At 40.5% G+C, this 72,089-nt stretch overlaps 4 protein-coding genes and 1 long non-coding RNA gene across 5 annotated transcripts; 4 read left to right on the top strand and 1 right to left on the bottom strand.

Moving 5' to 3' along the window:
• Positions 1-9,009: 9,009 nt before the first annotated feature.
• foxi2 (forkhead box I2) lies at positions 9,010-12,308 on the top strand. The gene is given in 3 exon segments (XM_018685507.2): positions 9,010-9,160; positions 9,162-9,693; positions 10,570-12,308. Coding segments are annotated over 3 exon segments (1,200 nt in total). The 5' UTR covers positions 9,010-9,085; the 3' UTR covers positions 11,163-12,308.
• A 7,958-nt stretch (positions 12,309-20,266) lies between these two features.
• Positions 20,267-27,908, top strand: LOC108889156 (uncharacterized). The gene is made up of 3 exons (XR_001961925.2): positions 20,267-20,592; positions 26,351-26,587; positions 27,444-27,908. It is a non-coding gene; the product is annotated as an uncharacterized LOC108889156 (long non-coding RNA).
• Positions 27,909-42,686: 14,778 nt separating this feature from the next.
• Positions 42,687-44,860, top strand: cfd (complement factor D (adipsin)). The gene is made up of 5 exons (XM_018685515.2): positions 42,687-42,823; positions 43,151-43,307; positions 43,498-43,639; positions 43,787-44,077; positions 44,229-44,860. Exons 1-5 carry the CDS (start codon positions 42,760-42,762, stop codon positions 44,406-44,408), a joined length of 834 nt encoding a protein of 277 aa, XP_018541031.1. The 5' UTR covers positions 42,687-42,759; the 3' UTR covers positions 44,409-44,860.
• On the bottom strand, positions 44,640-48,032 carry LOC108889154 (GTPase IMAP family member 8). Its single transcript, XM_018685514.2, has 3 exons — positions 47,744-48,032; positions 46,684-47,523; positions 44,640-46,327 (listed from the first exon to the last, which is right to left on the bottom strand). The coding sequence occupies exons 1-3, from the start codon at positions 47,751-47,753 to the stop codon at positions 45,615-45,617; spliced, it is 1,563 nt and encodes a 520-aa protein (XP_018541030.1). The 5' UTR covers positions 47,754-48,032; the 3' UTR covers positions 44,640-45,614.
• A 915-nt stretch (positions 48,033-48,947) lies between these two features.
• On the top strand, positions 48,948-71,771 carry dnaaf9 (dynein axonemal assembly factor 9). Its single transcript, XM_018685510.2, is given in 38 exon segments — positions 48,948-49,217; positions 50,350-50,429; positions 50,603-50,728; positions 50,825-50,949; positions 51,281-51,377; positions 51,583-51,689; positions 51,792-51,869; positions 52,162-52,263; positions 52,901-52,956; positions 53,045-53,180; positions 53,628-53,709; positions 53,905-53,941; positions 54,038-54,122; positions 54,202-54,278; positions 54,390-54,434; positions 54,572-54,617; positions 54,737-54,848; positions 55,115-55,185; positions 55,320-55,367; positions 55,451-55,541; positions 55,654-55,757; positions 56,013-56,156; positions 56,422-56,507; positions 56,730-56,831; positions 57,548-57,665; positions 57,832-57,920; positions 58,081-58,215; positions 58,546-58,671; positions 60,811-60,848; positions 62,036-62,171; positions 62,536-62,622; positions 63,353-63,459; positions 63,769-63,843; positions 64,678-64,841; positions 64,843-64,866; positions 65,013-65,078; positions 66,101-66,194; positions 66,518-71,771. Coding segments are annotated over 38 exon segments (3,459 nt in total). The 5' UTR covers positions 48,948-49,161; the 3' UTR covers positions 66,625-71,771.
• Positions 71,772-72,089: the final 318 nt, after the last annotated feature.

Below are 72,089 nucleotides of genomic sequence, written 5' to 3'. Positions count from 1 at the left end.
CGGTAAAGTTAGTACAAAATGGTGCATTAATTGGCATCAGTGTGCTCTCTCAGCTCTCTGTAATACAGTTATAATGGACATGCTTTACCATGGAGCTCCCTGGGCTATAGAATGGTTAATGTATTTTGCTGTTATAAAACGGGACCTGCTATTGTGAGTGTCTATTGTGTACTGGGCTTAGAGACAGCACTGAGCCAACATGAATTACTACAGCCAGTGAAAGACCAGAGCAGCAGTGTTAAAAGCGGTCTGACAGGCAGCCGTGGAAGCCAAAAACCAACTACCTTTGGTGTCTGTGTCACTTCAGGATATATGGTTTCCCCCTCTGCGGTCTGTCACCACTAACTTCTCACGTTTAAGTTCCCCCAAAGGCAGATGGAGGGGAGGTGGTGCCGGGCTCGGACAGGGGCGCTGTTAAAACCCAAACTTCTTCCATTTGGTACAAAGATGTCATTGAGCCTTGTCTTTGCACCTGCTCAAGTTGTGGAGGAGATGGCAGAGGCTCTTCCTGTGTGTCTGGGGAGGGGAGAAGGGTGGGGTGGGGGGGGGACAACAGTCCACCACCTCCCCGCTGCAAAACAAGCCCAACAAACCATGTTTAAGGATTTTTTTTTTCTTCAAAAGACAAACTTCTGCCATGCCAGATAAGTCAACAAATGAGGGCCAGTGAAACTTTGTTCGTCGTGTGAGGGGCTTTTTGTGAGAGAGGTTGTGTAGACAGGGGAGGGTGGGGGGGTATGGTTGGCTGGAGGAGGGATGGGGAGGTGGAACTAGGACCACATAAAGGAGGACGTGGTTTGGAGATGGCGGGTTGGACCACCCTAAATGTAAGGTTTTTCTGGATGCTTATGCCCGCTCAGGTGGCAGCAGTTGAAACACCTCCACCCCCCCTCCCCCCCCTCCCTCCGGCTCACAATGAGGAAACTGTTTCAACGAGACGAGGGCTCTGCCCCCCGAGGCCACTGACAGAGAGAGATTAGAATAACAATGGCCTGGGTTAATGATGTTTGTGCCGTTAAAGACACAAAGTCGTTACTAAAAAAGCCATTAGACCTCCGAGTCAAAGAGAATGAAAGGAGTGTTTTTTTACACTGATTACTTGCAGCGAATTCTAAACAGAACAGTGATCAACACACACAACACCAGCAGCTCAATGTCCCATTTTATGGCAGGTTCTCTGTATTTTTCATGCTGCTGTAACTACTTTTTAGCTTATGAGATAGTGGCTTGAATTAGCTGCAGCTCCTTTAAGGCTTCTCACCCGACTTCTTCACTCAGTCCCACTCATCATGTTGAGGCAGCAGGCAGAGTGGAGCTGGAGCTGGCAGAAGGGGGCAAAAAAAAGCCAAAGGAGGAAGAAAAAAAAAAGGAAAAGAAAACAAGGCTTTGAAGAAGACTGAGCTCGCAAAGCTGTATTTTAAAGTTGGATGGCACATCAGAGGCACGAGCAGCTACAGCTCTGCCTTTTTTAGGGATATATGCGCTCGTACTACAGCATCCAAAAGGAGCATTCTCTTTAATGCCGAGCAGAGTGAGACCAAACATTCACCGCCATGCTCCGAGGCCTAATTATCCTCTGGATCACAGACAGAGAGCTGGTTTCAGAGGAGCAGAGATGAACAGAGGAAAGCTGTATCTGAAAATAATTAAACGTGACATAATTTCAGCTGTTATTTACATTTGCATTATAGGCTGACACTATCATTTAGAACAATGTAGTGCAACAGTAGAATAAGTTTCGTTTCCTTCTCTTCCTGTGTCCTTGAATCGCATGTTTAATAGAGATGAGACAGAGAAGGAAATAAACGTTGAACTAAAAGTGCTTAAAGAAATGTATTGTAATTGTAATCCTTGCCTTCTTAGCCTCACCACTTTGGCCAATCACTGATTAATGGTTTTGAAAGTTGAAGACGTTATAGATGCATTTGAGCCAATACTGAATATTGATTGACATTCGAGCAACGTGTTGGAGGAAGGTAATTTCAGAAACTGATCTAGCAGACATGTAATTTTGAAGCATACTGACACCTCCTTAAGGCTCCAAGGGAAACACGTCTGCCTTTAACTGGATCAGTTCTCCTTGGTTACTTGAATTAGCAACCTGAGCTGCCTCTTAAGGCAATTCAGACAAGCCTGGCAACGCTTAGATGGCTAAACAATGGAGTAAAAATGTAATCCTTGTCTGTGAAAATCAACAATGTCTCAGCTTCAGACGTTATATTTTCATTTTAGATATTAACAGCAGCTGGAGCTCAAATTCAGAACAACTCCAAAACAGCAGTACAGCAGTGAAATAAATTTCAACTCCTTGGTGGCCAGCAATGTAAGCAACCAGTAGTGAGCAACACGAGGGTCAAATCAAACAATAGATGCACCAAATATTCTCCTTCAAATATTTATGTTTGAATTCCCATGTCTCTAACATTACACTAAATCAACACTTTGTGTAAATAAGACTATTGAAGGGGTCGGCGCTGAGAATCCAGACAGTACAGGGAACAAATAGTTGGGCCGGGCAAAGAAACAAAAGCCGCCTGGTGAAAGGGGTTTGTGATAGAATATATGCAAAAAGAGAAAGAGAAATTAGGATGCCTATTTCTGAGATGATGAAGTGTGACATGTGCTCAGCTCTCGTATAAACGCTCACCGCCTCCCTCCCACACAGGCTTGGAGAGGTGACTGGGGAGAGAGGAACTGAGGAAATGCCTGTGGCCGAGCCTCTTATTTTTCCATGGCAGCGTTATAAACATATAGAGCAATAACATCTCCTGTATGTACCCCCTCTGCCCGCAGAACTGTGGCTGGCCTCTCAAAAGCAGCACTATGTTATTACCGCCTGCTATGAATGCCTTCTGTGTGTGTGTGTGTGTACATGTTCTTATCTGTCCTCTGTTGCTCTCACATGCATGTATATGTATGTGTGTGTTTGCTCCAGAGAAGCATGCGACATATAATAAGTGCAAATGTTTATTTCCAAAGGCTTCCTGTGTAAATTATCCCGCTCGGCCTAACACAGGTAGATTCACTGAGCCTGACGCGTGGGCATAAATATGTCACAGAAATAGACTGGAGGTAAATGGTGGAGATTGTGCGTAGGCTGAATGGGCCCGACTGTCTCGGAAATAGGAATAAATAGGTCTTTGCATCTGCAAATTTGCAGCCTAGCCTCCCCCCTAACCAGTAGTGGTAAAGCAGTAAAGCCTAACAAGTTTACCTGTTTATGTACATATGAGGATTTTATTGATTACATACACTGTAACCATTCAGGGATGGAAAAATCACTGCCGCATGTACATCATTCAATATTTGTACATCAAGCTGAAGCTCCCAAGAGCGATAAATTTTAAGACATTAATTAAATGATTATTTCTTTTTCATATTATGATATATAATTCTGGGGCATAAAGGACCGCGTTTAAGACTTTTAAACTTGTCTTTTTTGTGTTTATCCAACAGGTTTTCACACATTAAGAACTAAATTCAGGACTTATTTGGTTGGTTTTAGCATTTGCTTTTTATATTAACACTCTGCAGCCAGTTTACTAGCTAAAACCAATCCTGTCTAATACAATTTCCCTGCAATAAATCCTACTTTTAGCTAATTTTTAGTCTTTATTACTGGTATTTGAAATGAGCCTCAGTATAATCGAGCACTAATGAAAAACTAAAACATCCAAAATGGCCATAGACAAGTTGAATCAACTCCTCTAATCAACCTTTGTGGAGACAGAGAAGCACTAAATAAACTGACACCTGGGCCTATATCATAAGTATGTTTTGCTATGTTTGATGTATCATATGTGTAAGTCTGTATTCCTTGTTCCACCTGGCCACAAAACAAAGTTCCCTTTGGTGACAGGAAAATAAATCTTAACTTGAATTTGAAGTTTTAACACACACACATACACACAAGTGTTTTTGGCCCAACTGATGGAAAGACAGTGCGCTGGTAGTAATTTTTTTAAAGATTTGGCTAAAACTACTTGGCCAAGTGTGGGGAAAGAACCTCATGATTAAAAGGAACAGTGCTGATTGACAGCTGGGAGGAGGCGAAAAGTGACAAATCCCAAAGTCCCAAAATCAAACACTTTGGAGGCCTGACAATTCCCAGTAACACACTTTGCAGGAGTTTAAGAATGTCACTGCTCCTGGTGAGAAAACTGGTCATTTTTTAAGCCTTGGGAAAGCCTCTGTTGATTCAGGCTTTATTCATCCATTCAAATGGCACACCTGATGATGACATCTCATCACAGCAAGAAACACTTATTTAAAAAAAACAATGAAACTCTGGACATCCGTACATTTATCCATTCTCATCCCACCAGCATGGGGAGAAAATGCTATAAATATATGAAATGGTCCTTTAACTCACAGGGATGAAAATACAAAAAATACAAAAACAATAAACAACAAGCTAAAAGTAGCTGTTTGGATGAAACCAATGAGTCAAGAAAAGACTTGGTTGCATGTTTTTTCCTGTTTTGACTTTTTTTCCTTCTTGTCAGTATATAATCCTACACTCTAAACAGTGTCAACATACTGTGCCACCCCCTCTTATTTATTCAGCACTTGTTTGTGTCCTTGTGCATTTTCAAAAGGTTTTAGCAAAACTAAAAATACTTTGAGGTGTTTGAGGTAACTTTACTGTAAGTCCCATCCTTCCTGCCTCAGTCTGGAAATCACATTTATCATCTGTTTCTCTTTATGTGTAAATGTTGGAATACAAAGTTATTTGTCTCACCATTTAACGATCTGATGACAGCAGATATATATCAGCTCTACTTCTGCTACTTTTTCCTGTTTTTGCCTCTTTTGTCTGTAATTAAATGCCCTCATATCAAAAATACCATAAGAATACCATCTCATAAACTGTATGTGATGTGTTTTTGTCTTACTGTGTGGAAACTCCTCTCTAAAATTACCCTTTCTCTTGAAAATAATCGTGACTAACGTGAAAAACACGGAGCAGTATGATTTAGAATGTGTTGTTTCTCCAAATTAGGGACGAACAAGCACCCTGCTCGCATGTTATCTCCATAATTCACATACAGTGCATGATATCAACATGCCAGCCCTAAACTATTTATGTGTTCCTCTCGTCTTTGAGCATTTCTTTAAAGATTTACCAGTGAAATGCTTTGAACAGGCCTGATTTTTTTGACTGTGTGTTGTGAAGATGCACCAGCTGGGCAGAGCAGAGCTCACAGTCTGCTTTTATTTTTCACTCCCTGCCTCCTGTTGTGATCTTATGGCAACGTCCTACTAAGGTTTGAAGACATTTGTGAGCTTTTGTGTTCTTGTCACACATGCAGCACATGGAGATCTTTGAATCAAGGTGAGGAAGAAAAAATTAGCAGTCAGTCACAATGGGAACAAACGAGGGCAGAAAATGAGCCATGCTTAACGTGTTAGATGGAGAGTTACAATGTCAGACAGGAAAAATTGTATGAGATGGCAGAAAGGCCTTAATGTGGGCATTGTCATGTTACAAATCCACATTTTCTGCTCTCCATCCTTGGGTTCTTTAACTCAGAAAAAGTTACAGTTTATAAACTTTATCTGCGTGTTCACAAAAACTTTTCTTCTTTAAAAGAGTCTGCTGACGGGAGCATCAGAGCCTGAGAGTCTTCCCTTTTCCACAGTCTCAAATTCTCATACATACATTTGAGTTTGTGAAACAGTTTTGGCGACGCATGATGAGCCCGGGGATTATTGTCATAGCCAACCCCAATATTATAGAATTACAGTCAGACAGAGCGACTCCTGGTGCTGCGCGGACAATTACTCTGCGGCCTGGATCTCAGTGGAAAAGCTGCATTAGAGAAAAACCTCAGTCTATCAGATGCTGAAAAACAGGGAAGTGTTGGCAGATAATGTGTCAATACCAACCAAAGTAATCATAGCGGGGCTCAGAGGGGGTCTGACTCTGCTTTATTAGAAAGTTCCTCTCCAAGAAGAAATGTAACACCAATGGGTTCTTGCAGAATGCAGACAGTCCCTGGTCAAAGAAACATTTATATTAACTCCTTGCCTTTCTTTTAGGACCTTAGGAAACATGATTTGGTCTATTACCAGTCTTACTCTGGACTCTCAGGGTTGGAATAACCCTTTGATGTTATCTGAAAGCATACTTTAACTACTTCAAAGGCTTTCTCAATCTGCAGGAGCTCTCATTTTAAAACCACATTTTCGTATTAGATTTCTGAAGCCAAATCTTACAAGAGTTTGATGGCTCCTTGGCAGCTTCTTCCAAAGACATTTACAACAGTGTTTAGCTCTCTCCTGTGGGTGCCTCATGCTCTGCACTGTCGGTTCAGACTCCACATTGAGCAGTGAGCTGCCTCCATCTTGTGGTAAACAATATACCCTACATAACAGCTCTGCATACTTTGAGAATATCTGCTTCACTGGGATTTGCTGCAGAACAAAAGGCCTCTGAAGGTGGCAGTGTAGCTCCACAGGCTCCACAAGGCTCAGAGGGGCAAGGCAGCACACACTAAGTCCAATCCAATTCATTCAGAGGCTTTCTTTATATTCACAGCAAGTTTACATTTGGTTTGTTGCTGTTTTATTCTGGTTTTCTTGCAGCTGATTGGTGGCTGTGGCTGTTACATCAGCACCTGCTCTGTTTCTTTGTCACTTTGCTCATCAACATCCTCATTCCTCTGACATTTTTCTCACACTCAGATTGGTTTTGTTTTAGAAATTAAAAAAGTCAACTTCAACATATCTGGTTCTTTAGTGGTTCAGTCATCGTTCAAACTCACAAAACTTCACTTTACTTTCATGAAAGGACGGCTCACACTTTTGTGCCAGCCACTGTACGAGACTCAAAGTTACACACAATACTTACAGTGATAATAAAACATTCTTATTCATCCATCTCCTTTTTAACCATAACCCCTTTCTGCAAAGCAAAAACGAAAAACCTTAAATCAACAAACCCTGTTTTTCAGTGAGCAGATCCTGAGTGAAACAGAAAAATTATAAACGCTTTGATGAAAAGATAAAAAGCCAGTGTCAGAATTTTCTCCAGACGCCTTAATTAGCCAAAAAAACATTTTTTAAACTCTTCAAAGACACTGATTTGTTGTTTCTGGCCTCAGGATATAGAACAATAAAAGCATGTCTGGGTTGTCAAGCAATTTTCAGTTGAGACCTTTTGACAGTTCATAATATTAATACATGTTATTTAATTGCCCCCTTTAGCATTTAAGGCATGTAAACAAATATGATAAGTTCTCTCATCATAGATATGATGTGTCAGTTTCACAGTTCATATTGTCTTGTCTGTATATAAATCAAAGTAGCATGTTCTGATTCACATAATCACATCATCATTATAACTGGATTTCAAAATAAAAGTTTATATACATATAAATAAAGTTATAAATAAACTGATAAAACACAGGAAGGGGCGAGATACAACTTGCAGTCTTTTGTTTTGTTTTATATATAGATAACTTACTGAACAGCTTGTATGTTGGATGTTTTATACACAAACACACTCTGAGCTTGTGTGTGTGAGTGTGTTGTAACGTTGTGGGGACTCACCTTCCATCTGGGGACCATGCACTGGTTCAGGTGCTCACAGGGATAACTTTTTATTTTAAAGCACCATATATATTGTGCTGAACAACAGCGCCCTCTGCAGCCAGGAGTGGGTATTAATTCTGTTGGGCTTCGAGTCCGAACGGTTAAGTAGTTTTCACTGAATTGAAGCATGGTTGAACAGTTGTAACCAACACACCAAAATTCTTGATATTTTCAAAGTTTCCTTGCCGGATATTGGAAATGAGCGCTGGTTTTTAATCACTTCTACATCTTTTTAACTGATCTGCACTATTCTTGAACTTGCTTGGCCTGATTCTAGAAGTTTAAGATACCTGCTCGCCAAAGTTACATAGCACAAGAACAGGCATTCGCAGGACGGAGAGGAAATGACAGAGACACTATTCTCCCTGTGAGCAGCTAGTGTACCATCACAGTGATTCTCAAGCTGTTATTTTAATGTAAAACTGTTACATAATGTTGCTTTAAGAATTGGTTTTAGGGTCAAGGTGAGGGTTCTCTTGTAGAGTACTTTGGTATTTGTGAGAACCAAAGTGAGACTTAGACCTGAAAGAGTGATGATATCTTTCGGAAGGTGAATACATTTTGCCTGGTCTTAGGCCTGTTCAAGGGCTTAAGAATTGGCTTAAAGGGTTAGGATTAGTATCAGGGATAGAAGTACTCAAATCAAACTCTCTGTGCTACAGTAATGTGGGTACTGTAGTAGTGATGAGTTTAAAACAAGCTATAGTCAAGTGTATTTGTGTTTAAAAATATGTAATCTGTCCGTAGTTATGAAATGTCAGTGATCGTGAAATATTAAATATACATTAACATTAGTGGGCAGTGCTCAGTGTAACCAGGAAAAATGAGCTGGAATAATCTGTGGTCGCTTTAATTTCCATTAGGTTTCATGTTGTAGCATGGATGGATCACATCAAATATTAATCAGGCACTAATGTTAGTTAATTGTTTTATGGTCTATTAGGATTTGACAGTTTTGTGGGTTCAGTGTCTCATAGAATTTTAGTTTTAAATACAGGGCTGAAGACCAGGATTCACAGGAGCCCAGGGACCCACTGATATTAAAACTGAGGTTTAGAATTCAAGACCGAAGTCAGAGAAGGACAGAAAGCTCATACTTTAAAAGCTAACCTTGCAGCCTGAGTCAGGTGTGTTGTTTGTTGACTGAGGGTAAATGATCAGAGCTTCAGTCCCTCTGAGAAAATGTGAACCCAGCAGGAGTCTGTTGTGTCTCTCCGGGAGGTTTTGACAGGGGAAACATTTGGGAGCCACTGACCCACTCTCTGCTGAAAGAGGTAGAACATGACCACACCCCCTGTTACTCAGTGTGAGTCTATTGGCTGCTGGGAATTATCCGGTGTCTGGATGTGGCCACTGTCATGGGTTTATACTATTAAAACTCCCCAAACTCTTCCATCCTCCCTGACACTTGTTGCTGCTACCTGCGCACCACCGGGAGAGGCCACCTGAACCGCTTCAGCATTTCCTTTGGGATTTCCCGCGGGGAGTGATGAACTCCATCGACCCTCAGTCCCATCACCAGCACCAGCACCACACCTCCCCTACCGTCGGCTCTCTCCCACCTAAAAGGCGCCCAGGAGGCCCCGGACATGGCCGCTGTCTACTGCGACAACTTCAGCAGCATGTACCATCAGCAGAGCCTCCAGGGCGCACAGAGACCCGCCGGCTACGGCCTCGGGGATTACGCATCGTCTCCAAACCCGTACCTGTGGCTCAACGGACCGGGCGTCAACTCCTCCGCGTCTTACCTGCACGGCAACAACCCGGCGTCGTTCATCCCGCCGTCCTATGGCTCGCAGCGGCAGTTCATAACAAACTCACCTGGATTCGGCGGGCCCGACCTGGGCTGGCTGTCCATCGCCAGTCAGGAGGAGCTGCTGAAGCTGGTCCGTCCGCCTTACTCCTACTCCGCGCTCATAGCCATGGCCATCCAGAACGCGCACGAGAAGAAGCTGACCCTGAGCCAGATCTACCAGTACGTCGCCGACAATTTCCCGTTTTATAAGAAGAGCAAAGCCGGCTGGCAGAACTCGATTCGGCACAACCTGTCTCTGAACGACTGCTTCAAGAAAGTGCCGAGGGACGAGGACGATCCAGGTACCGTGAACGCACCAGGAAAAATGTTATTATAAATAATAAGTAGCATTCAAGTACAGTTCAGTCACCTGAAGTGTTAGTGAGGTTAAATCAGAGGTGAGCATGAATTAAACTGACTTGTTGCTTCAAAAGAAAAACTTAACAGCACGAGAAACTAAATGTAAACACAGTTTTTATAGAGCAAATGAAAATATCTAAAAATCCTGAGCTAACACTAATTAATGCTGTGTGATGATTTCTTTTAAAATCAGCAAGTGGTTAAAATTTAACACAGGTAAATACTGCAGCTGCTGTTCTTAAAAAATAGTGGATTAATACAGAGAAGTTCCCACAGATTTACAGAAATTAAATCATTCTAAAGCAATTTAAAACAACACAATAAAATAAGGGATTTAAATTCTCACTATTAAATAGTAAATATACATTTTAATTTTCCAGAAAGATACCTTGAATTTTGCAGCGTTTATTTTTAAATGGTACGTACATTGTACTTAAACATGACTGGAATGTTGTTTTTAATTCTATCCGCTTCTTTAGTCGAGACTTGAATGACAGTTAACTCAAGAAAGGTGTTATTTATTATTCAGAGTGCAGACATCCAGAAAATACTCACAAAGAGCTTCCCAGAAACAGAAATATGAGATAAATAAAATACTGGTAGATGACTGGTAGAAACTGTGTTCCCAACACATTTGTTTGCAGAGTCATATCTTGACATGAAAAGGCTGAAAATAGGTCAAAATAATCAAAAATAAATTGAATAAACTTTATTTAAATCATATAATTTACATATAATAGGCTCTGAAATAGCCATCTGCCACATTCAACCAGAACTGAAACAATTAATTTGCAACTGTGTCTCATCTTCAACCACAGGAAAAGGAAACTACTGGACGTTGGACCCAAACTGTGAAAAGATGTTTGACAACGGAAATTTCCGCAGAAAAAGGAAAAGGCGGTCAGATCCGAGCAGCACAGGAACGGCGGCGGCGGCAGCAGCAGCAGGGGCCACAAAAGTGGAGGACAGCAGGCCAGCGGTGGCGGCCTCACTGAAGCCCTCAGACAGTCCTCAGCTCCTGGGGCCGTCCTCTCCAGAGATGGAGGCGATGAACGAAAACCACAAGAGCTCGTCGTCATCATCACCACCTGGACTGGCCTCGTCCACTCCTTGTTTTAATAACTTTTACAGCAGCATGTCAACGCTCAGTTCGGGGGCCCCCACCCGGCAGGGGTCCCTGGGACTGGTGAACGAACTGTCAAATAGGAACATTACGGCCCTGAGCCCATACCACCCCAGCCACGGTGGACAGGATGCAGGGGTGTCAGAGCACAATGAGGGTTTGCATTTCAACCGTGGAGTGTACTACAACACGTTTGGCAGCGGGCAGAGTGGACAGTTCAACAGTCACTTCTACAACAGCTTCAGTGTCAACAGCCTGATTTATCCCAGGGAAGGGACTGAGCTATAGGAGCCGCTTCAGCACAGCATCACACTCTTTTAGGGACTCGTTGCTTTGTGAATCCTCCTGAAAAACACGCGTGTGTACATACCTGCATTTCAGCGGAGAGGCCAGAGAGCAGGCTCGGTAGCGGCTTCTCTACATCATGAACATAACACTCCCTTCACTGATCTGTTCACAGGAGAGATCAGAGAACATAAAGTATTTTAGAGACGCTTGATTTAACTTGACAAGCACTCAAACTGTGGAAACACCAGCCACAAAGTCAAACAAAAAAATCAGCACTTATCTTTGCTCTTCTTTTTTATTCCTATATAAAAGCTCCTACTTTGCTTTTAGTACTAAAAATGTATTTGCAAAGTAAGACAAACACTGAAAACTTATGGTTTTTTTTCTAATATTTTAAACATCTATTTTACATTTTTGGCAGTTTCAACAGAAACATTCCCAAATCTTATTGTCATATCTACTCTGTCGTGTTTGAGATTAAAATGTACGTTTGATATTTTGCCAAATCTAGCCCATATTTCTTTGGAGCAGCTAAATTCTTACAGTTGATCACACATGTTGAAACTGCTTATTCATAATCAACACAAATCTGCCAAAGTTGCCTTTGTGAGACCGCCATTACCTCAAAACAACAATCATATGAGATGAAAGTGCCCTGCTACACAGGGTTTACCTGTATATTCAGACAGTTTCCAAATGCAGCAATAATTGATTTAAGACAAATATGATCCGAAACAGGACTCGCCTTATTCTTATATCCTCCATGTTGACTGAAACCACAGCACTAAGGCTCGTGTAAATACTTTATAAATGTGTATTTTTGTAAATTATAAAGATAGTTTGTGACTTTTATTTATGCTATTTATGCTAATAGGCATTTTTTTCTACTGTTATCTGAACATAGTTTGATTAAAGCAGAAGTGAATGATATTAGCTTACAAAATGTGCCGAAAACAGTATCACTAAAACCCAGACGTCATAAATATATATTAAAACTATATGCTGTGTCATGGTCTCTCTCAGGATTCAATGTGACAATCACTGAATGGCTTTTGTATCTCTTATTGTCTTTTTTATCTTTATACAGTGCATACAGCTTACAGGCAGTTTCAACTGTGATTATAAATAAATATCATGTGGTCTCTATTGTATTGTCATGCATCATTTTCAAATAGGGCATCAGTGTATTCAGTTCGAATGCAGTTTGAATGCAAATTGACTTTAATCCCATAATTAATTACTTCTACTCCATTTCATCTCAATGCAGCCTCTTACCAATTATATAAAAACAACAAAAACATCCCCACATTATCTAGCCGTGTTTCTACAGGCTTTCTTCACTGTGGACATTTTCGTTTTTTTTTAATTCATTGACCCAGAAACGTCTTGTTCAGAAATTATTTTTCACGTAACCTTCAGTTGATGTGGTTTTAACGTTTTTGTATCGGAGCACAGAAGACAGACGTTCTACTCTCTTTCTCAGAACATATCTGTGTTGCTCAGTGCATGGTGCCAAATTTACTTTTTCACTTCAGTGATTCAAGATCAAGTTCACTTCCAACTAAAACATGATTAATCTACCTGTCTCTTTTATTCTATTAAGACGGCTTATCTTCCTGTTAGACCAGATGTTAGTGTTGAGGAATAACATCGCTCTCAGAAGACGCGCTTGTTGCTGAAAAACATGTGAATAGTCATTGACAGTTTGTTTCATTTTGTTTTCTGTTGTTGGGAAGTGGGAACTGCCCAACCTCACCGGTCGACTCCCAAAACCTCCTCATCTGTCGTGACTAATACCCTCTTATGAATCTAAGCCTGTTTAAAAAGATGCTGCAAAACAAGTACTCACATTAATGCTTTATTTTAAAGCTTAGACATTTCCTAGGAAGTTTTCCAGAGGGAAGTACAGTATGTAATTTCTTACAAATGATCAGTCAAAATGAGGACAGTGTTCAGTTGGTACACTTCCAATAACACATTTGAATGAATGAATGAAAGTCAAGAAGTCTGTTAGTACACAGGTGGATGCTTAATGTGCAAAGGTGACGTTTTTCTACAAACAATTCAACATATATGGAGGAGAAAGAACAGAATAATGAATGAGTATCTATATGAATTTAAAGGGAACTTTTCTTTCAAGGAAATTCTTGTTTTTCTTGCAGTTAGGATCAATGTCTTAAGCTTTGGTATTTGTTCTGTTGACTGTACTGCAGCATTTCAGGCAGATGTAATTTACCTGATTCATTTTTTTATAGCTCTCAGTCACAGCATTGCTTTAAGACAAGAAATTCTCTCCTTACAGTATATGTCATATTCTTAAATGTGAGTTTATGAAATGAATGAAAACTGCCTGCTCTCACAGTACATCTCAGTTCCTACCACACGTCCTCCAGCGCCGTGGACGGGATATCTGACGGGAGACTCTTCAGAAAAAATCAAGAGAGAAAGTTCAAGTTTGGAGGTGAGCCAAGCTCCCTGCAAAGACACCACAGTTGACAGACGTCTTGATTCAGAAACAGTGAAACAATAGAGCTATTGTGCTCAGTCCTTCACGCCAATCCACATGTATCAATTAGGGACTCTCTGAAGATATCCCCCTTAGAGCGACTGGGTTTAAGCATCTCTTTTGTCTCCATTCTCTGCCAGTGTTTGCCCCAAATTAAGAGGAGGCCATCTTGCTTTGTTCCTGTTAAGAAACGACGCATCAAGAAATTCCCTCTGCAAATATTTGCCACCCATTGTGCAGATTAGGGACAATGATTTGACCATTTATTTAGTTTTCACTGTTTATGATTCACACCAGGCATGTGTTCAAGGTACTTAAGAGTTATGCTGTGAAATTGATATGATAGTACTTTCTCATCATCTTGGATTTGGCCCTCAGTGAATTTTTCAAAAGGTGAATAATTATGGGAATAACTGCAAACTCAATACTGGGTAAAAATGAGCTTTGTATCACTTTTATCTAAATATAGTTAAAGGGTAAAAAAACGTCCTTAAGCTAATGTCATGTACTCGTGTGGCACTTGTTTAATTAATCATGCTGTGACCTACTAATTACAGCCTATGAATTTAGCTTTTCATAAACACCAAATACTGCTGTGATCTAATTTGGAGAATCACCAGACTCTGTTGCTCACAATATGGATCATTTAACACTTATTTTATCACACTTATAGACTTCATCAGTGCAGGGCTGTTGTCTGATGCCATAATGACTCTGAAACAACACTGTGATCACCCAGATCTGACTGTAGAGGTCAAACTCAGTTGTATGCATTGCATAGGCAGGTCCAAAACTTTTCCACTCTGGCAGACGGCACCAGTACTGCCCGGTGAATGAGGACCCCCGTTGCCAAGTGTGAACTTCTCTATTAGTGGGGATCCACTGACCCAGGCTCTGTTTGATCACTTTCTTTTGCGCCTGGAACATCGGACACCCCGTTCTAATTTGGCACCCGCGCAGCTCTATTGGGTGACATTTGAAAAGCGGCATTGTTGGTCCGGCTGGGAAGCAGGTTGAACACGGGACCGTGGGTGCTATTTCAAGGGGTGACTGTATACTGTAGGTTCATGTCCTGAAACAACCCCATAGGACCCCCCAACCCAAATTGTTCCTCTGATAATGAACAGTGGAAGAGGTGACGCCTCACTAATGAGAAACATCTTAGACGGAGCACAGAAAGCAACTGTTCGGTCTTACCAGCATGTTTCACGTGAAGGGCTGGGGGATCAACTTCATCAAGGATCTCTAACTGTGATGTTAAATAAGGACAGCAGAGTATTATTGGGTCAGGTGGGTGGCTTATTTCAGGAAATGGGTTGCCCGTGTCCTCAAATAATCCACAAGGACACACCAGATTTTACTCAAAATTTCAAAACTTTTCAAAGTGGCTCCACATGGTGCGAGAGGTAGCTGTTAAAGTTCACCCCACTGAAACCTCAAAGCTTCATGGCTTTAAAGTATAAATAACACACTCAGTACCTATGTGGTCAGTCTGTTTATTCACGTTTTCACATAAACTACTCCAAGACAACAAAAATCTGGGTCACTGAATCCTGACTGAACTTTTCTGTTCTTAAAAAAGTTTTCTTTATGTGACAACATGGGTTAATTTAAATTTCAATTTTTATCTAACACAGTGTTGAATGCACCATTTAGATCTTTTACTTAAATATTCTAAAAAAATAGACTTGGAAATGTGTAAAATGAAATAGTATTTTTGGTCAAATGTAATTAAATTATCAAAAGAAAAAAGTACTTTGGCCTCTGAATGTAATACTATGATATACTACACCACAGGATTACTGGAAGTATCATTTTAATGTTTGTCTTTCATCAAGCAGAGCTAATTTTAAATGTTTTGTCATTAGTTTAATCTATAACAACTAATCACATTTTGTAAGGTCTTCATATGTTTTATATTCTACAGCTGTAGAACAAGTGCAGGGGAATAGAAGTACAATATATCCCAGTGAATTGTAGTAAAGACATATAAAGTAGTATAAAATGTAAATGAAATACCTCAGATTAGTACTTAAGATCAATACTTGAGTAAATGTGTCTAGTAATGTTTTTACATTTTACAAATTGTTTTTAAACTTCCAGCCAATACAGCCTTCCATTATTTTCCACAATAACTTTAAAACAGAAGAGAAAAGTGGGTTTAAAATATCAATATATGAATCATAAAGGAAATGTATGCAAAATGTCTGACAGTTTATAAAGACTTAATGTTCTGTTAAACCATGAGAAAACAGTAAAGTGGAAGAATGAGAGTGGGGGTGTGTGTAGGAAAACATCTTGATGGGAAGTGTCCGGGAAGGAGGTTGAAGTTGGGGGAGTGGGGAGGCTTGATGGTGGGGTGGCTTGGGGGGGTCCTGAGTATGATTTGATCCTGGAAGGCTCAATTAAGTGGTTCGTTTACCCCTCGTGTGGAGCTGGTGAATTGGAGCCAGGTCAGCTCCGGGTTGAGGTGTTGTTCATTATTTTTCCGCCTGTCGGATCCCATGAGCGGCCGCAGGAGACGGTGGCTGCTCGGCGGCCGAGGAGCAAAGGGTCTGCCGGTGGGGTACGTCAAACACACTCAAAGCCTCTCCCCTTGCCTGGGGGATTATGATCAACAAAGCATGTCCCACACCTGCACCGGCCAGCACAATGGAAACTCCGCGGGCCAATGGAGACGCAGGGAGAGACCAGTTATTAGAGGCCCCCACCAATGAAATGGATTACATTAACCCCTTCTGTTGTTCTTCCTCCCAGAGCTTAAACATTGAACTGACAGACTCCACATCCCATTGAGAAAAATCCTGGTAACACTTTGTTACAATGGCTTTATTCCAGTTTGTCCACCAGTGGGGAAGTATTGTGTCTCTACTGTTAAACTGTGTGATGACTCGATAAAGAGCTGTACAGCTGTGCTGAAACTTTTGGCGGCTGGTTTAACTCACACTTCTTATTGTTGTGAGAACAGAACTGAAGAGCAGGAGCAACTTTGGTTTCTTTCTTAACAAGTAAAAATAAAATAAAAACAGCAAAGATGGCACAAAACTGAACATAAGGATCTGTAGGAGGCAGCTGCAGTTACAGTCTGAGGGCAACAATTTAAATCCATCATACACCATATTTACTTTTTAATCTCAGTCAACAACATGTCAAAAGGCCTATGAGGTATTCTCAGTGTGTGAAGTAGCCCAGTAAAGTAGACAGGTTTCTGGTCATGAAAAACTTTATATGTAAAGAATCATAAAGCGATGCCACTCCCTGCAGCTAAAGTTACTAGTTTGGTTCTTCAGGAGGAACTTTGTGTCCTTTGTTGTGCTGATGCTAAGCTTCAGGCTCTGATCACTGACATCGAGAATGAATTTATTTTCCTTCCACTTCACTGTTAGTTAGTGACTTGTCCTTTTTTATTTGCATGTAACCCAAGCCCCCAGGAACACAGCTGACGTGTTGAGCTAGTGGCCACACTCAGCAATGCAGGCTCACATTGATGCACACTAGACACAGACTTTTTCCTCAAAGGAATGGCTGTAACAAGTTGAGTACATTTTTCTAGGCATCATTAACTAAAACCTAACCTAACCTAAAATGACTTTGTATTAATGTAATGTAAAAAGTATCAGTCTGAGCAGAAAATCAGATTAAACTAAATGAGAAACCACTGACCTTCTGGAGGCAAAGAAAGATGATATCACACATCAGACACATTTCGTTTAACAAGTTAGACAACAGTTTACTCATCTTGTAACTGAATGAATCCTGAGCCAAGATACATCAGAATGTGTCTGAGTCAGCTCAGGAGATGACAGTTATTGGTTGATCACATGGTCGCTCCATGATCATTAATTAGAGCAGCATGTTGCAGCATCAGTGGCAAACATCTCAGTGAGTCACAATCAGGTGTGGGTATGCATTAAAACTCAGCTTTCATACTCTGCGTCAGCTCACCCCTACACACTAACGGCTGCCTGGATGGAGGAAATAGCAGTGGAAATAAGTTCAGGATGTGTTTGAAAATCAGCAAAAAGTCCTTTGTGATTAATGGAGTGAAAAGCACAAACCACCAGCATGGCCCTGTGAGCTTATTCTGCTTTATCACTCAGTGTAATCTGCTCTGGGTAAGAGCATCAGCTGAATGTGCCAGCTTAAACTTAAATGTCATTAACTGCACAGCCATACTGTGTGTGCTGTATACTGTAATGTATTAGTGGAGATAAGAATATTACCTCTCCATATTCTCCGTATCCCATTTCTCAGACTGTATCAACAAGTAAACAGCGTCGTTTACCCATCACTGTGCAGAGGTAACATAGCCTGTGAGTATGTTTGGGGTTTGTTTCAGATGTGTTTTGGAACAACAGAGCAGGAGGATACTCAAATATTTTCAGCAAAGCAGGGTGCCAGTCCCCAGGGAACCTGTCCTGGGTGAATTAGACCGAAGCCTAGAGGAATGTACATCGCTGCCCTCGTCCTCACCCCCTCCCTGATACTCCCACCACCGCCCCCCAACCCCTCCACACACACACCCTCCCTCCTCCTCTCTTTTCTCCTTTAATTGGGCCCGTTCTCCTGGCACGTCTCCAGATCACACTGTCACTTTACACTGCGTAATAAGCTATTAGCCCCAGCCTGGACCGGGCTCTGCCGCCACCCCTCGCTAATCGACATGGACATGGTCATTGTGTGGGACTGGGACTAAGGACAGCACAGTCCTGCTATTGTTACTGCCTGGACCTCGGAGCCCTGGACACCCATGCCCTGGCTCGCACAGGGACATGGGGGGAAGAGAAGGGGAGGTAAACAGACGGGGGAGATCAAGGAGAGGTGAACTCACTCTCACTGCCCCCCAGGAAACAACAAAACAAACTGTAACACCTTCAGTTCAGTCATCTTGCTTTGGCAAAAATATGACTTTCTGCCTCGTCCCAAAACAATGGAGCACCTGTTAGAAAATTAGACCCCAGTTCAACTGAAACTACTCCAGCAATTGACAATACAATTTATCATTAACATACTTTATCAGATTAGTTTTGGCTGCAGTCAAAAGCTTTCCTGGACAGACAGAAATGAACTTTTGGAGCTTTTAAAACCCAACTTAAGTGTGACTGTGTGTGTGTGTGTGAATACATATCATTCCAGTAATTTATGTGCAGTTTGCTCAGTCAGTCTAAGTATCTATAAGTAAGTCAGCACAGTTTTCACAAGTATACTTCACTTAGTCTGATAAATGATAAATGGACTGCAGGTAGTGGAGCACTTTGCATTCACCTCCACACCATTCACCACACACACACTTACACTCTGCTAAGTCCTGGCCTTGTGGTGTGTGTGACTTACAAACGAAATCTATAACAGAAAGAATGAGAGGAATTTAATTGCTACAGTGCAAGTTAAACCTGTCCAGTGGCACAAACTCATCGGCAGTAGACATTAGAACAAGAAATATTTTCCGAAGCATCACCTGTTTTTCTTTTCTTCCCTGTCCATCTTGAACTTCACGTTTCAATCCCCATGCCAGAGTTTTATAACCACTGCATAAAGATACTAATTACTGATGTCAGTCTATGGTATCTCTAAGAAACTGTACTGTGCTGCTTTCACATGTATGTGATATATACAGTTCTTGACGAATACCTGCAGTGTTTATTTCTCCTGCAGATCTTTGATCAAAATGAATTTGATGAGAGCACATCTTTTCAGTGCACGATGGAACTTAGGAGGGAACCTTCCTAAACCACGTTACATCTCCCGAACAAGTCCCAACACCTCCAGGCAGAAAATCAAGGGGTTAGACGAGGCCTTGGCAGTGCAGCCTGTCTGAGGTGCTAATACTTGCACACAGCCTTGGCGGGGAGGAAGACAGAGCTGTATTTTATGTTGGGGATGTACAGACTTCACACCCATCGCCAAGTGTCAATCTCTCATTTGTCACCGGGAGGAGATTCAGAACTTCTGCTGCTGCAGAACTGATCTACAGGCACATAAATCAAATGTGAGGAAGTCTGTTGATAGGAACAGCGCTTAATTACTCTGCTGGAAAACAAAATAGTCACTTTTTAAAAAAGGGTTTTGTATTTCTTGATATCAAAGATGTTAGAGTTCCTGCATGTGTGTGTGTGTCTGTGTGTGCGTCTGTTTAGAGGAATGCTGCAGGGGATGGAGGGCAGGCTGGGGCAGAGCTGTGAACAGGTGCATGATGGGGGTAGTCCAGGGAGGAGCCCCTGTGGCTCAGTGAGAGATTGGCAGGGTGTGTGTGGTTGGATGGTGGGTGGTGGTTAGGGGGTCTTTACCTCCAACAACTTGAACTCCACTTCTTCAAACAGAGCCTTCCGCCTCTTATATTACCTTTCATCGTTTTACTGGTAATATAAAGCAGATTTTATGTTTTTTAAGATCCAAAATTAACATTAACACTTTCTAAACTTATGAAATATTCAGTCATTATATCGATATCGTAAACTAATGGGTTCCATCAGATTTAATGTTGACAATAACGCGATTAATCCACAAACCTCAACGCGTTTTTTCCCCCGCAAACTAAATTACTAAATTTGGCCACAACTTCCTCCCGTAATTCCAGCGCGCGTATTTACCGCTCGGGGTCAAAGGTGAAAGGCAAGGCTAACGAAGCTAACGCGAAGAGTGAGGAGACATCCACTGGTGTACTTAACGAAAATTTTCGTTTTAGATTAAAGTGTGGATGAAACGAAAGTTGTGTGTACACGGTGCAGCGATGAACTGTTTTTTCCACCGAAGCACAACGAGTCTGAAGTACGACCTCCGAGCAAAGCAAGTCTTTGTCGATGTTAGCAAAGATGCTAGCACCGAGTCTGGACGTAGCCGCGCTCCGTCAAACTTCACTGGGAGAGTTCAGCCAGGACCACAACAACTAAGCTAACTGGATACGGAGACAACAGATCGCATCAGGTGAGCCATCCTACAAGACATCATCTAGGGGAACTGTTATAAAAATTCACGAATCATGTAGCAGAGAAAATACAACAAAAGCAGAGCAGTTGTTATAGATTTCTTACTCCAACACCTTACATATATTTGTTTTATATTCCCACAAAATACAGGTAAATACTTGTGTTAAAGCCTTAATTAACTATTTACTTACAGTAGGAGCCAGATGAGAGAATGAAAAATATACCTGAATGTAGTGAAATGTAGTGAAACTGAATGTGAACAGTCTCAAACATCTGCTTATATACAGACAGGATACAAAAACAATAGGAATAACTTAAAAATATGATTTGACTAAAGGCAGATTCTGTGATAACATGAAAAATTCTTTCCTGAAAAGTTTTCTTTTTTCAGTCATCCTTTCACCACTAGTTTATCTTGTCTCCATGAACTCAAACAGAGCTTTAAGTAACATTTTTAAAATGTAAAAACAATATCTTCTTAAATATATGTGCTATTCAAAAAGGATTCTGACAGTTCTGTTGTGTATCTTATATTTTTGTGATTTTCTTATCAATATCTGTCTATTTTACACACACACATGCACATACACGCACATACACACCCTTCCTGCCTCCTCCCTCTAATCCAGCCCCCTCTGAGCTCAGGGTCCTGGGGAAAGGTTCATCCAGAGGGCGGAATCAGCCTCCATGGCAAACTAAGAGCTGAGGGGCTGGTGGGGCATTCAGTGAGGTGGGGTGGGTGGTGGGCTGTGTTTGATTTTGTATGTGTGTATTATGAGGGGAATGGTTGGGAAGGGGCTGTGAGAGTGAGAGAGAGCATCATTCATAATGGTGGTTAGTGTGTGCGTGTGTTGGAGGTTCACTGGTTCTGAGGTTCCTCACCCACATTTGTCTGGGTTCACTGCTCCATGTGTCTGCTCTCGGGTCACAGACAAGCTACTAGTCAGCTCCTGGTTGTGGCAGCTGACTGAAGCCACATATCCTAAAAAGAATGAAGAAGTTTGGCTGTCTGGAGTAAAACTGAAAGACAGTTTTTGGGGAGAGGGGTCAGACAAAAAGACAACAAGCCCTCACACTGAACAGAATAAATGCAATCATGACTATTAATGCTATTAATTATTGGCTTGTATGATCTATGATCTTACTTACAGAGGATTGCGTTTGTCTCAGATTTGTATCAGAGATGATTTTTCAGTGATTGAAGTGACATTAAAGGACAGTTCACAGACTTGAGCAGCAGTTTCCTAACCACATTGCATCTACAAATTATGTTAACTGACCCAGAACCCAGAAGGTTAAGGCAAAAGTATTTTTTCTGAAAAGGTTAAAGCAACATAGTATTTTCTTGCACTGGAAACTGTTGCTGTTATGCAGCTGAATCAAAAATCTTTGATATAAAACCTCCTTGACCACAATTAACTGCAGTATTAGTTAAGTTTCATGTCTCTGCGAGTTGATTTTTCATACAATAATGAGATGAACTGGAGTCAATCACCACCTGAAAGGCAGCAAATCAACTTCAAACCGTCCCCACCTGGAAGCTGCACGGTACAATCACAGTTGGCAGTTCCACTGCAGCAATTACAGGCTTGGTGCCTTGCTCAAGGGCACCAACATGCTGGAAATGAGAGAGAACTGGTGTGAGTGTGTGTAAATTCAACTCCGAGAGCGGCAAAGAGTTACACAGAGAGAGGGAACAGGAAGGGGAGTGGCTGCTGCAGCAGTAGGTGGGTGTGTAGACGTGAGGGTGTGTGTGTCTGTGTGTGTGTGTATTGTTTACAGTTTACACAGCAGCACACTGGCAGAGCATCAAAACCATGTTGCTTCTTGTTATGATGTAAACACAACCCCCAACCCTGAGGCACGGCCAGGACAAACAGCAGAACCCCGGGAGGCTGTCTGTCATCCATGATACCCCGACAGTCCAAACCTTCAGGCAAAGCTATTTTAGCCAAAGGGAGACAATGAGAGACTTCTTGAATCATGATAAATAACTTAAAGATGGACATTTAGATAACAATCTCACCCAGACTGTCATTAGTCAGTTTATTCAAGTACTTTTCACTCCAGTTCTCACCCACTACAAACAAGCCAGACTGAGATGTGTGTAGTTGAAAAGTTTAGGGTAGTGGATCCTGAGTAAATCTCACCTTTTGCGTGGTAATTGTTTTTATGTCTTCTTCGTGAGCCAAGCTGCAGAAGGTCACTGCGACCCCCTGTGTCAGTAGAGCTATGAATACGTCAGCTCTGAAGAATGCAGCGGACAACGGGTGTTTGTCCCAATTAGACACGCAGAACATCCATGTAATTTTTGGTTTATTTTTGGTAAAATGTCAAGATGCTCAAATTTTACAACCCAGCACGGCAACAAATTCTCTTTTATTGTAGAATGTGAAGAGAAAAGCCCAGAAAAATGTTTAAGTTATACATTATTACCTTAAAATGTAAGTCAGACCCTATAGGAAATATGGTACAGAGAGACATAAAAAACATAAAGCTCGTGACAGAATGCTTTGTGCTGAACATAGCAAACTGCAACAACATATTTCTCTGTCCTCTCTGTCTTTATGAAGTCCTCTGACACGGTTGTTCCTATTTGACAACACTTAATAATTAGCTGACACAATGGTTGGGAGGTAACAGGTTCACATTATCAGATACAAAATCAGTTATTTGTATAAACGTTAAAGTCGTTAAATTCCTGTCAAACGTGATACTGTTCACATTCCTGACGATTGCTTCTTCTCCCACTCCTGATAAGTTTGAACTTTAGTTCAGCAGTAATCTGCAGCAGTGCTCTGTCCCAGCAGTTATCACAGGTTACAGCTTTTGGAGCCTTGGTGAATTTGTAGGCCACCTGATTGAAACCCACAGAAAGGGAAAGAGGGATATGGTCTGCGGGTTATGTCTGTTGTGTGTGTGTGTGTGTGTGTGAACTGAAGTGGGGGAAGAGCTGGAAAGCCCCCAGTGCAGGTGCAATCCAGGGCCATCCGCGACGCTCCGTCAGCTTTGCGCCGGGCCAGTGAGGGGTTCAGACGGGGGGGTGGGTGGAGGGTGAGATCTTCTCACCCCGCTGGCCTTCTCCTGCGAAGCGGAGCTGGTAATTTGGACAGAAAACTGGATTTGTGCCCGGCGGCCCAGCAGAGCCTGGGCAGCTGAGGCAGTGAAGCAGTCCACGGTCAGGGCTCACAGCGGGGGACAGGGGCTGAACTCAGGATGACCAATATGTTTTCACTCGTTCTTTCATTCTGCTTTTCTTCAGATTGCTCTTCCCCCTCTACCCCTCCTGTTCTCTCACTGTACAGATCCACTTTTCTGTGATCAGCTTAGTCTGCCTCGACTCCTCCAGATGGTTCATTGACTCCATTGTTATTAGTGCATACCAACGGAAATACAGTTTATCTCTGAATTGGGTTATTCATCTACATTAATCCTAATACATAAGGAAAAAAAATAAATTTTGCTCTGTGTAATAATGCTACAAGCAGTGTATAATGTGTATGGAGGCTATAAAACAATCTTTATTATTTATGTTTTTGGCTCATTTAGTTTGGTTTTATTTGTTTACTTAATATTTAAATACTTAATATACAGAATAACTTACTTATGCAGACAACCTGCTGTTTTTTGTATGTCACTCTTTACTGCTATAAACACAAAACTGACGTGTTATCACTTAGAAAGTTGTATAAAGTATGGCAAACTTGTTAGCAAAAGGTTTCTTGTTTACATATCCTGCAGACATTGTAGTTTATTTATTCAGAGTCATGTTTCTTCCCACTTGCTGAATATCAGTTCACTATTCATTAAACTTTTAGCTCCATTTTTGGTCTTCACCAACTCCTGAGAAAAATATCCAGCTCTCTAGCAGCTAGTTCCACCATGTTTACCAGTTGCTAGGCTAGTAGTGTACACAAGGTTCATCAATTTTTTTCCCCCGACAGCAGCTTCGTGATGTTGCTGGAAATGAGGCTGATGACAGTCTATATGTCAGCTATTTGATTCATTGTTAATATAAAAAAATAATTGTAGCTTTAAGCCCCAAACAGCATTTTTATTCAAGTATGCAAATATAAAAAGTGTGACTTGAATATCTTTGTTCTCCAGGCTGCTGTAAGCTGTGGTCTGCCAATATTGTTGAAATCAGCAAATCACATATTATGTAATCCCCCTTTAAAACACTGCTCTTTTTTGTGCCTCTATTTTTGCACTCAAACAGAAAAGCAGTCTTGTAGGTTCACCTGCCAAGTTTTGTTAGTCAGTGTGAGGTCTACATCTGCCAAGGCAGGCACAGCAAAGTAATAGAAGGTAATAAAGTACCCCGTAATAGAGCATCACAGAGGAGGTAATTACAGTGAGGGGTGTCTTTTAAAGGGCTGTTTGTAATGATTCATGGTTGCACAAATGCAATTTTCCTGTCACTCCCCTCTCATCACTCATTGCTGTTCGCCCTGGATCTGCAGGGAGCCTTCTACTCACCCCTGCAAGGAGCATCTCTACTCTGCTAACCATACACATTAAACAAGCAGAAAAAATTTCCATTAATTCAGCTAATGTTCATGCTAATAGCTTCTCTACGCAGTTCCTGGTAGCACTGTAGCTTCCAGGGCAAACTGTTTCATCTCTTTCATCCCCACACACAAAAACAGCTCCTGTTGTGAATATTATTATTTGCTGCCGACAATCAACAAGCAGGATGATTCAAATGTATGATCTGACCCATTTATTTCCAGGCAGTGTGCATGTGTGAGCATGCAGACGAGGGTGAGCCACAATGCAGAGACAGCTAACCTTTTTTTATTCACAACCAGCCAGATTGAGGCGATAACACTCCAGGATTAGCAGACAATAGCCGTCATGGGATACCTCAGATGATGATGATTTTAATATTAAATTTTCAAGTTCAGGTTTGTTTGTTTGTTTGTTGCAAGCACATAATCTGTAAGCAAAAATACCAATAACAGGGAGAAGAGGGAAAAAAACGTTATTGTGCATTTACTTACTAAGAGGAGACTTTTTTTCCTGTCATGGAAAGAAAAACAGAATCTTTACACCAATGCTGTATAATACTTAAATAAATGGCTACTAACATGATAAAACAAAAACACAATCGCAAGAGAATAAGTTAAGAACAACTTTAATACAAACTTTCAATTAAAAAAGGAGTAAGCAAGCGAGCGATAACACAGTTGCAAAAAAATAAGAACGATGACTCTACAAAATGTTACTTGCAAAACTAAGCAAAAACAAAACTTTACACAGTTGTTTTTATTCAAAACAATGGTCACAGGAGAGTCCCATTCTTATACATATCTGAGAGTTCATTTTCTAGCTTTCAACTGTATTTCTTGGCCTTCTTCAGGGAATGGAGGTTGCATTATGTGACCTAAAACAAAACTTCATGTGATAACAAATAGTCACATATGGTTCCGCCTGTGTGCACTGTATTCATGGTCATGGAATACGATTGAAAACTCCAGAAATATTCTAGTAAGTGTACCTTGAGTTAAGAATATTTATCAAGGTGATGCACAAGATGGATGAATCAGCTCGGCTTAATCGGGATATTCCACAGTCTTGGTTTGCTGATCAAAGAAAATGAATTCAGAGCTACAGCAAAACCTACAGTGTGTCTAATTTTTCTTTGATAAATTCCACAAAAGTTCAACATTTGACTTTTTCATGTGGTTTTTATGTGATGCACTTAAATTGGAGAGGTCATCATCTCTGATCCTTGTGTCTTGACAACTCTATAGGCCCATTTGTCACCACAAGAAAAGCTTCTCCGCAGCCCGTGGAACCCCCCTCTTCTTCTTTAATAACCTGGGTTCGCATGAGACGTCATTCATGTTCAGAAAAGTGCTCGGGCGGGCTGGAAGAGACTCACGGCGGAGCATGCAGCAGCACACCGACACCGTCTCTTCCCTCCGCATCCCGGCCCCAACCAAGACCCAGACATCAAAGGCAGGTGGAGTGAAACCATGAAATTACAGGTAAGGTGTCAATTACCCTTTGAAACCAAGCACTCTCCAAATCCAGGCAAGACCCAGCCGGTCCCTGGAATTAGAACAAATAAAGAGGAACTGAAGGGAGAATGGCTGGGGGGGGGGGGGCAGAGAGGTGTGGGAGGAGGAGGTTTTACGGGCTGTGTTGACAATATGGCATCAGTATAAAAGGTCCTAATTCAGCTTTAAATTACCCCCCTGTACTCCTTCTCCTCACACAACTGTACAACCACCACCTGTATGGGTGTGTGAGAATGTCTTATCTGGGAAAAAGGTGGGGAAAGGACTGGTTGCAGGTAAAATCTGCATCTACATTATTGTTTTTACTCACACCTACTTTCTCCTGCAAAGTTTTTTTTTTTTTTTTGCTAGAAAAGCAATACTTTTCTACCCAATTACATCCTTTTTCTCACTCACCCACATTTTTCTTCAACATCCAAGGCAAATTTCAGCATGTAATGGAGGGTAAAACCAACTAAACACCTTCTAATTTACAGCAACACAGGTTTTATGAGAGGCATAAAAATCTTTACAGTGTATATTACACGTATCATCAAATTGATTGTTAGTCATTCAAGTTTACAGTCTTTTAAAAGAGGATGGTATGAAAATAACTCAGATTTTTTTGTTGTATTTGTTTTTGTAGCAGGAATATTATCCCCAAAATCAGCACCAGCCCTTAAATGCAAACACAACTATCTCATATTTCTCTTTGCTTCCAGCTGAACAATATACTACTTATTATTTTCTCATAAAGAAAACTGTCACTGTGGGAATTAATTGAATTAATTATTGGTCTCTCTTGCCCTCTCCCTCTTTCTCTTTCTCTCTGTGTGCCATGAAGCCAGTTGACAGCTCATGTGGGAAAAAAATCCAACCACAGCTTTGGGTTACACAACACACACACACCCACTGAGCCACAGACATCGCTAGCCTGGTCCAGCTCAGACGCTGCAGAACACCCACAACGCTTCCCCGCCCCTGGCCTGCCTTCCTCTGCCAGGTGGCCCGCACCGAGCCCGAGCTCTGAGGTAGATGGAGGAAGGTAAAAGATGACCTGAGAGGAGGGAAACTCTGCTTTACAAAGAATCTATTTATATGAATGTGAATCTGAGAATGTAGAATGTGTCAGAGCTTAAGAGGCCATAAATACGATATGGTTTTATCCCAAAAACCCTGGAGCATGAGACAATACTCACGTCATTCATAGAAAGCAAACCCTGCACATGCTAGTCCTCACACTGAGAATATTCACATAAATGTTATTTTCAGTTGTTTCATGTCATAAGTACTTGTCTTTAAAATTCACAAACCCAGGAAAAAGTTGAGGTTTGCCCAGTTGTCATGGAGTTGTAGATGTTCAAACTTATGTATTTATGACCAGCTCAGGTTCAAACTTTGCAAACAGCAACTCCATCTGCTGATGAAGACTGTGTGATATGATCGAAAGCTCTTTATAAGCACATTCAGATAGCAGCGCATACAAAACATGTTTATGATAACCTAATGCAGGTCTAGTATATTATCTACAGTATGTGTACTGTCGTGAACATTCCAGCATTTTAGCTACGAACAGTTTATATAAAACCGACTGATGCAGTGACACAACTTGCATATTTAAACCATCCTTGTGTTTTTGTTTAGTCTGCTGTCAAACACTACATCATGTCTGAACTGTATGTGAGGTCCTCTCATTATTATTTTTTCATTCATTGTGTAACTGTCTTGTAATGTGCCAGCACTAATTAATGAAGTCAAATTCCTGGTGTACCACCTGCACTTGGCACGTAGGCGTGATCTCTGACACAGAGCAACAGTAAACAGGTTAAGGTCTAATTCAGACTCTCAATTGACGTTTCTTCCTGTAGTCATAAATGTGAACACATTTTGACAGTTTCCATGGAAACCACAGAGTGTATTATGATGACACGCCTGACAAATAATGAAGCGAGCAGAATGTGTCTTTGCCTGCTGCAGGATTCTGTTACACCAGCTTTTCCATCGCTAAGTTTGTGTTTTAAGTCCTTCCTGAGTTTTTAGTGACTACTCTCTAATTTAAAACTTTGCTAAAACAAGCTGCACTATTAAAAATGTCCCAGCTAGTTGCTAGGAGACAACTGTAGTGTGGCATTTAATCAAAAAGCAATCAGCCAAGAAAACAGAAAATCATTGTAGCATCACATGCTGATGTTTGTTTTGATTATTTGCATTTGTGGATTAATATGTATGTTTCAGAGTTGGTAGTATTTGATTGACTATGTTACCTGACCATTTAAAAAAATAGGTTTCGGTTTTATAGGATATTATAAATTCAAGCACAGAGAAATATGCGTTTACAGAATTAGCTATAGTTTAAGAGGAGAAAGTACAAATGGCTTATTGCACTGTTGAGAAATCAAACGCAGGTATTAAGACTGTGAACTAAGCATGAAATCTCTATACATGTAGTGGGCACTGCTTCTCACTTTACCAACATTACAATTAGTTATTATAAACAGATAGGAAGTTTACACATTTTTCAGTTGTTAAACTACTTACAGTATACTCTAATGAATGTTACAGTATAAATATGCATGTAAACAAACTAACAGAGAGGGTGAGGCAGACTGAGCAGACAGCACATCTGTCAACGGCCTGATGACAATAATAAGTCATCTACATTTTCAGACTCGTAAACAACTTCCCATTATTAATGACTGCTGTGATTCATTGCGGGCTGCGGTCTACAGCTCATCACAGCCAAGTGTTTTTAGGCATGGATTGTACTGAAAAGTTGGTGTGTGGTATAGTTTCCAGCAGCCCAGGCCAAATATCTGTCAATTCATCTTACACTTCCTAATGAACTTTTAGGCTTTGTCTCATTCATCATCAGGTGGTTGTGCCCTGTCTTGGACACTGCTGGTTCGATACTCGGCATGGATCCATATTTTAAGCCAATTGTATCACAGTAAATCCTGGGGTATGTGTGGATTAGGTTTCATTCTTGATCCATTGAACCCCTGAGGAAGGACATCTTTAGAACTTACAAGTGAAGATCAGACAGCTACTTTCACTGAAAAGTAAAGTCAGTCCTGAAGTGTTTCAAATCCACCATATGTAGAATTTTATATAAGGTTATAGAATCTTTCATTCAGATTGAACTCATCTGATGAGATACATTTTTGTTTGTAGAAAATGTTTTTGGGTATGTTTGCTTGATTGACAGGTATCTCAGTATTTTATGCAACAACCATGAGAATGAGATCAAGTGCCACAAATGTTGCTGGCTAAGAAAAATCTAGACAGTCAAGATAATATTCTACAGAGAATCCCAACTTCTCACTCAGTATGTTTTTTGTTTGTTTGTTTGTTAGCATCTGTTCTTCATTTCCCACGTGAAACCGATAGTCAGTGTTTCTTTTATCCACGACTCTAACCCAAAGGAAGCATCTATTTTAACCCAAACCATGATCTTTTCTTAAAGCTAACCAAGTGGTTTTTGTGCCTAAACCTAACCAAATCATAACCATTCCACAGCTTTAACCGCATTCATTATTGTCATCATTACAAAGAACGTCCAGTAAGTTAGCTGCTGGTACGGTCCTTTGGGTTTCATTATTGTTACCATGACAATAGAGGTCCGGTACACCTACTGGTGGTTTGCTCCTATGGGTTGTGTCCAGGGATAGGGACAAGCAGTCCTATATAGTTGTTTGGGTTGGAAGACTTTGTAGCTAACCCTCGATCAAGTGGCTACAAGAGCTTTCAAACAATGTGTTAACTAACCTTCGTCAGAGCCACACACATAATGACAAGTGAGTGATACTTTTTGTCTGAGTGTGCCTCGGGGTGGAAGTGATGCAACGTCGAGCCAGGAGATTCAAAAACAACACAGAGCTGAAATTCAAAGAGGCCGGGTGTTTGTTGAAGCAAGCCGCCCTCCCTCGCTGACAGACAAGGATGCTTCAGTGGGGGAGCCGTGAAAAAGTCTTAAAAGTCTCTCAGTTTGGTGTCACTTCCCTGCCATCACTCACACAAGCACACACTTTGAGATTTACTGCAAAATGGCTATTTTGTTTAGCCAAATGTTTTGGGCGAAGCTGAACAAGCTTGCCTACGTGAGTTGCTGTGTGTGGTGGATTTCCATTTTATGACTCAAACATAAATTATACATAGTGATTACAAAACATCACATTACTCAAGGTTTCACGAGAAAAACTGAGCTGAAAACACATGTTACCACGGATAAACCCAACAACGTTAAGTGTTAGAACAAAAGTGTATGAATATTTTCTCTCTCTGGAGGTCTGTTGTTGTTGCCCAGCTGGGACAAGACAGCTGGCCCCCAGTGCTATGCCATTACATTGGATCCCCTTATTACAGAGAATCCCAGCAGTAATGGAAATAACCTGTCGTCCTGGGCCAGGTAGCTCGACAGGCCCATAAATCAAACCGGTGTTTGGGGAGGCGGGGGGGAGGCGGGGAGGGACGGGGGATGTCACGGGGAGAGAGGGTAGAAGAGAAAAACTAGGGTAAAGAGATGGAGGGAGGAGTTTCCTGTGCTTGTTGACAGGCTCCAACTAGGCTTGAGCAAACAGGCTCTTCAAGGTGTGAGGACCTCAGACAGACAGTTAGGTAGACAGGTAGGTTGACAGACAGGTTAGAAGCAGGGAGACTAACTGAAAAACTTTAGTTCATTTGCAGCTTAAGAAAATGAAAAATGCCCTAACAATAGCAGCAGGATGTGCTGGATCTAGAGGGGATTTTTCTTTTTCTTTTCTTCTTTCTCGTTGCCTGTATGCTCCTTATTTTTTCTGCTGAACTGAGTGGGTAGGGTTTACTTCATCAGGGAGAGGGAAGGGAGGAGTGGGGTGGTCCACAGAAAGTAGGGATTATTACAAGGTGTGTAAGAATCAGTTTAGCATGGAGCATGCTATCAGTCTGTCCACTACCTCAGATGTTCCCAAACCCAAACACAGACACACACACACACACACACACCTATTGTTTAAACCACGTTGAAAGATTTATTTGAGGATAGTGTTTACCCAGCGTTTGACAAATCCATCCTTGGTCTGAGGGTTCGTGTTACCTGAGATTTAAGTGTATATACAGAGTCTTTGTTCTACTAGTGAGGGTACTACTTTACATATTTGATGTCAAAACATTAACTTTTCAGACGAAAGATGACAAATTGGGCAATTACAGGAAGCAAAAGTAAATATGGATAAGCCTGACAGAAAGTGTCAAACAAATTATATGTTCAATTCAGATACTGCATCATTGCATTAACTGGTTTTGCAGGACTAAGAGTCCATGTCTGGCGTCATGCTAACAGCTCCATGTTCACCATCTCAGTTCAAGATGTTAGCATGCTAACATTAGCTAATTACCACTAAAAAAACTACAAAGTACAGCTGTGGCTGATGGGAATGTCATCAGTTCTGCAGGTATTTGGTCATAAACCAGTGTCCTGGACAAATTTTAAATTTAACCTTCTGATGGTGACAGACAACAATTCACCCAAAGGATCACCAATGTTATTATCCTGAGGGAAAGTCTGCTCAAAGTTTGTCTGTTTGTTTGGTCCAGTCAGGACCAGAAAGGTAGACCAGCCAGCCAGCTGACAGTCCTGTCCCTAGAGCACAAGTTAAATGTAGTAGAGGTTAAATGGAGCAGAGAAGAAGTTGAATGTGTGTCCATGAAAGCTTAAAAAATGTATCCCAGGCTAATTTGTTCAGCATACGTGCACCACCTCAGCTCACTAACCTCAGAGCTTTACCACTGGCTGCTAATGTGAGTTTGGTTCCACATAATTAGCATACACACATGTACTCCTCAGTGGTTTGCTTTGACATAATTTGTCAAAGACAGTCTTGTGGCATCATAATAATCAAAAGTTGCCTCAGCTGTGTTCTCAGATTTGTTTTACTTGGTCGGGATTTTGATGATTTGTCTCTGTAAAAGGATTTAATTCCTTGTGGTATTGTTGCTGAACAATCCTGCCACTGTTTCTCCCCCTGAGTTATGACTGATTGGGTGTCTAATTATCATCTTGCAAACTAAAGGGGGTGGATTCCCTATGATCTCTATGGTTTACATTAATTAGCTATTATGATCTTTCATTGCTGTGTAATGGAGTCAGAGTACAAAAGTCAAATGGTTTGAAACCTGTAATGAAAAAATGCAGCATATTCATACTGTGGTGATTTAATCCCAGTGAGAACAGTGAAACATTCAGTGTTTTATGATAGAGTTAAGCTTCAGCCAGAATCAACACACATCTCAATTCCTGCACTCTTAGAGGTATTATTATATGATCATGCTGTAGAAATTAAAATAATAATAATTGTATAAAGGCACTTTTGTGTCATAAAAAGCCAAAGAGCTCATCTCTAGCCCACAAAATAAAACCGGTTTCAAATCAATGACTAATGTCTTTGCAGTTGCTCACCACTCTGTGCTTACTTACACTGTAGCAATGTGCCCATGAAAGGGAAAAAATGAACAAGATCCAAATAGCTAAACCATCAGCAAAATTGGATTTTTGTCTTCCAAAGTGAAACATTTGATAGTAGTTAAACTACACATATTAGGATTTTCTCTTCCGCTGCCTCTGTAGTAAGTTGCAGATCAGATAAGGTTTGGCTTAGATAACAAAAAGTGCATGATTATGGCCAGGGAAACCACTAGGTCATGGTTCAAAGAGACCAAGTCTATATAGGTATATAGTTAGTAGACAGTTACCAGCTCTATAATCCCTCCTCAGGTTGAAAGGCTGCTGTGGAAAAAGTAAGGGTCTTTTTTTGACCCACACTAACTAACAGTAAAGTATTCTATAGATATACATTATTGTTAGTTTTGTCAGTGTGATTCACTGGTTGTTTGTGCACAGATAAATGATCTGGCAGAGATATTATGTTTGAGAGAAATCCAGAGGGAAGCCACTTAGAGAGCTGTATTTATCTCTCCCATTAGTAAAAAACCACTGAGGAAAACAGGCAGGTAGCAAGCACAATGGCACAGTTGTTTTTCTGGGGTAGTGGAGGACACTATTAAGTGCTTTTAATATTCACATATTTCTGTTACCAGTTTCGATTGCAGGCTTCTCCTCCTTTCCAGGAGGGCTTGTTAAACGTTGAGCCCTGGGGGGAACAGGTGGATTTTAGGTGCATTCTCTTCCTGCGTCTGCACAAACCCACACCCAGCCAGGAGACAACATCGCAGAATGGATGGCATAGTTCAAATGTTTTTAATTAGCTTGTAATAGTGCCTTTGTGTCCCAAATCTGCGTCATTTGCATACCTCATGAGTTGGAAAAGGGCGATTATGTTCCATCATGCCACCCATCGATGTTTTCTTTGGGCACGCGATGCTATGTGTGCTTGGCAGGGGTGCCAGTCTCTGCATTTCAACACAAAGCATTTTGTTTTAGTGCTAATTACACGGCAGGCAAAGGCAGATGGGCCCTGTTTCTTCCTCCCCTCTGTGGGTGACAGTTATTGACAATCGGCCCTGTCTAGCCATAATACGCCAGAGGCAGAGGAATCAACCACTTCCAACATAAACACTGCAGTGAGAGGTGCTTCAAATGGGCCAGATTTTACCTTGACAACTGTAACTATGTTCAACAAATTAGTCCCAGAATCCCCGGGTGTTTACACTCCTTGAAATGAAAGAGATTGGCTTTCTTTTGAGTGACAGTTGGGATCCTTCAGATTTGGCGCTTTGTTTTCATTGCTGTGGTTGTGAATGGGCATGGCGGATGACACCCACTCCAAAATGCCAGTCTGATTGCCAGAGGGTCAAATTGTATTTGCAAACGGCTGCTTTTTGGCATTTGTATCTTGTTCCAGATTTACTGCTAAACAAATCGGAAATTTCTGACTGAGGCAGTCGATTATAGAAAATTACACTCAAGTTTATTTTGTGAACAGTTTAACAATTTGTCTATTTTGTTTCATTGCGTGTGTGTGTGTGTTAGTGTTTCTGAAGCCAAGATCAAAGATCCAACAGGACAGGTCTATCTACATTCAAAGATGTCAGTGTCTTTCCCTGTTGAGTGACTCTCAGTCTTGTGTGAAAATGGTTGGAGGGGTCAGCGCCTGTGAGCGACCCTTAGCCATTTCCTCGCTCCTCTGATTGTCCCGCGTCTGCAGCCGACACTTAGTCACAGCAGCTTCAAAGGAGGCAGCTCGTCACAGCCTGCACATCAAAGACACGTCGTCAGTGTCCTGTGCCCGTCAAACTGTACGCAAACTCATGTATCTGTCCCTGTATAATGTCCCTCTAAATCCTGTTGTCCCAGATGGATGAAATGTGACCTCAGCAATGTAGTATTGGTCCTTCCTGCTGCAACAGGACACTAATCACTGTAGTTTACAGTAAACAAGGTCCTCCTATACTGACAGCTCAGACAGTGCTTAGATAGAGAATAGAAAGTGAAGTGGGACTGCAAATGAGCTGAAGAATGTGCACCAGAGAGTATAAACCACAGAGTTTGCACTGTTAATTGTTTTGTATTTGTAGTACATATTTTAGACATCTAAAGGAAAACAAATAAATAAACAAATAAAAACAGCAGGCTCTAGGGACAATGTCAAAGCCAGTGTGGAGCTAGATTTTGACTCCAGAGAAACGTTAAGTCCCAAGACATGCTACATTAATAAAGTCTGGGTCTCATTATGTGACTTCGCTGACTGTCATGTCTGTCTTGGTGATGATTTAGAAAGTATGGCTCCCTCGAATAAATGTTGTGCATATTGGATGAGTATATATTTGGCTGACAGGTGTCCATGGATGTCAGTCAGCCACTGTAGCTGCTGTTTGCCTTGAATCCACCTCAGCCCCTCCCCTCACCAAATTTGGATTTTCTGACTCTGTCTACCTTACAGTCCAAGTGCAGCAGGCTTTTACTGCTTTTTAACAGGTTATAGAACAGATATTACTCATTTTATTACTCAGTGTCATCAACTTCTTTGCTAGAAATCATTAGGAAGTTTCTAAAATATTGTTTTTTTCCCTCTGTGCTGTTGTCTTCTGAAATGTGTTATCTGAGGTGACATTGTGTTTATGTTATTCCAACACTGTATAATGTGTACCGTGGGTTGGGTTTAAAGCAATCTAGCTGAGTGCTTTCAGCTTTCTGTTTGTGTTTATGGCTTCTGAAATCTGTTCCTGAGCCAAAAATGTCCAGAAAATCTTTTTTGAAAACTTTGATAAAGAAACAGGGAGACAGAGAGAAGAGAGAGACAGAGAGAGTCTGAGAGAAGAAACAGTGGCTCAATCTACAGCCTGCCTCATTTAAAACAATGACAGCTTCCAATATAGATTCATCTTCCTTAGCACTGACAGCTGCCTTAAACCCTCTGAATACCTCCAGGCTGAGAAACACACATGTACACCCAAACACGGTGGAGGTGTCAGACTGTCAGAGGAGCACCGTGGGCTGCGATTGGCCTCAGATCTTGAGTAAAACACCGGTTTTCTGTCTTTGCTCTCAGGAGTTTAGAAGTTGCTCACATGAGCTGAAGCGCAGGTGGTCCGATATTCTGCCAAAGTGATCTGAATCTGAATCTGCGTAAATTACAGCGTCTGAAAACCTCACTTTCACGACATGTTCAGGCGAGGCTTGTGGTCGCAGATCATTCTCTCTCTCTCTCTGTCTGCATGCTCATATTTTCTTTGTTTCCCTCCTTTTTTTCTCTTTCTGTTTTTGTCCTTTTCTAGTTTTGCTGTGTCTCACTCTTTCTGTCTTCTCATTTAACCCTTCGCTGTTGTTGTCTTGTTTGTTTTGATCTGTCTTTTTCTTTCTTTTGTCTTTCTTTCTTTCTTTCCAAGTAACGCCACCCAAACCACTGACCTGTTACAGAACAGAAGGGTCAGGGATAAAATTAATTAAACCATGTTCTGAATTCTCATGCACCAAAAACCGCCACAAATCAAAGTGGGAAGCAAAACTTTTTCAGTTCTCTCTCACAGACAGCATTTCATAATGTCCAAAACTAGACTAATGTATGTAGATTAATTGCGCATGAAACTGAGTATTCCACCAGACGCACATCAGTTCACTTTAAAGCCACAGCAAACTATTATTTTCATAGTTGATTAATTTGCTGATTATTTTATCTCAAAATGACAATGAAAAATCAAAATGCCTTAAACTTCACAATAAGAATAGAAAAAAATAACAATTAAACATTAACAATCAACATAATGACGTTTCCTTCTCTGTTTGACCTGAAGTTTCAGTTTCTGTGACTAAATCCTAGAAAATGCACCTTTTGTTGGGATCAGTGTAAAACAAAGTGTGATCAGTGATATTCTCATGTTCTCACAGTTTTCCTCTTCCCAAGATTCCCAAGTTGTGTCTCCAGCTTTGGACCTTGAGATATTTTGCAGTAACCTCTTTCCAGATTTGTTTTTTAAGTAGTTGTTTATTTAGGGATTATTTATTATTACCTAAAGGTAATTACAGATGCATCTTATTTTCTTTACAGTATGAATGTGTTCTGAGACATGTTTTCTTTCTTTGTGGGAATGTGAGCAGGCAGTCTGTCAGGCTTGTGGGACTGTCACACGTTCTCACCGTGCTCCCTGGATGTGCAAACAAACTTGTGAGCACTGTGCGCAGATGGGGACAAAAGGCAGGCTTATGGGCGAGGCGAGGAGGAGTCAGGTGGATCAAGGAGAGATGTGGGAAAGGTGGAATCTCCCGCCGATCCTCCTGGGACCACCACCAGGAAGAGAGATGTCAGATTTACAGGATTCAGCATTCTCCTGGGAAACATGGAGGTTCTGATGCACTCACACACACACACACACACATTTACTGGGGAAAATGGAACGGTTGATAGAAGGCAAATACTCACACATTTTGCCATTCCTGAGAAAACAAGCTGCTGGGTTTCACACACACACACACACAGACATATTCAAACTTGTATCGTTACACATCTCCTCAACGATCTGGCTGGAATAGCTGACATGCTGTCGGCATGTGATATGCAAATACTCAGTAACACACAGTTACACAAACTGATAACAACAGATTATAGGATTCAGCTGTTGATGGGAAATTGAAACAAATACACATGTGCACACAAGCGTGCATCTGTCTGTGGTTACATTTTGTTAAATACCTAAAATGTCCCTTTGAAAACTGATGCATTTGTAGATTCAGCTGTCAATCTAAAGTCTTTCAGATGCAGATGTTGAATGTCTCATGGACATTTGCTAAATTAGTTTTGCATTCTGGCTTCACATGCACCATTTTTCAGTTATATGTGATAGAGGAAAAATAGTTGTCAGGTTCATATTGAAAATGTAAGTGCCTGGCTCTGTTCTCCATTTTCTCCTTTTTTAAAATGTTTGTAAATAATTTTCCACTCATGTCATCAAAAACATGGATATTCAAGACAGTATTTAGTTGTAATTTGTTTGTTAGATATTTATATCCAGATAAAAGAGGAAAAAACAAAACCTCTAAAAACACATTGTGAAATTACTTTTCCAAACTCATTACTGGATGATTTATCATCATTTTGTCCTGAAGTATCTATTATGTTGATTAAATGCACCATAATTATTTTTTATGGGTTCCTATTCAGAAATCACAAATCCTACACACCTTAAAAAAGTGCCATATTTTCCAAACTGAAAATATAGGCTGTCATGCTTTTCAAATGGCTTTGGGAGAAATATGAGTGTGAGGATGGCAGGTCTGTGGGACCCCGGCCTGCCAGTAAGAAGAGAGATTAGAGAGATTACAGTTAAAGAGTATCTTGTCCTGTGGAGCCCCTTCTAAACACCAGCTCCCATCAGATGGGCCTGGACTGATGGAGGAAACAGCAGAGATTAGACCCGTTTAACAGTAATCCCCCTCTTCTGGAGAAACGCCAGCACAGAGCAGAAGACCACCGCTCGGCTGGAGAAACAAAGAGAGACGTGGAGATAGACAGACAGAGGTGGAGAAGACACGTTCTTACGTTTCTTTTTTAAAGCTGCATCAAGAAACTTTCCATGTTGTGGCAATTTCTAAAAAGTAGATTTCATCCAACGTGTTCCTGTTGGTTTTCTACCACGTTTATACCACAAAACATTAAGGGATTAGTGAGCTTGGACCTCAAAATTTTCATTTTTACCTCTTCCAGTTCCATCTTTTACTGATGTTTGTTTTGGTTAGATTGGATGTGAAGCTTGTCCCTGATGCAAATTTCATGACTTAGACTTTATTATCACAAAGGACAAAAATGGTTGCTACAAAGTCTGAAACATCCTTGTGCTATTGCTCTGATTCAAACAGACACTCAGTTTGAGTCTGTAGTTTGTGATGTGTTTCATCTTATTGGGCTCATTTTTATGACTTTTAAAAAAGAGTAATAAGACTGTGTCAGCTGTAAAGGCCCATTCTGTGTATTTTTGAACATTTAAGTTACAGTTATTTTCACATAACGTCATCTCATCCTTTGACTTGCATCATAGAAAAACTGCTCTGTTCTTAGCTGCTAAATCATTGAAAATACACGTCTGCTTTCCTGTTGTGTTTACAAACGTAACTGCATCAGAAAACATGAATCACTCTTAAATGTAGTTATCTATCAATGTGGGAATGATAGCAGGTTCAAATTCTGCAAATCCTTATGCATTTAGATCATAAATAGTGCCTTTGCTCTGAGAGATGTTTTATCACAGTCGTGTATTTGTAAAGTACCTGGTTGTCTGCATTCACTGTAAAATAGAGTAAGTTAATAGTTTAAAATGCAAAACAAAATATAGAACTCTTTAATGAGCCGATGGCAAAAAGAGATCAAAGACGTAAACTGACATTCAAACTCCCTGAATAATAAAAAGACTGAAAAACTGACTGAATGATTGATTGATGGATAGAAAGCCTGCCAGACCGACTGACAGGCTCGCTGACTCAGTGTCTGAGAATGAGGCAAAGGTGGAAGGAGCGAGCGAGCGAGCGAGGGAGGAGAGGCATACAGAGAGAAAGAGAGAGAGAGAGAGAGAGAGTAATGAAACATTTAAAAAGTGGAAAACGACTCCGTTAACTCACCTCTGATAACTGGTTCAGTGCCAGACCACACACACGGATGAGCAGATATGGATTTCTACACACACACACACAAACACATGTAATAGACAAACATACACACATTGCATTCCTGGCTGGGTGGGCTTGGTTGCTCGAGGCTGTAGTTGCAGTTGTAACTCATCCCCATGGCAACAACACCAACGCTCAGGTGACAAAGAAAGTCTGACATAGAGCAGCAGGGCAATTATAAAGATTAATAATCAGATGGTCAGGCTGTCCTGATGTACTCATGTTATGTCGTCATTTTTACATGATACATATCAGTTGAGAGATTCATCGCTCCACATCAATAAAATTCACTATATTCCAGTCAGGCACTGAATTTGCTCTAAATGTTGTTTTGTGAATTACTCACAGATTCTGGATGTTCAGCTCTGCAGCAAATGTTACTGTATCCAAATTAACTCATCATCATCGAGGTGGATACAGATGTCTTTGTTAGTTTTAACCTATAATTTCCAACCATTATGCTCATCCTAACTTGTAATTGTGAGTGCATGAGTCATGACTTAATTGGCAAGGAGCAGGAAAATGTTATAAAGAGATAAAAATCCTGCACACTTATTATTTCCCCACTTTACAGTAATGCAGTGATCATCTGCAGGTCAAACCCCTGAGACATGAGGAGAAGAAGCTCTTAGTAAGCATTTGTGTAACTTTAATTATCATAATAGGTCTGTTTTTGAAAAATTGGTCATAATGACATAAAATTGGCTTCGAGTTCAGTCAATGGAGGAGCCATTTTTTAACATTTGTTCATGTATGTCAGTGTTTAACATTCATTCAGTTTACTGTAACCTCCTCAAAACCTAATATGAGCTTTCAGCAAAACGTTTATTATATCAGTCGTCTGTTATGTTCATTTTCCTGAAATATTCACACTTTCTAGTAGCTCTTGTTTGTTTGTGCCTGTAGAGGGCAGTGCAGGTCTACAATTAGAAAGTGCCTGTCTGTGTGTGTCAGCATGTGGAGCAGAGGAGACGTTGAATGAATAACATACAATGTTGTATATGGTGTGAGTGTTTATGTATTTCTATTGAGTCTTTACTGTGCAGGCTTACTGATGTGGGCTGTAAGTTCTGACATGTTTGCTGAGAGCACAGGTTCATTTTATCAAAGTGCTGTGTATTATCCTCAGAGCCTTATCCATCAGAGTACACTGCTGAAACTCTCAAGTACAAGCTGAACAATGTGGTGGCAGCGGAAAAAAAAGTTGACAGGACTTCCAATATAAATTAATTACCAGGTGCAACAGACCTCGGCTGAAACAACATTGGTGAATTTCCCCGGATAAAATGTTTGACTTCTTAATCTCAAGGCCTCTCTTCCCTTAGACCTCCACCCTAAATGTAATCAGCCAAACATTTCCTTACAAGTTCACTACAGGATTATTCTGTCCAGACACCAGCTAACAGGAGTTTCATTTGAACAAACATTTCTCAGAGCTGATCTGGAGGCAGGAATAAATGAATGGGTTGAGGTCTCAGTGAGGAGCACAGTTTGTCTTGACTAAAAGACGAGGGCTGTAATACTTGATTCAAGACATAGTGGGAATTGTTCACAACACTACAATTATAGTCTTTACCGGTGAGGGTGCTTTGAAAACCCTGTGGCTAATGACATCCTGACCTGAACACTGGATTCAGAAAGAGAGAAGAAAGAAGCGGTTGTGTCTCAGCTGAGTTGAGAGCTTGATGAGCTGCATCATCTCTCACAGAGAATAATTAGCAACTGTTGCAAAATTGGCCTTTACACGTCTGCACCGCGCTTGGAAAAATACTTTATCTGAGTGTTTGTTAGTGGCTCCAGATAGGAAAATGAGGTTCCCTCTCTGTACAGTCACAGGGTGCCAGTGTCACATGTTATCAATCTTTTGTCACCTCTCTAATGAAGTCTGGAGGGGGCGATGTTTGCTGTCTGGCTCTGTTCATGTCTGAGCTTTCTTCTCTTTGTCAGACGGAGCTGAAGGCGGCAAGGAATTCCCTTACATCACCTGCAGTATGGCTGCGCAGGTGCTGCAGCCTCTGCACCGGCTGGATGATGGATGAATGTGTTATATTACCTAAAACAGACCGCTGACTGAGCAGTCTAAAAGCATGTCAGGAAGGTGAGAGACAACATTTTTGATTGATTATGAATTTCAGGACTAAAGAGCAAAGATTTAGACGATCAAAACATCTACACACTGTCCTTTGCACAACTTCAAACCTACTTAATGTTTGATCTGTTCATTGATAATTTACATGTGAATGTGATGCAACATTTATTCTTCATTAGAGATTTACATTGTATTATATTTAGATTGCATTCTTGCAGTGTTGTTTTTGCCATAGATAGATAGATAGATAGATAGATGTTTGTGGAGAACATAAAGTACAACAGATAAATTGGAATAATATTTTGGGACCTGCCCTGACTGTTAAGTATGTCAAATGTACTTACTGGCTGCGTATTGGCTGTGTTTCATGTTTTCCTGCTGGATTTACGAGAAGAGGAGAAGAAGATAATGTCCTCTTCCTGAGAGTTCTGTGTTTAAGTGCATGAGGTCAGATGGGATTCATCCAAATCTCTCTCATTATATAACTGATAAATGTCAGTAAAATGCAGAATAATATAAGTGAAACTTCCGGCACCATCTCTGCTAGGGTCAGTAAATATTTAGACTTTGGAAGTAAATGTTTCAGGGATTTTTTTTTCCAGCATCTGTTATTACATTAAGAGTTTGTGTGTATTTTTTGTGATTTAAGTTTCACCCCAAAATCAGGGAGAAGTGATCATTGTGAAAAATGAGAGAGAACATAAGTAGCTGAGCATGACCCACTTAACAATAAACATATCAGGAAATACTATAGATGTTTTACTATAGGCAATTTTAGCAAAGAAACTATTAATCAAAGTAAAAGATGTCAGTGAACATTTTATATGCTTTCCTGTTTTTCATTCCAGGAAACAGGGAACAGCAGGACTGTCAGACTCCCACTTGTGTCTTGCACCATATCTACTTGATTTATGTTTCCTCTCTTTCAAGTGGAAGACTTTAAAACACCACAGTTGCTGGGTTTGGTTTAGTTAAACCGACATCATGGTGTCAGAGAAAGAAGTTCTCGTGGCTGCTGCTGTTTTTCTTGTTGCCCTCATTTCACAGAGTGAGTTTGTGCTTACATTGTTTCCTTTTTGACTTCTGAGTGATTGTTGTTCATTGGTTTACATTTGTATTGTAATATTGTGTTTTTCATGTATGTTGTTGCAAATCTGCTTCTTCAGTGGCTGTTCTTACTGACGGCACAGTTTGGATAACACAGTTTTTTTGACATGAAATGTTAAAATGCTCCTATTATGAAAACACTTTGCCAGAAATCGTTTAAATAGTTTGGATAATACAACTTTGTACCTTTGCACATGTAATTCTCTTTTTGAGTATATTATACCATGTTAACTTTTTCCTGCTGGTTTGTGGGCTTTGATCTTTTTAGGTGAGGGTATAATTGGTGGCAGCGAAGCAGCGCCACACTCTCGGCCTTACATGGCGTCCATCCAGGTACCAGAAGGAGAGACTCTGAAGCATGAGTGTGGAGGGTTTGTGGTCGCAGATCAGTGGGTGATGACTGCAGTGCACTGTCTGCCAACCGGGTGAGGGAGCCTTCCTCTAAGCATGATATATGTTGTTATGTGGGGAACAGAAAGAAGAAGAAGATTAGGACAATCTGATATATCTAGCTCCAGCAAATGCAATTCTCTATATGCAGCCTACATGTGAGAGCTGTGTCCCCTTTTTGTGATTATGATGTTTATTCAGTACTTTATTGTGCTCTTTTCACAGGCCAAATGGAAGGAAGGTCGTGCTGGGTGTCCATTCTCTGAGTGAACCTGAAGAAACAAAGCAAACCTTTGACATTTTGGAGCTTCACAATCACCCAGACTACAATCCGTTAAATTATGATAATGATATAGCTTTAATTAAGGTAAGTGTATATTTTGTGTCGGTTGTCAGTGGTAGCCTACAGTATTTTAAAATGCAAATTGGGGTACAAGCCAAGTAAAGTCATCAAAAAGTGGAATGAAATCAAATCTATCTTTTTTGGAAAAAACTTTCGGTGTGATTTTTGTAGTTGGATCGTCCATTTGAAGCCTCTGAAGCTGTTAAAGCGGTGGAATTCCTGCGGGCAGGAGGCACAAATCCCAGCCCCAGTGCAGAGGTCGACACAGCTGGCTGGGGATCCCTTGACAACCTGGGGTCCAGACCTGACAAGCTCAAAGAGGTGGTCATCGAGGTGGTCAGCTCGGCTCGGTGCAGACGCAGTGACTACTATGGCAGGAAGTTCACCAATAACATGATCTGTGCTCACAAAGTGTGCCCAGAGCCCTGTGATCAACCATACAAGAAAGAAGACACCTGTGATGTAAGTTTTAATTTCCACGCTCATGTGTTACAAGTTAGGATGACCATGAGCTGAGTGAAAGTAGCACAGCTTTAGCTTTTTTCCTGCTTAAACCTTCAGGGATTTACATAAACCCTTAACCTTTTCTGACTGCCTGTTTCTTGTCTTTCAGGGTGATTCTGGTGGTCCTCTTCTCTTCAATGGCACTGCAGTGGGCATCACCTCTAATGGTGGAAAGAAGTGTGGCCAGATTAAAAAGCCGGGAATTTACACCATCATCTCCCACTACACTCAGTGGATTGACAACATCATGGCCCCGCAGCCTATTGCAGCATCAGACCAGAGCAGCTAAATAAAGGACAGTAGACACTATTCACAGTTATTCAATCAGTCAATCAAACTTTAAATGATTTTTTAGATGTATGTATTATATAGCACCTTTCATACAGGTTCATGCAAGTCAAAGCACTTTATAAAACATCATTAAAAAACATAACTATAGTTACTAGTGGCACATTAGTGTTTTCAGTGGCAGCCATGCTTCTACCAGTCCTGCCTTTACTGAGTCACTGATTCTTCTACCTGCATGTGAAGCTGATGTTTATATCATATGATTTGTTTTATATCATTTACATATTGAACAGACCTGTGCATGTCATGTGCAGCTAATGCATGGCTCTAGAGATTGATCTCCAGTATGGCAAACATACCACAACCACCTATACAAACAGAATAATATATTTCATAATGTATTTCACATTATTTTACTCCCATAAAGGGATCAATAAAATACAGTTTATCACATACAGATGTCACGTCTGTCTTCAGTTGTTTAGTATCTTGTAAGAATTACCCAATAACTGCAAAGCTGAAATAAAAACAACATTTAGCGCAGGTCTTGTGTTTGTGCAGTTGTACGAATTTACTGGCAGCTGAGTACATCTGAAGAATGGTGTTTAAGGATGTAACTGTTGGGCAATCAGCATATCAACAAGCAAATCTCGTAAACTTGTCAGATTTGGTTCTCATACGATTGGGGAAGTCCAAAAGTAAATCAAATCTACAGCTGTGCTTTCTGTTCCTACCCTCTCTGCTCTTTGCAGATAAACATAGACATGAATAATAACGTGTTCTGTTCTTCTGTTTAGTTTGGAAAATCCCCACACCACCACCACCATTTTTGTGTAAGATTAGCAATAAAACTACAACCTTTGTATTTGTATTTAGTGAATTTATGACTCTTATAACTTTAGAAATATAGAAAGGTAGTTCCCATAAGTTGCAGATATTTGAGATTTTGTGAAATTCATTCTTTCGGTCGTCTCAGTGGCAAGGCAATCCAGCAAACCACGATAATAACATCTTTAAAAGCAATAAATGTGCAGTGTATTTCAGTCTGATTCAAAATGTCTGCAGTGACCGCTCATTCCACATAGCTCAATCAGCACCTCTCACCAAAATTACAAGCTTCAGAGAGGTAATATTGTTATATTGGATTGTATAACGCTGTACAGGTTTTGCATATTTAGTGCCGCCCCTCTGCATGTGAATGAAGAAATCAAGATTCTCTTAATAAGCAGTTTATTTCCATCAACCCCTCCTTTCTCTCTTTGATCTCTTTCTTCCTTTCCTGCAGCTCCTGCACAGAAAATCTCTTCACTGAGTAGGAGCGTCCTCCATGTGAGGCAACCAGTTTGTTGATTCCTGAAAGCAGGTCTTTAACTTGAGGATAGCTCAAAGCATTCTGGGACTTTGTAACATTCAGCTCATAATAACGACTCCCACACTTTCGTATTAAATCCTGCAGGGTTGAATGAGCTCCAGCCACGTAGTCGTTGATCCTCTGAGGCCTGTGCTGGTTACCGTCAAAGCGAACAAACAGGATGACGGCATGCTCCGCAAACTCTCGTCCAAAGATCTTCTGCAAGTGGCCCAGCATCTCGCTCTCTCCCTGGGTGAAGCGTCCCACCTGGAGCACTATCAAGAAGACATGGGGCCCTGGGAGGGACAAAGCCAAGCAATCTTTGACCATCTCCAGGTTTTCTGCTCCATCTTCATCCCACAGCTCGGGGGTGTCCACCAGGATGAGTCGCCTCCCTGATGCAAACGCCTCCTTTCTCTCACAAGCCAAGGTTGGTTGTGGGAGCTCATGGCTGGACTCATGAATAGAGTATTGATTACATGCTCTTTCTAGAATTAGATTTAGAGCAGAGGACTTTCCACTGCCAGAGAGGCCAAACAGGATGACAGACATCTTCTTTGTTTCATCATCTAAAGCCAAAAAAGTAAAGGAAACTGACTGTTAGAAAGCATCTTTAGGAAGATTAACAATTAAAGATAACACTGCCCATATCTCTAAAGCAGTTCAGTAAGCTTTAAAGCATAAATATTTTTTGACCATCTTCTATTTTATCACACATGTAAAGCTGAAGATTAGATACTATAAATAATGATGAATGCCCACATCGGTGTGTGTCTGTATCTCCCCCTAGTGGGAAAAGCTGCAGCAATCAACTTCAATGTTACAAGAAATTTTATGAAAGCAAGTACAGGAAGGAAGGATGGAAATTTTCCATTATCTTGACAAATCTAAAACTCCAAAAGCAACTGAAAAAAAAAAGTCTTACCATCAGTGGCACTCATCTGCAGCTGCAACATAGCTCTATGGCTTATCACAGCCTCCTCGAGGCTCTCTCTTTTTGTCTCGTATTGCTCTCTTTCAGCTGCCTCCTTCTTCCTTTCCTCAGCGTGTCTAGCCTTCAGCTCCTCCATTTCCTTGGCCCTTCTCTCCTCTTCTTGTCGAACCAGTTGCTTGAAGGCCTGCTCCTTCTCCTCTGCCTCTTGCACCTTCTGTCTCAGAATCTTCATGGCAGAGTCTTCTGTGCTCCTTTTCCTTGCTTCAGCCAGCATGGTTTCAGTGTAACCAGTCACACCATTTTCATTCAGCATGTAGTCGGTCATCTCAAGCAGAGCGTGAATCTTGTCACTTGCAGCAGATGATGTGATGCGGCAGTATCTTCCATTGCACATGTTAATCAAATCTAGGAGGGCGTCATCCAGTGTGTCGACCACCTTTCCGTCTTCCAGAGAGAGAATTACAAGGTATTTTACAGCCTCGGCTCCAAAGTGTGCCTGCAGGTTCTCTATCATTCTTCTTTCCCTCTTGGTGTAATGTCCACCTTGGATCAGCAGCAGAAATGTACAGATTCCATCTGTGCAAGACTTAAAGCAGCCATCTATTGCATGGCTGATGCCTTCCTCTGTCATGTCTTGTTTTAAATCTGTATAGTGCAAACTCATGGAGCGACTGTGCACTGTTAGGTCACAGACTTGGTTTGATCCCAGAGAACTGAAGGTTAACTGGTGGCGTTTACCCCCACAGTTATCCTGCAGCAGAGATTTCAAAGAGGACCATTCTTCCACTGTGGCTATGACCGCCATCATCTGCCTCGTGTTAGCTGTGCTGTCTGCCAAACAACACAGTCCGGACTTGTCAATGACTTTTTACATGCACAAACCAAGTTATAATTAGATTACCTGCATTTGGAATAATGAATGTTTTCTAATTAAGTGATGGCCACACAATTATAAAATAAAGTTGCCCTTGCTTTGCGAACAGAATTATTTAGTAATTAATTGCACTGGAAATGCAACATTGATTTTCATGTACAGAAAAGCATTACTTACTGTGGGACATGGTTTTGGCAGGTGCTCCAGCAAGTCTGCTCTAAGATCCTTGTCAGGTTAAGACTACACCTGAAACTGGATTCTCTGGCTCTGAAACAAGTATTATGAGGGCAAAAAGAAGAGATGCTTCCTGATTGCAACAATTCATGTACCACCTGCAGTTTTGTTGTCAAGGAAGTGCATTGCCACAATACAACTTAGAAGGGACATGAGTCTTCCTCATACTTAAGTATACAAAAGAACCCAGCTCCTTCCCCCCTCACAGGCACTGCTTTAGTCACATACAAGAAGCAGCACTCTTCACTAACACCTGTGAACATTTTAAACCAAGATTCTGAATTAATTATCAATGCAACACTGTATAACTCTATTTTCTCTGTCAGACACACACACAGTTTTTTTTTAGGACATTACATTGACTTGCTGCTTTCCTGGGAGACTTACCCTGCCATAAACCATTTCCACTACAGGCCTAATCTCAAGCCTAACTCTAATCTTAACCAAATAACTTTTAATGGTTTCTTTCAGCAAGTCCCCATAATTTGACTGTGTGAACAGATTTCTGGCCCCACACTGTGAACACATTTAAAATATGTCAACACATTTCAAAGCCACATTTGAGGTGAACATTTTACACTGAAACGTTATGGGAGTTTGGAAACTTAGCCTGGTTCAGTTTCCTCTTCCTACCTGACTCTAGTAAACTGATGACATCTGCACAATGAAGCTAGTCTGGCATCCTGTGATTGTTTGCATTATTGCTGAATTTGCATTACATGCAAAGATAAAATGTGTGCCAATGTCCTTGTAAACATGCTGCTTAACAGTGTTGACCTATAGGAAAAGCCAGTTTTAAACTGGCGACAATATCTTAGGGCAGGCTCAGACTACAACACTGAACACTGAAAGTACATGCATGTATTATAATAATGACATAGACACAGCTACAGTGCATGCAGGAGTTCCCCACATACACAACTGCCTAGATTACTGAGGGATTGCACCATCGCTCTAGGCTGCTGCGAGCTGCGAGCTGCTGCTTACCGCTGTCAAAACGGCCCAAAACGAGACAGTACTACACCGTAAAATAGGGGGTGTGGTTTGGCGGATTCGGATACATTAATTTCTCTTAATGGCTTAATTTGTCCGATACAAAACTATGGTTATAGAATTGTGAGAAAGAAGGTGGAAACTAATTGACAATTAGCCGTTTACACTGATATTATTCTCCAAAGTATCGTTACGATATTCCGGAATACACCTATATATTGAATGGTTCGGTCCGTTGCTATGCTATCTCGTGTAGACATTCTCCAGGGTGATGGAGAGGATGATGTAGTTACTCGGCCTGAAAACACAAAAAACACAACGTTGTTCGGTTTAAAACATACATCGTTTGCACCGAATTAACCGTAACAATGGCCGGTATAAGAACAGTTAACGGGAAATTCTCGGGAATCAACCCAGCCGTCAGGTAATGTTACTATCGAATTCTGTTTACAGAAACGCTTCAGTGAAACTGTCAAGCTAACATGGCTAACGTTAGCTCGAGCCGCTGTCCGTTAACAGTCGATGTTCCATCGCCAGTTGACGTTAGTAAACGGTAAAAGATAAAACGTTACGGTACCATAAAGATAATACTAACGTTAGCAAGGTGTCGAGCCAGCTATAGGTTACTCTGTCAATGATAATTAAGCGACATATTTATTTTACAGTAACACCCATCACTAAAAATTCCCCACACCCCAGTCGGTCTTTTATTGCCAAAACCTAAGGTTTACCGTAATACATAGTAGATAACTGAATTCCACCAAACATACAACAATAAAATCCGTTCATTATGACTGAAATATATCCAGCTGGCAATTTATTAGGTACAGATTGCTAAAACTAATGAGTTTAATACAGCAGCCTTGCAGTAAATCCTCCGTTATGCTATAATGTTCAGTTTATGTTGACATTGATTTATAGAGTTGCTGATTAAACTGTTTGATCATTTTGGAAGGTGTAGTTTGAGGTATAGCTTTTTGCAGAGAGGTGTTTCTATTATTTAGCGTGTTTCAAATTATAGAAACACCTGTCCTTACAAACTAACTTTATAAACTTTATGAGGGGAGGATTTACTGTTGGACTGCTGTATCAGACTGCTTTAGTTTTAACTAAGTGTGCCTAATAAACTGCCAACTGAATGTAATTCATAAGGAAGCAATGTCATTATTATAAATTGTCACATGTTGTACTTATGAGAAATCTGTGGTAATGTTTTAATCTGTCTCATGATTATAAGTGACTTTGAAATGCTGATCATACTTTTCTCATCAATGTGGAATACCAAGTCATTCCTACGGCCAAGTTCACCTGAAGTTTGACAAAAATAAATAAATAAACACAAATAAAGCCCAATTTACTGACAATCTCCACCTTAAGATGTTTTGCTGTTAACAAAGGATGAAATCCATCTATATGTTGAAGATTTTTTAAAATAACAAACTGTTATGAATACACAAGGTTAAGAATACACCTTTTAGCTCAACATACATCTGAAGGTAATGTTCATATCTAACAAAGCCATGACTGAATAGGTATTTTTTTGTGTTATTTTCTAGTTGCTGTCGCCTGCGTCAGGTTCAGTCTCTGCTCTGTGAGGGTGGTGCTACCACTCCTGATGGCATCTTGTGCTCTCTTGGTATGTTAAGTTGCAAACTTTTATCTTTAACCTTTGTGTCTTTATCTGGCCTGGTTAACTGCACTGCCAACTGCTAGAGGAAAGTGTTTTTCATAACAGATGCTGAATAAAACAGTCTATATGGCCATTCCAAAACAGTTAATGAATATTAATGCCATTTTTATGTGTTTTAGGAATTGACAGCAGATATAATGATGGGTGCACTGAACTAGCAAAATACCTGTTCTACGGACTGTATGGACGAAATCAGCTGAATTTGGATCATGTCCTAGACGAATTTCCAGAAGAAATGCTGGATGGTGAGTTCTTCAAGTGTTGTTCCTGTATTCTTAATCATATTTTTGAGCCCACTTTAGTGTTCATCTATTCTGACACATTACTTGTCTGCTTTCCAGATGTGATCCTATTGATCAAGGCAGAGTGTGTCCATCTGTACTGCAACCCTCTAAACTACAGTTACCTGTTGCCCTACGTCTCTCACTGGAGGAACCTGCATCTCTACTGCATGACAGAGGCAGAGGTTAAAAAGCTCTCTTCCTCCACCCCCATCATTCCCACTAATTACAGTTCCTGTGTGCTTAGGCTAGGAGTAGGAGCCTTATCAAGGGTATTTAGACACGTTGATCTAATTTTAACCCTTGCTGGTTCCGTGTTAGTCCTGTGAGCTGGTCCTCTTAAGGAGCTGTTAATTGTCTCATACTGTTTTGAAAATGATTGCCAGACCTTTGTCATTGCTGGAATTTCTAAATATGACCCTTTGTAGAAGTGTTTGTACTTGTGATTGTTACTCTAGAGATTGAGTCCTTTACTAAGTTTGCCATCCCCTGTAATCTTTTCATCTCCACACACAGTATGAAGATGAGGAAGCAGCAGAGGAATTCAAAATCTCCAGCTTTGTCACAATGGTGCAGGACTGCTATCGTATCGGAGTACCTTACAGCTCCCAGGGTACATATCATCACATTTTAATTTCCACATTCATTCACTACATATGTGTTTAAGAGCTAATCAGAAGTGTTCACACCCTTTCTATATAACATTACATTATAGGAAGCCCAAATACAATGTAGTTTCACCATCTTGATAGTTTGTATGGACTTTGTAGTTACATCAGTAACACAGGTAATTATACTTGCTCTACTGTTATTTTCAGGACACGTCCAAAAGTTTGATATGTTTATGGTGGAAAAGTGGCCTCTAATTCAAGCATTTGCCCTGGAAGGCATCGGTGGAGGAAGCTTTTTCACCATTAAATACAAGGTACGTTCAGATGTGTAAAAAATTATTTATATAAGAACATTTGTAGCACTATGCTTATTATTTCAGCTTGTTTTATTCATATTATATAATCCCATTTTTCAGCTTATGGATATGAGTGAGAAGCTTTGGCAGGTGTACACCAGACTCGACCCAGTGTCTCTGGACAGTCTCCTTGCAGAGGTAACACTGACTTTTGTTATTCATCTACTGTTCAAAGTGTCATAGGATTCTGTTGTATTAATATGTTAATTTTCATAGACCCATAGTTTTTAAGATGATCAGTAGTTGCAGAGTTAGGACATAATCACCTCCAACCAAAGGTTGATCTTTTTGTCCTTGTGCAGTACATTTGCCAACAATACTGACATTTTGGTGGTCACATGGTGAACTTCTTCTAATCAAAGGTCATATTTGGTGTATGAAGGTGTAAACATGATATTTTATATAATAACATTGGTGTTGTTTAATTTAGGACTTGGTTAACTTTGAGAAGCAGTGGAGTGGCTTCTTCTCCAGCATGGACCTGGAGAGCCATCTGTCCATCCTTGAGCTGTCTGAAGCTCAGGCAGGAGAGGTGAGTTCATAGCCACTTAGTCTTACAGTAATAGAACTCTCTAATGTAAGGAACATGTCTATAAAATGTTTTCTTAAAAGAGATATTATATCATCATATGAGGAGAAAATGACTGAGATTGAATGATCACTCAGCACTAGTTGTGAGTCGTGTGCTGTTTTGTGATCCCCATATTTTTTTGTATTTTCATTATTAGGTTAAAGTTCAATGGACATTTTGCCATTTGGTTTAAAACCAGCAGCACAGTATGAGAAAAGTGCATGAATGGATTGTGTATAGTATGCTCAAAAACAATATTTTATCAAAATCATGCTCAAACTACTATCAGGCTTCCTCCATCCCTTTGTGCTTCATTTATGAGTAATGGGGTATCATAAGTCAGCATCCAAGCACCCTTATGGGAGGTTATTATAGTCCACTTCCACTTTGTGCAAATTGTAAACAGAGATGGTGTAGACACAGCAAAGGTGTGGTGGAAGGAGATTAAGTTAGTGTGTGATTAAATGTGCTACTTATGCATTTGTGGTAATCTTGAGTTGACAAGAAATGCAAAGAGCATTTTCAAATGACATTGCTCTGTGTTTGATCTTAGTCAGTGGGTCTGGGTCTGCATAAAGTGTATTCTATCAATCCACAGGCATTCCGTACTTATTACTCACATGGACTGATCTCAAGCAACATCACAGATAAAAGGTATTCTTCATAATCCACAAACTGTTGTGTGTGTAGTTTGTAGAATGAAAAAATACTATAGTTTAATCAATGTTTTTCTTTTTTTCAGTAAAAGTCGGCAACCTTTTGTGCTGTTTGGGAAGCATTCCTCCGCAGAGGATCTGGAGAGCTATTCGTTCAACTTTCCCTCAGAGAGTCATCAGGTCCGCAACACAGGCCCTCAGGGTTCTACAGCCAGACACATGGTGAGAAGCAGCAGCTGAGTGAAGGAGTATGACTGCATGCTGACACTCTGTGTCCACTCTGTGGTGGTGCAGAGAACAAGTCTGTAATAGGAAACAGTATAATGTAAAAAAATGATCGAGCTAACACTGTAAACTACTTATGATACTGTAAGATCCCAAATAATGGCTGGGCACCTGCCGAAGTGGTTTAAAGAGTAGAAGGCCTTCCATTGTGAAAACTCTCCAACATTTAAAATGGCCCTGATGTAACATTTCATTTATGTGTTTTATGATGTTTTATAAATCACACTGCTCAAATTAAAGCGGGAAACTGACCTGCAGCACCACCTGGTGAAGTGTTTCGGTGCAACCAGTGATATGCAGAGCAGTGCCTTGACAAATCATCTTGAACATCAGTGCCACTGTGAAATGGGAACATGCCATGATTGGATATTTTTTGTCCATTAGGTTCTGCAGTGTGTGGCTCCCAAAGGACCTCTAGCCTGCTCTCGAACCTATTTCTTTGGGAATACCCACTCTCCATACCTTGGTGAGGTTTTATTGAATGACTTTGCTTATTTAATATTGTTCAGCTGAATATTTGTAAACGTATGAGGGTGTTTTTTTTCTATTTATTATGATTATTATTCATGGAGTACTATGCTGCAGAGTACAGTTTATTAACTCGGGCCAGTGCAGTACTAATTAATCCCATTATTTGTAATGTACTGTATTTCACCCACAGGAAATCAAAACACGGAACAAAAGAAAACAGAGGTCTTGTAAGTAATTTTGTAATTAATATTTTCCCTCTAAGCTATTGAGTAGTCACTGTTAAATGTTTGAGAGAGTATGAATGATAGAGTTTTTTTTTTCAGACTTCTATCACAGATTTATTCAGCTGCTGTTCAGGCAGTCCTTTCAGGAATCAAATGCTACTCCTGTTCCTCCAGTGCTACCAAGGTAAGACAAAAGCGCACTTATTCTAACATTTATCTTACAGCATGTACAATTACTCACTAGGAAATGTTTCTTCTTGTAGGCCAAGGATGTAGCAGAGAACACCTTTCTAGTGGCTTTGGACTCGATGAATTTAAGTCAGTACCGCAGTTTTCTCAGGTACAGATTGATTTTCATTTTTCACTGTTCTCTACTATATAAGATTTTCAGCCAAGCATGAAATGAAATGCATTGTTTGAATCAGTTTGATTGTGTGTTTTCCTGCTTCAGGTCCAAATGTGAATTCAGTATTCAGGCTGTGAACAAGCAAGGCAGGTGGGTGTTAACTAGTCCTTTTTTGTAATTTTCTTCACATCCCTTTGAAATTTTCATTGTGTTACTTGAGAAACACATACTAAATACTTCACTGCTTTCTTTAAAAATCTTTTGTAAATGTGTGATTTTTTTTTCAGGATCATTCCTCTGACTGATGAAGACAGCCGTTACGTGGTAAAAACTGTAAGTCACAGAAACATATTTTTTTGCTTCTTCAAACACAATGAAAAGACCTGTCTATACAGCTTTCCTCTTTTCCTCTGAAAAGCTCCCCATCTCGACTAATTCTACTTTTTTCTAAGGCCTCCATGACTGTCCACGACATCCCAGACCTGCAGGGGGACAGGGGGGACCTTGGCTCTGTGGTCTTCTCTGAATCCTTCTTGGAGTCCAGCATCAATATTCAGCAGAAAGGTGCAATATGGATTAGATTAGAAGTCTAATTAGAATAGATTTCTGATTGTAGGATGAAAGGAAATTTGATTTACCTAGCAGGACAAATCCACACGTAACTGTTGACAGAAAAAGACAAAAGTCGTTGTGAAACAACTGAGGACTGGTCTAAAAATAGCCTGTTTCCTGCCCCGTGGATCATATTTGTGATTCATCTTCGATGTTTGTCATTCTTTGGCTTTGTTGTTTATACTCTATTTCAAACAAATCTATTTCCTGTCCTGCAGATGGCACTGTGTCCTCAGACAGCTGCTACACCATCCTGACTACAACTGTGCCTCGCTATGCCTGCTGGCTGGTATGTGTAGAGCAAAATTTTTATTTTATATTAATGTCAAAATCAGGATCAGTGTTTTGGATACTGAATCGTTACTTAGGCATTGGAAATAAACAGTATGTATTTTCCAAAGGTTGTTTGTTTATTGTTTTTAGATGGAGTCTGATGTCAAGCAATCTGAGCAAGCCCAACGTCTCACTAAGGTGAATTCATAAGCTTTGTATACCCACTGGATTGTATATAGTATGAGCATGTGATCTAATGACCTATGACGTGTCTCAAACAGAAAGAGGAAGGCACTTGTTTGGGAACTGCTCTGACTGCAGCAGATGCTGCATATGTTTTCTCCAGCAGCCAGCTCTCCACACCTGAAGAAGGTGACACCCTCACATGTGTTCTAAAAGTTGGGAGTCATTTACTTGGGCCATTATTATACATCAGAGTTGTGATTCTCTATAATTTTTTTGTTTTTCCAAATTTTAATTTTAGGGAAGATCATTTTCTTCTCGGAGGGACTCCTGTTTATCCACTCTCAATATGGGAGCATCACTCTGTCCAAGAATCACATCAACACCCTCAAGTTCTATGATCCAGTATGTGTTTTAATAGTAATATGACTTGAAGAAAACCTATGTTCACATTATATTTTCAGTTGTATCATACCTTTGTTGTTATATTGGATCACATATAAACTTTTTCTATACAATGTCTGTTTTGTTAACTCGTTCATTATTGATTTTAAAGATAGGTCTTTACTGGCTGCCATATAAAACCATGCTAAAACATACTGTATGTATGCATATGCAGTAGAATTAATTGGAACTACTTGTGTGTCCTCTTCTTACCAGGACTCTAGCACTGTGGCTTCTCTCTTTGTGGAGTATGAGAGCAGCCTGCTCCCACACCTCCCGTTCCCTCTCCACAGCTCTGACCAGTGTCTGGTCTTTGCACTTCAGCCCAGATCTAAGAGCCACAGGGCCTTCTATTCCAAGGTAAGAACATAAACTCATGTTTATTCTGTTGAATCAAATGTTTTGGCTTTTGCTATACAGTAATTAAAAATGTTTTGTCAAATATTTGACTTCCATTATTAAATATGAAGTCGGAGGGATGTATGATTACAAGATAGGATTTGGTTTTGTGTTGGTTCTTGGATGATGGATTACGTAAAACAGAAATGTTTTCAGCCTTCTTTTTTATTTTATGCTCATCAAAGATACAGCTTCCATTGTATGACCCTCTTCTTTCTTGGCTCAGGTTTTGTCAGTGTGGCAAAACTCTGAATCTGGACTCACTCTGCAGTTGCTGGACCAAAGCCAACTGACCTGGACTCAGAAAAAAATGTAAGGCAACATCATTTTGTTTACCAGTTTCATCTGTCAGTATGAATAGCTGTCATTCAAATACATCTTACCAGACCCTTTCTCGTAATGACAGTGAGATTTTGATAGTCCTTCAGGTTGTCTAATACATATTACTTATTGACATTGAAACTGTGCATTTCAAATCAGTCTTTGTCTACAAAATAGTTAAAAAAGAAATTCTAATCACTTTTTTCCTTTTAGGCACACCAGGCTGCAGAAGCTGCATGACAGTCAGGAACCGCCAGTGGCCAAACGTAGAGGCAGCCTGAAGACTTCATACTCTCAGCTTCCAGAGCAGGACATGTTAGTACACACAGAGCAGTCACATAGCAGAGTCCTTCAGAGTGGGACTGAACTAGTAATAAAACCTGATGCTGCTGTAGGTATTGCTTAATCATGAGTATGTATTCCCAAAATAGTATTTAAGCCTCTGTTTCTTGATACAGCGTTTTCATCAGTGCTGACCATTTGCATAGGTCTATCCTGCTGGGAAAAGATATAGAAGATAATGCAGCTTCATTATCAAGCCTAAAGTAAACAGAACACACATTTTCTGTACAATCAATATAGCTAAAACAAAGAATACAACATGCAGGGGTAACTAAGTGCTTCTTGGCAGCTTCTTAGTCTTTCTAAATCGGTCCTACATCTGTCACCTGGTATAATTAGACATCCAACTGTTTTAAGCATTTGTACCCAAAATAAACAGAATGTACAGTGCTTATAAAATTAGTCACTCTCTTGTGCACAACTTTGCATTATCAGTCTCACTTCTAAAACCCCTGTTTCACCAGAGATAAAAACTGAGCTAGAAATTTACAAGAACTGGAGTAAATGCAAATAATGAGAATTAAAGACATTGCTGTTAGATTGAAGTATGAAGTCTTAGCTGTAAAATTGTAGCATGCACTTTGGTCCATTACCGCACAAGTACATAATCAGTCACAAAACACATTTATGTCTAGTCATGCCAGTGAGTTGTATCCCCGTACTGATTGCTGCATTCTGTCCCTCACTAGGTTTCTTCAGCACTTTGCCCTGAGTAGCATTAGTCCAGAGCCCATTCTGTATGACCACCTGGGAGTGCTGTTCCCTTCTGCAGAGCTTAAGAACCCAATCAATGGCCAGAGAGACAAGGTGAGCACATTGACTATGGTGCAGTGGCTATCCTCTTGATAATAATGTCGAGGTAAATAATGTTTTTGGTTCCTACAAAGAATTCTTGCCCCTTTGGCATCCTAGGTTAATTATAGTAATGCTGATGAAGTTAATTTCTGATGTGGGCTTTTTAATGTGTGTAAAGGTTGTTATTACCATCATCACTGGACTGCCAGGAAGCCATAAGAAGAGACTCTGCAACTTCCTGGTCCAGCTGAACAAGGAACGTGGAAGGTACAAGCAACTGCATCCAACAGCATGCTCTTTGTTATATTTTTTGCTTGTTTTTCGTACATACAGTGTAGTGATTTTATTCTAGCAATAATAACAATGACATTAACAAGACTTGCAACACAAACTACTAATACAAAGTTATTTTTCATTACGCCCGTAGGTGGGTGGTGTACGAGCCTGGTCCTGACAGCTGTGACAGCTTCTCAGCCTCTCACCTACAGCAGTATTTGTCCAGCTTCCTGGAGAGCCAGAGAGGCCCAGGAGGCAAACCCCGTCTGTTGGTGCTCTCACCTGGGTAAGAAAGCCTGCTGAACAGCTTGATACAGCTGGGAACTGAGAAGTCGAGACTAATGCAGGGGAGCTTAGCTGAGCTAAAAACACAATTGCCTATTTTTAAGAAGAATTATTTCATCTGATAGCCATCCTTCAATATATGTAATATGCAGATAATTTCTTCTTAACTGCATAAAACATGCATAGTATCTATATGTATTTAGAGGTTTTATTAACTTTATTTTTGATAACTAATTTTTGTAGTGTTACATAAAGTTAAATAGACAATTCCATCTATTATTTAACGTTTATCATTCTATGTCAAAATTTGTTAATGTTCCTACTTGTACAGATACACAGATGTCCTGGATGTGGTCCAGGCTGTGCTTTTCCACCCTGACCCAGTTGTCCAAGCGTGTTTCACCATTGGTGCTGTCACTGCCTGTGTGGACCCGTTTGCTTCCTGTTTGGAGCACAGGTGAGATTTCTGTCTCCTCTAGGCTGAGTCTCAACTCTGCTGCTGTTAAAAACAAACAAAATAAGCTTTGAAAGCCGCAAGTAAATGTTTTCAGATTAATTAGGTTACCATTTAACAAAACCCCACAATTTACTTGAGTATATGTCTCAATCCTGCTGCAGCTTCACGGTAAATGCCCTCCTAGCAGGACTTCCCTGCTGCTTTTCACTGTTTTTATCAGATTCCCTATGACTGGAAAGCTTTTACTTTCAAGCCACTGAAGAATACTTCATCAGAAATTTGTCCAGTGAGAAGCAAATATACGCCACCCATAGGCTTGCATTTGCAGTGGATTTGGTGACCCAGTTTCATGACAAAAAACTTCTCATATCACTCCTGTAGCAGAATCCATTATTTTGCTCCATGTCCATGAGCTTGGTATGTTCCACACCTATTTTAGTTTTTAGCACAATTAGCTGCTTATATTTTCTGTTTGCGATCAATGTAGTTGCATGTAACATATATGTAATATATGTAACCATATTTTAGCTTATTTTGCGAAACTAAAGAGGTTAAATAAGCTGAAACATACTAGTGACTGTTACTGAAATATAAGTTCAGGATTTTCAAGTAACATATGGACACACCAGATAATGCAGACGGGGCTGAATGTTGATAAATTGTTGAACCACTGGAGGTTTCCAGGACGAGGTTACATGACACTTTTAGCTATTAAAACTCAAGGCTGGGTCCCCTTTACAGAGAGGATCAGTCCTACATTTAATCTCACTCTCCTTTTGTTACAGGCTTTAGACGTAGCTTACAGAGCTTCTCACTGTCATAGATTGACTGAGCTGCTCCACACAATATGACATACCACTCCAGTTAATAGACTGTTTTCCCACTGTACAGCCAAGCTGGTGTGGCCAGTGATACATACATACAGATGAAGTCAGTCTATAGGGTTTAGTTTTTACAACATTCTTTTAGAACCCCTCAGAATTCAACTGAAAAGTCAGTATGTGATAAAACAAATGCCCTGGTAAGCAGCTGAAGTATTATCAATTAAGTCTGCACAGTAACACTCATAAATACTTGAGGATATATGCAGGAAAAAATTGAGGCGGTTGCCTAGTGAGCTAAGCTTTAATAATAAATCTAAAGGGTGTTTTGGATCTTGTGCTATTTAAACATGTTGTGATGTTCCTCCATTCAAACACTGACAAGCCCTACTTGGCTCAGCAGTGGAAAAATGTGTAATAAGAGGTTTAGTTGGCAATGTGGTTATCGCTTTTTCCATTTGAGGCATCTTCAACAAGACCCCTATCACTGTCTGTTGCCATAGATTGTGTAGAGGTCTGTGGACCCCTACTATGGCGCTAATTGGGTGTGGTTAGCCCAGCTTAGGCCTGACCTGCCTGTCACCCCCCTCTGCATAGCCCTCTAATCCCCCAGATCCACATGTGTGACCTACACACCCTCCTCAGTGAAGCTCATCAGTCAGTCATGATCCATTCTTTGTGATGGATGTAGACAGTTCATTACATCAGGACAGGAAAGATAAATGCCTTTCAAATTGCTGATCCCCCAGCCTCCCCCCAGGCTCACTAAGAGCTGCAGGGGAGGGTCTATAGTGGCTGGAGGGGGACTTGGCTCAGAATGGTTATTCAGAAAGTGGTGTATAACACTGATCGATTTGAAAACTCAGGATAAATTATGTTAAGATTAAATGAGATTACAGAAAGCTTTTACATTGGTCAGTTGCCAGTCATAGTCATGATGTCATCCTATGAAAAATGCCTCACGATGGATAACCGGCTTGCTAGCCAAGGGCCATAACATGGAATTAGTCTGTTTATTGCTGCACAACTTTGGCAAACACCCATTAGTCATAAATAGAGTTATTGTTAGTGATGATATTGTGGAACGAGACATGGGTTAAAATAAAAAGGACTGTTAACTAAATGAATTAAACACAGCTGTCTGTATATGTGTCACTCAGGTAAATAAACCTTTTTTTCAACCTAATCTCTCCACAGTGCAGCTGGGACCATTTTAGTAAAAAATAAGATTTGCATTTGACTGATAGCTAGGAGGTAAATATACAGTATGTACTGCATATTTAATGTAAGTTCTTCTGTCTCTTGTCTTTTACCTTAGGTTTGCCTTTCCAAAGCTGTTGGAGCAATGCAGCCAAGGTAAGTCCTGTCCATGCACTGCTCTAGTCTCTGCTTTCTCAACAATATACATCCACTTCTTTCACGGAACACTGAGGAAACACCATATTGATATTCACTGATATTGATTTTTTCAGATGTGTAATGCTCTTTCAGAAGTTGTTCAACATAGTCATTCCCAATACATGTCATTCTGCCAGGTTGTACAATATAACTGTTAAAGGTCAAGAAATGTATGATTTTTGTCAAATGAAGTCCTGAGGAGAAGTTGTACATGTATGACAAAATAAAATAATAAGCCATGTTCTCACTGTGAAGTAGAAGATTAGAGATCCGACACAAACACCCAGTGAAGAAGTGATATATTCGTATGGGTGACTGGGCTTTGTTGTTAGATTTTTTGACTTGTGAAATGTGTTGGCAATTCCATGCACCCTCCAGCAGCACCATCCTACATCTTTGACTGTTTAAAGTTGCTAAATTGGAATCTACTGTCTCATCAACATATAACACAAATATATGAAAACCATTGTGTTATATGAAAAACAGAAGATCTTTGTTCAGCTATGAATATCAGACATTTCAAATAAAAAAGTGAAACATGTGGAAGTTAACTTTGTCACACAGAGCCCTGTACAGTGATCATGAAACATCACCCATCCTACAGCTGTCCCCCACTGTCACTGTCACAGCACAATGTTGAAGATAAGGTCTGGGGATACTGTAATATGAAAATGTAAAGGCTCAGCAAGAAATTGCTGTTCAGCAACTCATCACCCCAACCACTACAGTGCACACAATCCATGTTCCATCCTGTACTCTGAAGTGACACATTAAAGATTTTATTTGGGTTTACTGCCACCATTGCTACTGGAACCAGAAAATCCCAATTTGGGCAGCAGAGGAAAAGTCTGGGTGACACTCAGATGGAATGATGGATGCAATGGAGCAACCACTGCAGTTTAATCTGTCACAGAATTACTTTTTGTTTCTTTTCTTTCTTAAAAGTTGTTTTGAAGTATTCAAAATGTCAGTTTCCCCAAAGCCCTCAGCTTACAGGCAGGATACAGCAGCAGTGCTGCCAGTAAATCAGACACAGTGTAAAATATGGTATTTCTGCAGCGGCTACACAGACATTGTATTTTCAGGAAAGCGAGCCAGTTTCTCCTGGAATTCATATTCCCTTTTTGTGCCTCGTTGTATGTCAGGTATTGTGAGTACAGTGGTGTTCACCGGGCTGACAGCAGAGCAGAAGCACCCTCTCATGCAGCATGTTCAGCAGTTGGTACGCTCTGCCAACCCCACTGCAGCCTTCATACTAGCAGAGAGAGGAGCTGTCACCAGGTAGGCACCCACAGAATCATGATCAATGCTGCAAACAGTCATTTAACTGCTTTTATCTTCACCTAAAATATTCACTCAAGGCAACATTTTATTCTGCTTTGAGAGTCTGATGTTTAAATCTTTTGGGTCACTGTGCTCAGCAAGCACAGGGATCTGTCATGAACATTTCCCAAAGCATTCTCTAATTAAGAATCTTTCATTGTTGTAGTTAAAAACCCATTATGGATAGAAGACATTTTCATAAGTTCTTATGTGGTATTTTTATGCTGTATTTGTATATTTTTATATACTTTGTTAGTCCAGTAGACCACTGTAAAGTTAAGAGTTAAGTATTCACTCTTGAATGTTTTTCTTTCTTGATTAGGAATGAAGATGTGAATCTGATATTGTCTGAGAGCAGCTTCAATGAGCCGCAGATGCTGAGAGCACGTTATGTTCTCTACCCTGGATGGTAAGACCCTCATTCTAAGTTCCACTCTACTCATTGTGACCCCCGTGTGTCCTCATGTGTCCACACTCAACCTTTTGGCCGCTGAGCGACAGATTGGCGTTGATTCCTGCCTCAGCGTTCCTCAGTCCTGCCTCTCCTCCCTCCCTGCAGTTTAATTGCTACTCGCTGCAGTGGTGGGGGTATCGACTGCTGATTGCTGTAAAACCCCTCAGGGCATCTTGTGTTCTATCACCAGCTGCCTCCTGGCAGCACAGTAACAAGCTGTTGGCCATGCAGTTGCCATGTACACAGAGGGGGTCTCCTTCCCTTTGGATCTGGTCCACTCAGCCTTCATGCCTCAGTGGTCAGCCTAATATGAACCTCTGCTAAATCCTCCCCTCAGATCATACACTGGATATCTGGCCAGAGTCTGGCCCTTTTGATTTACTCATCTTCAGGCTTTAATTTGTGTGTACTGTATGTGCATGTGAGTGTGTTTGAGATGCTTCTTAGACATCCTTTGCTCTAGCTAGCAACTTTTTCACCTGCTGATAAAAGTATCTACATTTACAGATTCATCATCCACTTCCCCAGCTTTACTAGCAAATCACATTCACTGGCCTCTTTCCTGTGGGCAGCTGGTAGAGTAAACAACTTTCCAGCCAAAGACAAAATGTAGCACAAACATTTGGCTTGCTCTGGACTTAACTTTCTCACCATTTCTGTAATGTGCATGTGTTCTGTGTTTCAGGTGCAAAGGGCGCTTCTTCTCTGGTTCTGGGTCTCTGGTCCTCAGCCAGCAGCGCGTGGCTTTCAACCGGCCCCTAGAGAGGCCTCTGTTTGTCACCCACTGTAAAGGTGAGATGGAAAGAAAGCACCCCCCCCCCCCCCCCCTTTGACTCTTACATGTGACAGAAGCGCCAGATATGAGCTGGCAGGGTTTGATGATGATTACATAAGCTGCCTTTCCCTCCAAATATGGAAATAACTGAGGTCTCAAAGTACTTGTCAGCCGTTGCTGTGAAATAATCTCTTTTCCCAAAGGATGCACTTACGACATCTTGCTGCCAATTTTGCTTTTCAGGAAATTGTTGATAATTATTATTGTTAAATCCTTCCATTTGTGTCACATTACTCATTGCTAAAACTCTGCTTATTTTTCTGTAGCGTTGAAGTCATCACTAAGGCCAAGCCCCTTCCGAGGAAATGTGTACAATGTTTGGGGAAAAGTCAGATTTTCTGGTAGGAATTACACATTTTCATTTTATTTTTTTCTTATAAAATACGCTGTCACTTTTTCTAACTTTAAATTTTCAGTTCAGATTTCGAATTCCAGAGGCCTTAAGCATTACTAAACAAATGTGACTTCTTTCCTTGGTAAAATATTTGACCTGCATTTGCATTTCCCGCTTTTGGGAATTATTAGAGAAAAGGTTGCCCTCAAGGCAGGCAAGAAGCTCCTGACGGTAGGAATATTGCTCGGTTGTTGCTCTGGTGTCTGGTGTTTAGAATTCAGCTCATAGTTCACTGGTTTGGTTTCCTCCACATAGTTCTCTCACTCCTTTTTTCATTTAAAGACCTGTGTAGAGTTGTTGCATGAGGAGAAAGTGCAGATGACTGTGAGGAGATGTGCAGAGAGTGTGCAGATATTTGTAGAGAGTTTGGAAGATGCAGGCGTATGGGAACGAGTGTGGAGACTGTATGATCCTACGACAAATGCTCATAGTCCCTTAGTGTCAAGTGTGCATCTCAGTCACCGTCTGTAGGGGAGTGTATCATTTACATCACTTTATATTCAGTTATTTTACTTTAATTTAGTTGTTGTATTTAGCTGTTGTACATCTAACACATATTTTATATTAAGTTAGGACATATTTGACATATTTTTATCTTGTTTTGTACTCACGTGAGTTCTGTGAGCCATTTTGGGATCAGAGGGGCTGTATGGATGTTGAAACATTAACACCCCACCAACAGCATGCTGTTACCATATGAAGCTGCTGTAGCAGGTGTTTCACAAGGTGAGAACTGTTTTTGCGACTTGGATGTGAGCTCCTTCATCTCTGGAACCTCCAGACTCAGAACAACTGATGGAGGTGAGCTACAACACAGTGAGTGGGAGCCTGAGCATTGTCTCAGAACAGAGCATTGACCCTCTCACCCTGAGGCCCAAAGAGACCAACACTTCCTGCTTCCTGATCTTTGATGGCATTGGCCTCACTGAGGATGGACTGAAAGAACTGGCTCAGACTGTGCACCAAGCAGGTAGACATTAAAATAGCCCCACTTTTTTTGATGGCAACACACACTGAGACTTGTGTATAGATCTATTATCATGGGTATTATCAGTCAAGTTATAAAGGAACAAAATGTTGTGTAACTGCAAGGCTATTTCTGTTTGGTTTTTACAGAGACAGACAAAGAAGCCCAAGAAGACTGACAAAACTCTTTCACCACACGAAATCAAGACTATACATGTGAGTGTGTTTATATTTATAATTTTAATGTAACTTTATATTTACCAGTTGTGGGATTTTGTGTGCACTCAACTGCATTAAAGCTATGCTTTGGAATTTTGTCGACTTGGAGCGATGAGCTTATGAGCTAGCACCTGCTTTGTTTGTACCTATATTGAATTACTAGCATGCACGTAAGCACCTCCCTGCTGATGGTTTCATGCTTTGTGGCTATAAGAAATTTAGCAGTATGCCAGCAAAAGATGGGGAATAAGAATAGTTCTGGCTGATGAAAAAATGCATGTGAATAATGCAGGTTTAAAAGTATTCAAAATTTGCCTTGCAAATTTGTGGAATTAAATGAATTCAACATATCTGTTAGGCCCCATGGATACATGGATATATGTTTTGTGACAAACAATGAATGTAAACATAACTGGATTTGTTTACAAGAAAGCTACAGGTTACCTTTTACAGTAAGTTTATTATCAATAGCTGCCACTGAAAAATGTGAAGAGAATTACATCTTTGACGTTAGATACAGTGGCTTCAGAAAGTCTACAGACCCCTTCTCTCTTAATTTAATTTTGAATTAATAAAATTGACATTGACAAGGCAAAAATGGTAGAAGTTTAGAACCACTAGGACTCTCCCTAGAATAGTGATCCAGGCAAACAGGGGGGTGACCAAGAACCCAAGGGTTGCTCTTACAGAGCCTCACAAGTCCTCTGCAGATGTGGCGGAGCCTGTCCTAAGGATGACCATCTCAGCAGCACTCTATCAATCAGGCCTTTAAGATAGAGTGACCAGACAGAAGCCACTTTGAGCAAAAGGCTCATGACAGTGCTTGGAGTTTGCCAAACATCATTTAAAGGAGTCTGAGAGCATGAGGAGAGAAAAAGAAAAGATTCTCTGGTCTGATGAGACAAAAATTGAAGCCTTTGGGTAGAACTTATCTTCTAAAACAGCCTGGGCTAGGTCGGGAACTGTTCTAGTCAATAAAGCTGACTGAAGGTTGATTGATATTATATGTTTCTGTTCAGATGACCAGGCACTTGGACCCACTACCACCAGGTTACTTCTACAATGGTTATCAATATGTTGACATCTTTGGAGAAAAAAGAAACTTCCATCCCAGTATCCTTTTGTAGTGGTCACTGTCTATTGTTTAACCCCAGTCTGTCACTCAGGCTTTTCCCCCTAAGTTTTAGTTTCTAAAACAAAACTAGGTACCCTTAAAACAAACCCAGTACAGTGGATGTGAGTCTGTGTAGGGATTGCTACTGTGTTTGAAAAGTCATGGGAAATTATTACTGTTTGAGTGACAAATATAGATATGCACTTGACTTAGTGACCCAGAAAAGTAATGAATAATTCTGAATCTTTATGCAGATCTGCTTGTATCTGTATTCACTGTTGTGTGTGGTGATGCTGTTTCCCGTACATTGCTGTTACTGCAGACATGGAAGAGTTTATAAAAGAGTACATCGCCGAGGCCAACAAAGAGATCGAGCTATTCAACCGTCAGCTGGAGCTGCAGGGACAGCCTGACCTGTTTGATCCATGATAGAATCTGTGTGTACGTCCACTGACTCCATCTGTCTTATTTAACTCAAATGCAACCACTCTGGGAGGGTAGGGAGGGCACAGGGGTTATGTACTCAACACTCCACTAGAATGGTCCATGTGTGTTCACGCCACACGCATCTGCAGAAACTGCTGCTGCTAGAAATCCATTCATTATCTATGTATGATGTCACTTTGTTTCCTAATTTGGTGGCATGAAAAGGATGAGTGGAGGCGAGCTTTTGAACAATGACATCACTCATCAGAAGCCAGTTATGTCATGGCATGGCTGTTTGCCTTACTTCCCTCTGCAACACCACTGACTGTGCTGTTAGCACTTTGGCGAGTTAGGTATCATATTTATCAAATGAAAGTGGCAAATTGATGTGGTCACTTGTGTCAATTCAAATTAAGACGCTTTTGTCGAGAGATGAGAGTTGTTCACAACTGCAGACGAATCTGAAACATAACGCAACACAAGACTCCATCTTTAAACCAGTGTGATTGTGCCACTAAGCCTACAAGCTATGAGACTTTCACAATTGAAGGGAATTTCCAGCCGCTCACTCCCACAGCTTGTGCGTTTCTGTTTATCACAGTTGGCAAATTAAAGCCTCTATTTCTGGACAGGCATGGATAGCCGTGTGATTCTGGTGGGCTCCCTGGTGGGGTTTCTCAAGAATCGCTCCTCCTCTGTTGTCACCCAATCCATGGCCCACCTGTTAGCTTGTCTGTGTGCCGTGCTGCAGCAGAGGGGGCGCTTGGCCATGGAGCTGTAAACATTGGGCAGCCTGTTGGCTGCAGACAACTGATGAATGATGCCATTAATCACATAGCTATACGCCACCCCAGTGCTTTATTTTAAGACTCCTAAAGTGAATCTAATGAAAGTGCAAAAAAGCAGACTCTTCAGTCCCAGCAGCAGAGTGTTGTAGTTAGAAAACAACTGAGGCTGTCAAGAAACACACTGAATCACTGTCCACCAAAAACACTTCCTTAAAGCACTGTGTTCTGTTCATTATAATGCTGCTTGTTAACAGTGAAAAACCAGGTAGACACAGAAAGTTGACTTAAGCCTCACTGCAGACAGGTGTGGATCATTCCTTTCACTGTTTTGGTCAAAATGTTATATTTGTTATAAATGTGAACATTCCCATTAGTTTTTAATAGTTGGGGTCACTACATTTGGGTAGGACAAAGGGAAAATGAAATAATCTGGGGAAACTGGTAAGGTTTGGGTAAATAGGAGTAGGTAAAAGGTATAAGGCTTTGTATCAGTGACGTGATGTCGCAGAGAATCAGACTTAATGTTCTGTTTAAATCAGTAGTTATGCTACTATTTTCTCTGTAATTGTGTGTCACACTAATGTTCTATGCATGTCTTCTTCTTATCAGGGTTCCTACACAGGTTTTAAAATTCTATGACTTTATAGAAAAAAGTCAGTCATTTCTGAGGAAAACCTGTGTTGCTGTCATTTGTACAACTGCACATTTGAGTTTGAGATCCAGTTAAATTTATAAATTGTGCTTTCCCACCAAACAAGAATTTCAAAATAAATGCGTGGTGTAATTTGAAAGTTGAAAATGTGTAGGAACCCTGCTGGAATCTCTGGAGATTTGATGGCTTTCATTCATTATGGGGTCAGCAGTGTAACATGCAGACTAACTAACTTAACAATCTTTGGATAAAGTGGTGCTAGGTTTGTCTTGAATGAATTGATAGTGACAAAGGAACATTAAAATGCACATTGAAGTGTGCACATACTGCTGCTACTACAATGGTACGATATCTTACATTGGCCTTTGCACACTTTACCAAAAAATTGCCTGTACTCATAAAAGAGTACTGTGAGATTGTTACCATGTCAGATAAGAGAGGAAGGAGCTGAGAGCATATTTTAAGTCCGTAGTCCATAGTCTGATTCAGGGGAATTGGGAAGCAGAGGGGAGAAATGCTTGCTTGCAAGGTGAACACTTATTCACTGTTGTTAGATTCTTATCCAAACAGATATTTTTAAATCAGTGTTGACCTCAGTGTATTTTGGGGTGCCATTCACAACGCTGGGTATGCCATGTTTTGCATGTCTGACAGCATTGTCAACAGCCAGTAAAATTGAAATAATCTAAATTTTTGTTTTCAGCCAGTAAACAAACAAAGAGTGATAACATTGTTAGCAAATTATTTCCCCCCAGATAACCTGTGTGCATCTGTGCAGATTCAAATAATCCTAAACCTGAACTCAACCAGACACTGCTGGCCCCATCCGTCCTCTCATTAGAGTCTACTATGATCTCAACAAGCCATACCACCTTATGCTAGATGTGCCACTGTCTTTTAGAAGAATAATGCATTGCATAGAATAGCATATAACACAGCAATGAAGTATGCCTCTAACATTTATTACCCTGGCATGTTCCAGATAGCCAGCAAAGGAGGGGTTCACATGGAGAGGAGGAGCTTAACCCAAGTTACTCATTCCATGAACTTCTCTCTTTCAATCCTTCTCTATCACTCTATAAAAAAGTGCAATTGTACCTTGTGTTTTTATATATTCTACTTACAGTACCCTCAAATAGCTCTTTAAGGACAAAGCTGAGCAAACAAATGAGCTGCTAAATTCTCAGTCTCTCACAGCTTGTATTCTGTGGTCTGATGGATTCTGGCTTTGAGTGCTTGTATCTCAAATAACACCATAAAGGGTCTTAATAGCAAGAGAGAGGTTTTGTCGCAAAATGAGATGCTGCTTGAAAAAAAAAAAGAGCATTACCTCTGCTTGCAAATGACTGATAGAACAAAATGCAAACAGGTCACAGTGCTTGTTTTTAAGCGCAGGATAATATGTAACATAAATCCTTTTGTTGACAAAATGATAACTCTTGTTTAAGCTGGATCCCCTGTTTAGCGATTCAGAGATGCACTCTCTTAAGCCGTCTGTTTTGAGTAACAGTTGCTGTCATTCTGCTGTTATGTAATACTGCAGAGGCTTACCTTGATTGACAGTGAAATAGCTGTGAGCCTGATGTATGGAAGACTGAAGGTGCCACAAATTGAAAGCTGCTATACATGTCAAAGAGCAGAGAAACTGAAAACATTATTGGCCAAGAGATCAAAATATAGTCCTTAAAGAGTTGAGGGTTATGTAAGATGTTTGTGATATTTAAATCAAATTAACACTAACACATAGACACACACACACATACACAACTACTACTACAAGTATGTCTGTACTATTTGCATGTGTTGAGATGTCATGTGAATATGATACCACATATATTCTGACAAAATTGCCTTTCACCAAACTGGTACAACAAAGAGAAAATTATCACATTTATTTTACATATCTGCTAAGAATTTGAATTACCTCGAAACAACAAATAGTATTTTTATAAGACTGTGAATTGAACATTCTAGATGCAAGCAAAATGTCTCTTTTCGCACAAGCTACAAAAGGCAAAAGCAGATGCAATTTTTTTTGTAGACAAAACAAAAAAAAAAACTCGAAGAGAATCTGATCGGTTGTGAGATGTCAGGTTTCTCTGATCCAGCAGTGCCTTGGCTACGGCTAAGAAAAAGCAGAGATTAAAGCTGCATTCAGAGCTCCATCCCTCTCCCTGTCACAGGGGGAGGAGGTGTTGTCAGGCAAGGATCCATCCTTCAACAGTGTTGGTGAAAGGAATCCATGGAGTTGTTCTTTAAAGCAATGTGTTTTTACTAAGCCGGAGGGTAAAGTAGACAGGGTCACACAGGGGGAAGGCCACTGGAGGGCTCAGGACGATTCAGGTGTTCTTGCAAACTAACCAAAAAGATGTTGGAATATAGACTGGGTTTCACATGAAGTACTGAAATCAGTACAGTTCTGATATTTAAGAATATTTATGTTGGTACAGTGGTACATTTCTTGGTTTGTTTTGGTTTATTATATGAGTTACAGACCAAATACAAATGATTAATTTAATGAAAATGCACATAAGATAATGGGAAATGGAAATGTTTCTCTTGTTTATGCTCAGCCGTAGTTGGGATGCAAAACTTGAATGTTTTGTATCAAAGTGCAGACAAATAAAATATGAGGATTGAGTTTGTAACTAAAGTTGGGTGACCCCTACTTATTGCACATTGGGGGCCCCAAGAGCCCTCCACAAGCCTCCCTGTGTGACTGCTACATAGCTCTCTGGCAGACCGAGCACCCTGGTGTCTTCATCCTGTATGTGGAGGCTAGCAATTTTGTAGCTGAAGTTATAGGACAAAAACAAAGTTTGGTGTTAATTGGTTTTCTATGTAAAGTTGGGGAAACGTGATGTCCTTGCACTGCAATGTGATGACGCAGTGTAAGGGGGTTTTGTTCTTTTCTATCTTTGCAATTGGCTCCAATGTTCAAAAGGGCCAATAATGTGGAATGTATGCGCTTCTTGAAGAAGTTGGTATTTCTATGGTATTTTTGTGCTCATTGGAGAAAGGCGGCTTGGAAATGGATTTTTAACTGACCAAATATTTCTCAGCCCTCAGGGGACTGTTGATACTAATTGTTTGGGCTGTTCTGTCCTATCAAGGTTAAAAGGGAATCACATGCTCCTCACCCCACAGTCCTCACAGACAGCGAGAGGAAGCTTCTCAGGTGTACTTATTATTTCCATACCTGAGATTACATATTTGCCCTATCAAACCCAAGTGTTATAGAAGAAGATGGGGGTGAAATTGTGGTTAATATCCTCTGTCTGTAGCTACATACTGGCTGGCCGCACAGCTGTGTATAAAAAAAGGATGTTGTTACTTGTGTCAAGGAACACTAACGATTGAAGTTGTGAGGTGTTTGATATCATGATGGCAAAATTAGATCTGGGAAAAAAAAGCAAAGGGCTGATTTCTTCTCCCCTATCTACAGGCCGTCCAAAGTAAGAGGAAAAAAATAACTTCTTATGGTCTATTGTGATGAGAAGCATGAAAGAAAAAAAAGTTCAACGTTCAACTTCAAAAGTGCCAAACTGACTTCCACATTTTGTTTTGAGGATGTTCACAGAAAGTGAGCGAAACTGAACTGCATTTGCACTAAACTACTGTAACTTCTGTTTTTTTCCTGTGACTGATGCTTTTATAATCTAATTGTTGTATTTATTGCACCTCGTAATCCATTAAATATTTATATGGTTGATCTGCATTTGTTCTTTTATCACTTGATGCAATGTTTAGTCAGTGAAATTTCACTTAAAGGTCTATATTCTGTTGCTGTACTTTCTTTGTGTGGTAACGGTTGTGCTCTCAGATGTCAGCAGACATGTGCGGCCAGTTCAGCATAGTGGTGGATTTGTCGCCTGGTGAGACAACATGAATTCACCCTGAGCATCCAAACCCTGTATCAGCACCAACTGAGGCGGGGAGGTCTGTCATTGAGACTTGGAGAGGTAGACTAAATAGAAACTGTCTCTGGAGTGTGTATCAGGGAGTGTGTGTGTGTGTGTGTATTTTGT

The sequence above is a fragment of the Lates calcarifer genome, linkage group LG19, assembly GCF_001640805.2.
Source record: "Lates calcarifer isolate ASB-BC8 linkage group LG19, TLL_Latcal_v3, whole genome shotgun sequence".
In the NCBI taxonomy this organism is placed as follows: domain Eukaryota; kingdom Metazoa; phylum Chordata; class Actinopteri; family Centropomidae; genus Lates; species Lates calcarifer.
The sequence above is the reverse complement of the archived record's forward strand: the minus strand, read 5'-3'. Positions and strand labels throughout refer to the sequence as shown.

Excerpts from the sequence above, each read along its gene's own strand:
- cfd (XM_018685515.2), top strand. The coding sequence starts at position 42,760 with ATGGTGTCAGAGAAAGAAGTTCTCGTGGCTGCTGCTGTTTTTCTTGTT. Across the intron at positions 42,824-43,150 it reads TGTTGCCCTCATTTCACAGA|GTGAGGGTATAATTGGTGGC; the intron begins GTGAGTTTGTGC and ends TGATCTTTTTAG. Across the intron at positions 43,308-43,497 it reads GTGCACTGTCTGCCAACCGG|GCCAAATGGAAGGAAGGTCG; the intron begins GTGAGGGAGCCT and ends CTCTTTTCACAG.
- LOC108889154 (XM_018685514.2), bottom strand. Across the intron at positions 46,328-46,683 it reads GCAGATGAGTGCCACTGATG|ATGATGAAACAAAGAAGATG; the intron begins GTAAGACTTTTT and ends TTTTGGCTTTAG.